We start from the raw sequence: 66,548 nt of genomic DNA, 5'->3' as shown, positions 1-66,548 counted from the left end.
GTCTCAGGTCATTATTAGAGGTTTCTAAACACACATTACAACATGTTCAAACATGGCAGCAGAGCCTGGCCAAGACTGAGAGTCCACACTTACCCAACCTCTGTTTTTTTTTTATTAACCCAACAGACAAATAGAAAAAGGTCTGTTTTTTGTATCAGGTCATTATTACTTAAGCTAAGTGCTAAATGTTCTAAATGCTAAGACACAGGGGACAAAACACAGACACGAGAAGGCACTGGGGTAAAATCCTTTAGTATAATTTTTGTCTTTCTGACAGATAGATGTGAAGAGGCAAACAGTGATTACAACTGCACTGGTGAAATGAAAGAGTGAGAGGGTGTTTGTCTTGGTCTTCCGGAATGCCTCTGATTACTGTTTCCAGTGAAGCACATGCAGCCACAGGAGGCTAAACAATGTACGCCCCTTAGCCGAGTGTCTAACAGCTGTGAGCACAGTCTCCAAAGCCTGTTCTGAGCTAGCTCAGGGACTGGACACAAAATATTCTTAAAGAAATTTTATTTTAAACAGATTTCTTCTTAACTTTATACTTTTTTATTCTTGAGAATCTCTCTAAACCTTTTTAAATTTATCTCAAAAAGTTCTATAGAGAGAAAGCAAAAAAGACAAAACTAAGAGGAAGAGAGAGAAATACATTTAGGCTGCTAAGTATCATTAGAGAGGGCAATCAGGCAATAAAAGAGATACCTTTAATAATTAAATTCAATTAGGGCTTAAATCTAGGTCAATCGATAAAGCTCAGTATAAAAAATGAGTTAATATTGATTTCCGGTTCAGCGGCTGAACGCTGCAGTCCACAGGAGGGCAGAGGGCCTTTAGCTTAAGCGAAACAGCTAAAACCAATGACCTGATGCATTAGCAAAGGATTAGAGATCATGAACGAAGGGCTGAGGTAAAAATATGGCACTGAATGAGATTTTAGGCTTTTAACACACAACAAGTTAAGGAACTGTGCAATTTAAAACACAGCTTCCCAACTGTCTTTATCACCAGTTCTTCATTGGAATGGTTCAACTCTTGAAACTCTTGAAGTGTTTCCATCAGTTTCCATCAACTTCCATTAGAAAGTTGGAAAATTGACTGTTTCGGCTTTGAAACCTAAGAGGATGTGTTTCATATCATACTGCAGGCAGAGGCTCTAGACTGGTGGTGGCTTCAAGTTTTTGTTTTTAAAAGACGTTGTTCTGTTCATGTTTTTCTACAGATATTGGTTTAAACTATTGGTTATCACTTATATATTCTCTGCATGGACAGGAAAATTGGCAGTGTTAAATCAACACTATTAGTGTTAAATCAACACTTATTAGTGTTAAACTTTACACCCTCAGTGTTAATTTAACACTAACAGTGTTGATTTAACACTGACAAATTTCCTGTGAAAAAGCACAGCTGCAACTGCTAAAATGCTGTAAGTGTTAATATTAATGTAAAAAAGGTGTACAAATTACCAGTATATAGAAATGTATGCAAGATGTTAAGTACATTCTTCAGTCTTTCCATTAAAATCTACAAAAACTGTGTAGCTCCTGCAGATCTTCTGGCAGGCTGTGGCAACAGCAGAATGGAATAATGCACCAGAGGGCAAAATCTGATAAATGAGAAAGAGAGATACTGCTGAAGCCAAAGGGCAAGTCCATATGCTTTCAGCATAGCTACTCCCGGTGTCTAGATGTGATACAAAAGAGACAGAGAGAGCTGTATGAGTTAATAGAAACACTATCCTCATTTTACACAATAGGTTTGGTTATCGGTAACAAAAGCCATGGTGGAATGTTACCCACAGAGGGCGACTCACACCCACACCAAGGGCCCTGGAGGTTCTCAGCCTCTACACTGTGTGGAACCTAGTAAGACCAGGCTATTGAAGTACACCACACACACACACATACACACACTCTACAGTTGTCAGGTGCATTAAGAAGCTTTGGAGCTCACACAGCTACACGACTACAAATTGAAGAGGATGTAGTCCCTCTTCAGTATACACAGAAAGGTCAACAGGTGTCTATAGGCTTTGTTAACCCACCCTTGCTAAATCCCCCTGTGCACAAACATCAATGAACACCCCCAACACACACACACATACACACAAACACACCGATCTTTTGTTTAACTGCTTACCGCATCTGAGCCTATTCCTTTATGTGTGCTTATGAATGCAAAACTGAGCCATTGTCCTGCTCACATTACCATTCCCACCTAAATTACCATTTCAAGGACTGTGTCAGTGAAGGAGGGAGCAGGGTAAAATGTGAAGGGAGTAGAAATGATGATGGGGTTTTGTTCAGCTGATGAAAGGTTACAGTGTGCATCAGTCTAGCTCTGAGAGCAGAATGATTAGATTATCTTACACCGGCCAAATCCACAATGATTTACCTCGCTCTTTATGATTACTCCACAGTACATTGCTGTGGCATCAAAATGTGGCTGAGCTGTAATCAGTGAGGACACGGTTTTTATGCGAGATTCATACACTGGTGAATTATGGACGTAGGAGAGATAAATATGTCAGACATCAGGGCTGCGTTCATGTTTGATGTGCAAATAGCAAGAAGAAATTCTCTGTGAAGTCTGCTAGTTGGCAAAGCCAGGAGAACTTTCAGGACTGCCATATTAATCACTGCTAGATATATCATGTAACACGACATTATAAACAATGTCTATTACTACACAAAGAAAGATACACATATTGTTGATTCTGAATTTACACAAATTGTGCTGAGTACCAACAATGAAAGACTTAAAGTGGCAGTCCGTATTATTTTGTTTCTAAACTGAAAGCAGAAGCATTTCTGAGTGGAGAAGGGATAAAATATTTTGTTTAATGGTACCGGTGTGCTGGAACGACCATCGGGTTGCTTTTCACAGGAGTTCTTCTGGCCACGTCACTCGTCTTTACGTACTTACGTGTCATGTCTGGTGCTGAAAGCATGTCTGAGTCTCCCACATCCAGCTCTATCTGCGATTCCCACAGTAACAACTACAATACCCAGAACGCACCACTCCAACGCACCACATGACACATCACATGACACCACCAGGAAGTCCCGAGTACTGATTATCCTCAGTATTTAAGGACCATGCTCACGCTCACACCTCGCCGAGTATCTGTTTGGTAATTCCTACAATACAAAGCGTTTCTCTTGCCCTTGCCTTTATCCGTGTATGATCTTGTTTTTGTTTTCTACCGACGTTGATTTTTGCCTACTTCCTTGTGTTGGATATCCGTGTATGACCTGGACTGTTTCTACTACTTTGGATTTTTGCCTACCCTGTGATACTGCCTACCTGTGTATGAACTCTGGACTGTCTTCCGTTTATGGTATGGTTTCTCTACACTGTGTATTATTGGTATTGACCCTGTTTCCGTTGACTACCGCTGTCAGCTCTATAACTTTTAATAAAGTTATTTTATTGTATCTGCACCAGTCTCATTCCTGTCTGGCCCTGACATTATGTCACACATACAGCCTCTAAAAGAGGAACCGGCTCAGTTTTACTGAACGCGAGCGGCTGTTGGAGCAATGGAGACTTCAGAAGAGGAAACTCAAGAGCTCAGAAGCTCATTCACTCATAGAAAAAACAATGTGTGTAATTAAAGTTAAGTTTATAGCTGAGCAAGCTCTCTCTCTCTCTATCTCTCTCTCTCTCTCTCTCTCTCTCTATCTCTCTCTCACTCTCTCTCTCTCTATCTCTCTCTCACTCTCTCTCTCTCTGAACATAACCTGGATTCAGATTCATCTGCTTCATCTGAAAGGAGGCCGCATCACACCCATCTAGTTTGAAATGATTCTTCTGCATGCTCTGTGCAATTACCCATTCTCACCAGAGAGGGCCCTAAATCCCCAAACTTACGGACATCAGCTTTAAGACTAAAACAACTCTACAGGAGAGAGACAAGACCTTATCAATGGAAAACAAGTTTATTTCAGGTAGAGTTAATATTGGCCATTCATCAAGTGTGCCCATGATTAAAAGCTTTTCAAGGTTACATGCACGAAATGTAAATATAAAAGAATATAAAAGTGAAGCTAAAACCAGGCTAAACGCTAATGGTAACAAACTGAATTTGCTTACAGTATTGCATTCATTTGAAATTACCTTTTGTACAGACACTCCAGTGTATCAGTTCAAGTTTAGACTTCTTTTTATTATATTTTTGAGAGCGTGAATGTTATTTTGTACGACAATGTTGAACATTGGTTGAAAATAAACAAATAAAAAAAATGACCAATTATATAATATCATGAAGTGAATATTAACTAAATTACTTTTTTGACAAAAAGAAGCACAATGTAGATCAAGTCCAGGAGCTACATAGACTGCTGATGCAGCTAAGAAGGGGCCTTCTAAGGGGTGGCTGGTAAGATGATGAGGAAGAGTTGCAGTCGTTCAATGCCTCAGGAATATATTAAATTGTGTGCCTGGAGACAGTCAATGCACATCAATAATGTTTTTCCCACTCTAATTACCCACTGCTAATTAGCAGCGCACACATACTGCTGTAAATAGGTTACGTTTTGTTCTTGCTACACCATTAGATCTATGTTTGAGTGGCTATGGACAGGGCGTAACCTTTGACCTTATCAGGGGTTCAGAAGAGATCTACTTGGTTTGATTTAACTGGAATCAAAACTCAGTCAAGCTTAGCAAACACACTGATGTGTTCGATGTGAAATATCTTAGGGTGCATATATCACAAAGGCTAATTTAAGCCACTCAGAAGCACATGCTGCTTCAAGAATGCCAATCCCAAGGAGAGGGATGAAAATATTTTGCCAAAATAGTTACATATCATATTATATGGAGTGCGTGTTGTGGGAGAAATGGGAATAATTGTTAAAACAATACATTTACTTGCTAATCAGTGCACTTTGTATTTGGAATGGCAAAAAAAAATGCATTTTTACCTTTTGTCAAGATGTTGGATGAGGGTGATCATCCAGCATCCTGACCTCACACTTGTGGCTAAATGTAATCAAATTCTCCCAGCAATGTTTGTAGGGAACAGAAAGATAGGTACTTCATCAAAAGCAGCCTAGTTTTTATGCCCTTACTTTCAGAATAAACAATGATAAGCAGGTGTCCCAGTACTTTCGTCCATATTTAGGAGCATGTTTAATTCTAAAGAACACATTTCAAGAAAACTATAATCTCTTTGTCCTTTAAAGATATCTAAGTGAGCAGCCCTAAATCTAGTCTTTGGACAGTTAGGATTGAGAAAATGAGAAAACACTCTAAATCTAGTGCCAAAGCACAGCTTATCCCAAGAAAAAGACAGCCAGACTCAGACGTAATACTGGATTTCCATTTGAACTTGAACGCGAATCAATCCTGATCTGAAAGCAGAACCGCAAAGAGCTTAAGGCCCTGAAGGACCACTGTGCTGTGACTCAGCAATGGGATGATCAATTGAAACGATCGATTGGCGATTGTGAACCATGCCAGCATCTACCGGAGAGTTTCATTTCAACATGATTAGACCAACCATCTCAATTCCCATTCCTTGCTGAGAAGACTTGGCAGAAGTGAGCCAATTATTGTTACAGCCGCTAATTAGCTGGCCATAGGAATGATATAAATAGCTAAAGTAATAATGAGTTTAAGTGGAGAGCTACATTACGGGAACAGAAAAGGCACAGACATCTTCATTTTTTTCCCTACCACATTGTTAGTAAACTACAAAACTAAATATGAAGTCAAAAATAAATAGAAATTTAAAGCTCTCAATTTGCATGCATTTATGTGCAACACACAATATGGTCACATTATACCTACAAGTGATTTTATAAAATACAATACTATTCAAAATCAATAAGCATTACTATGGAGGTAGCAATGTAGGTATTACATGCCTTCCTCAAACCAATACATTTCCAGAACCAAGTACAAGTCTCCAATGATTTCTGTTGATCCAGCAAACTAGCAACCATCTGGTCCAAGCCCACTTCTCTTACCATTAGGCCACAGCTGCCCCAAAGAATGGTAGTGTTAAATGAGTGTTACATTCTGTCTATGCAGAATATTGTTATCATTATAAAGTATTAACTAATAATCTAAACTAGATGTCGCAATTATATTAAACTGAAGATGTAATAGGATGTTATAGCATATGATAACAGACAATAGGCAATGCTAACAAGGTGCTTTGTTAATGAATTATTGATTACATGGTCACGCCGTTTTTTTTTTGTCTAAGGCAAATTATTTTCATCATTCATTTAATAAACCGCTTTGTAAAAAGTGACGCAAGAACAACTGAATGTGGAAAAATGTAACATTACATCCACATAGGTGGTAAATAACTATAGGTTGTCTTACACGATTCTTATCCAAAAGAGGGCGACAAACTGCCAGTTTAAATAGTACATGTGTTTACACACTGCTCTTTGGTCAAATCTTACTGCTTAACTAGGTAAAAATATTTAAAAATCAAAAATACATGCGTAAGAAACAAGTGAATAAGACCTAAATTCTAAGTGAATCAAACATAAATAATGCACATTTAAAATACAATTTAAAATACAGCACTTCATGGTGCACTTTATAGAGATGCAGATTTCATTTTCTAGCAGGACTCATTTCTAGTAGCACACTGCCCACACTGCCAAAAATACCAGTTGGTCTTATATAATATTCTAGTTTTTCGAGAAACTGATTTTTAGGATTTTCATTGGCTGTAAACCATAATCATCAACAATAAAAGAAATAAAATATTAAAATTGATCACTCTGTGTGTAACACATATATACAATATATGAATTTCACATTTTGAACTGAATTACTGAAATAAAGCAACTTTTAAATTATATTCTGATTTTTTTTAGATGCACCAGTATAATAACACAATCAGTCTAACAGTGAGTGCAAAGAAGCATTGCTATGCATCCTAAAACAAAGTTAGGCTATAGACTGTGTGGGGTGTAGCCCCTGTATGAGCTGACACAGACAGTCGGCTATTAAAGAAACGCACGCTGTGCAGAAGCCGCCCAACAAAAGCAGCTTAGCAGCGCGTGTTGTGCGCAGGCGCGTGTCGAGGGACGCTCCAGCTGTCACCATGGGCAACCCGCGTCCACCGTAACCGTAACCGACTCTCTAGCTACCGCAGTGCTCGGCAGTTTCTCAGTGTCCAACAGTCCACTAAAACAGAGTTTATACACCGTGTCCGACCCGCCTGAGCTCTCCTCTACAGAGCTAACATGACAGTTCGCTTTAAGGTACGTTATTCACCGTATTTAAGCGAGAGAAGCACTCAGGAACGCACGTAAACTGGGGCTGCTACAGCTGCAGCGCTGAGGACAGAGCTAACGTTAGCTGTAAACACAGCGTACTACTCCGCCTACGTCACCACGTTTACAGTCCGAGCGTAGGAGCTGCTCCGAACGGTTTCGCTTTTTCTGCTTGAAAATAAACAGAGGAGTGTGTGTTGAGTCGATGCGGGGTAACGTACAGCCTCTTGCTTTCTGTCTTTGCAAGATTCTGCACATTTTTTAGGACTGAAAGCCTCAAATCATTTTGTTAAAGTGCCGTGTTTTGATTGGGTAGCTCTGGAGCAAGTCAGATTAACGTTGTTAACTAGCCAGCTAGCGTTAACTAGGCTTGTTAACCTAGCTAACCTAGCTTAGCTAACCCAGCTAGCCTAACTAGTTAGGTTAACTAGTTAATTATCTTAGCTAACCTGGGTTAACTATGACAGCGTCCCTTTCTGCTACTTTGTCAAAAGGTGCTACCACATTGGATACTTAAAGGTAAAGCTGCTTAGCTAGCTAACTATATAAAACAGGTAATAGGATTTTTCGACAGATTGAAAGCATGCTATCCGCTAATGCTCCCAGCAGAAGTGAAACTTTTAGATAGGATATGTGTCAGGGCAAAGTTAACCCATAAGAGCCCAGACCCGTTTCTGAATATTGATATCAAGTTATATCAATGTATTTTAACATTTTGTTCTATACACTTATCAGGACTAGACGTGTGGACTATAATACATTTACATCTCCAGCACTAAATTAGAATATTATATAAGATCAATCGATACTTTTGGCAGTGTGGGCAGTGTGCCAGGTGCTATTGGAAAATTAAATCTGCATTTTCATAAAAGTTGTCAGCAGAGGAGAGCATGAAGTGCTGTAAAATCTCCTGGTAGGAGCTGCGCTGACTTTGAACCAACACCAGCAGATGACATGGCTCTCCAATCCATCAGTGATTGTGGAAACTTCCCACTAGACCTCAAGCAGTTCGGACTGTGTCCCTCCACTCTCCCTTCAGACTCTGGTCCCTTGGTTCCAAATGAAATGCAAAAATTTACTGATGTCAGTGCAGCGTTTTTCCAGAAAATCTTACAGCCCCTCATGCTTCCATCTGCTGTCAACTTTTATGGAGATGGAGATTTTATTTATTAGGACTTGAAAGCCCAGACCCATTTACAAGTTAAACAGTTTGTATTTTAACATTTTGTTCTATACACGTATCAGAACTATAGATGTGTGGAGTAGAGTACAGGTTGGTTAAATGGTTGAAAGGAAAAATACACATTTACAATATTTTTGACATGTTTAAATTCTCCAGCACTAACCCAACACACCGACATTCTGTAAAAAAGGTCAGATGAACAAACACACACTCACATCCTGTGATACTCTCAGGATGTTCAGTATATGTCACTTAGGGACTTTTTTTTTACTTAAAATGCTTCAATATTTTTCACCACCTTTTGGTTTAAGGTAATAGTTATAGTTTTTATATTTTTATTTGAATAAAATAGAATCATTTCTTTTATTTTGCATTTATACAACGACTATCAGTACCCTAGGATTGTATAGCACAGCTGAGAAAAGTAAAAAACATTAAATGAAGTGTGGATGAGCGCATGCGAAGACTACTAGATGGTGTATATTAATAGGTACCACAAATCGAAAGTGTGAGTAATGTCTTACTATCTTTTCATATACAGCTAATTTGATACATGAGGCCAGTTTTATCTCTGATTACTTAGTAGCTAGCTAGTAAATTATGCTTAAATGACACCCCTTTAACTTACTCTGCAGCAGAAGGCGACTTTAAAATTCAAATGGTTTGATAAGCATTGGCTTATTAACTGCCAGACTCAGGATAATTCAGACGGATTGAGTCTGCCGTTTGAGCACCACTGAGTAGCCTAGCTCGCACAACGTGGATTACACTAAACCTTTGACCCGTTATAAACATTTCATTAGAGCCTCCTGCTGTGTGTTGTAAGGTGTCACCAGTCAAGAACAGCCAGGGAAGATTTAACCTATTGAAACTAGAACTCAAGTAATTCACGAGTTGTTGTTTTGTGTTGTTAAAATCATACAGGGAATCACTGAGTATCAGAATAAGTACAAGGCTCGAGCGAGGCGGGTGAAAAGCGCGCCACCGCAGCGCAGGATGCGATTGGCTGGAGTCCGCTCTGACCAGCTGGGTAAGATTCAGTAGAGACAATAGTTTAACCTTGTAGTTACTGCATATTTAATCCATGATATTTGTAATTAATAATTAAACACAGTGGTATAAGCACCCTGCTACAAATCCAGCTCAAAACCAGTTGGTCATCCAGAAAAACATACCCTATGCTGGTCAAGAGCTATTTAATACCCTATGCTGGTAGGTTAGCTTATTAACTAGCTCTTGACCAGCTGGTCATCCAGAACAAATATAGGCTACACTGGCGGGCTAATTTGTTAATTATTGACCAGCTAGTCAACCATAAAAACAACATACAATATGTTTGTCATGAGCTAGTTAATACCCTATGCTGGTAAGTTAGTTTGTTAACTACTAGCCCTTAATCAGCATATTTGGAAAAAAAAATACGCTTCACTGACAGGCTAATTTGTTAATTAATTATTGACCAGCTAGTCAACCAGAAAAAAACATATCCTGTGCTGGTCAAGAGTTAGTTAATACCCTATGCTGGTAGGCTAGTTTGTTAACTAGCTCATGAGCAGCTGGTCATCCAGAAAACACATAGTTATGCTGGTAGGCTAGCTTGTTGACTAGGAATTGACAAGCATAGGATATGTTTTTTTCTGGTTGACCAGCTGGCATTAAGCTGGATATTTTAGCAGGGCAGTTTACATATTTAGAAAATTAGAACAGTAGCTCCACATTGCAGGCTTTTTTGAGTATATCGTATACAGTTGCAGACTTAAAGAATGCTGGCCAAAATTCATAGTGCATTACAGATTATTTGAGGGTATTTAGTCCTGTTTAATTGTGTAGAGTAAAACAGACAGTGCTCTACATTTTAGATAGTTTCATATCTACTGCTAATGATGCATTTTGTCTGTGTGTCAATATGCCACACTCTAAATTGCCAAAAGTATTTGCTCACGCATCCAAATCATTGAATTCAGGTTCCAGTCATTCAGTTACTTCCATGGCCAAATGGCCAAGCACCTAGATATGTAGCCTGCTTTTACAAACATTAGTGAAAGAATGGGTTGCTCAGTGATTATAACTGTTGATGTACTTTCAGTAATTCCCTCATGCTTTATTGTTAAAACAATAAAACATCAGGCTTCATGAGTAAAACATATGTAAAATGGAAAACACATGGTCAGATGTGTGGATATTTTCTTGCACATCTAAGCTGTTTTTATATTTAAATACTATAATTGTAATCAAAAGCACTGCACCATACTTTTGTTTTCTGTATGTTTGTTTAGTCATCTGTTGTTTCCATTTTGTTGCCTAAAGGAATAAGCAGAGAACCTCAGTTCCAGTCCAAGAGAAGGGTACCCTTCTATCCACCACAAGTATCTAGTTCTCTACAGTGGAGAGATTCAGCTGGTTCATTAAGGCAGCAGGAGATAGCCAGGCCTGGTAACCCCCCAGCTTCGGTCCATGTGACACGGACCAGCAGTCCAGAGAAGGTAGAGACCCCTCTGGCCCCAAGAACATCAAAACCACAGAGGGCAAAGAAAACAAGCCAACACGTTGAATCTGTTTCATGCTCTCAAGTGAGAAGTCCTTCTGCTGACCAGCAGGAACAGGAACATCCTTCGAATGGGGTGAGTGCTTTTCAACTGTTGTCTCTGTAAAAAGAAAAGCTTAACCAATTGTAAAGACTACCAATATATCCAGGTTCTTTTGCTTGATATAATATTTACTTTTATTAACTACACAGAATAGTAATTATTTAACAGAAGACAACATTGATGGATGGTTTGAAAAAGAATGTAGAACATATAAAAATATATAATATTTATGGTGTAGTAAAGACAGGGTTCTATATAAAGAAAAATCATGACAGCACAAGGAACCGTTTGGGAAAAAAATGATTTTTTTTATATAGATTCCTTTTTGTTATGAGTCAAATAGCTAACATAGTTTACATGACCATAATTTTGTTGTGCTTTTGTTCATAAAATCTTTTTTAAGTTACTGTATGTCAGTTCACAGATGCTGTGTTTGTATGTTTTTCCTCAGTTAAATTACGCTCTAAGGAAGAAGGCAGGTCTGAGGACAGCACGCCAGAGGAATGGCCGCCAGAATTCAGAGTACCAAAGGCAGTTTCTGTGGAAAACTCCAGCAAATGAATCTCCTCTTCTTGCAGCACAACAGGCACTTTATCACATTTTCACAGCACATAACAATTCATTACTGCTGAGAGAATTACGCATACAGTTTTATATAGTTTATATTAGACAGTGGTGTTATAATATTTAGGGATTTTAAGAAATGTATTTAAATACTATATAAATCATAATTGCATTGTAGTTAGATTTCATTATGTTTCCCATATCACTACCAGATATATTTAAATGCAGTGTAAAATGATATGCATTCTGCATTTACTATTTGGGATTAATAATTATGTGAAAAGGAAAGTTTAAGCATTCTACCAGTAGATGGTAGCAGTGAGTTATTTATGCCACACTAAATGGTTGAGCGCTTTGTGACAGTGTCTCATCTCTTAAATCTAACAGTGTTTAGCATTGAAATACTTATTCTAAGTTAATGTTAATAATTGGTTAAAACATCATATCTACCCCACTTTTATATCTTTATTAAATTTAATTCCTGTGCTATTCTTAATTTCTGCTTTTTCATTTCAGATGTTGTACACCAGTAACAGGTCAATCCCACCATTCAAGTTTAATCCAGTAGAAATTGAGACAGAGTATAAGAGGAACTTTAAAGGGTCTCCTCCACACAGACCCCCACGCTTACGACGAGATGTGGAATTAAATGAGCTTCCTGAGAATATCTCTTCTAAGGTACAGCCCTTTTTGGGAAACAAGGTGGTTGGATTAATAATGGACATTTTTATGGGCACCCCTGGACAAATTTCATATTACTTATATGTACATCAATACAAAGGATGGTATTGCACAATTACTGATTATTTATTTCAGTGGAAAAATAAATTAAATGTCACATGTAAACTGTATTTGATACCTGTCAGCATAATCAGCATAATATACTATAATCTTATACAAATATAGCCTGTAACTTAAGTTAAGCGCTACACTGCCTGGCCTAAAAAAGTAGTTACCTGGATTTAACTAAGCAAATGATGTGGGGTTTTTGCTGCAGTTGTTCAGGTCTAGGTTCAGCAACAGTATGTGCTGAAAGAATGAGGTCAGCTGACTACCTGAATATACTGAATATAGACCAGGTTATTCCATCAATAGATTCTTCCCGGATGGCACGGCCATATTCCAAGTCAGACTCTACCATCATCAATGCTGCTGCAAGATCTTGGTGAAAAATAAATGCAACACTGGATTGAAACAGTGCCACAGTGAATGCAAGCTACAATGAAAGCTAAAGGCGGTCCAATCAAATATTTGAGTGGGTGACCTTTTTTTTTTTTTTGGCCAGGCAGTGTTAAAACTATTGAAATCTGTTTATGTAATTACAGAATTATTTACATATTTCTATTTGTAAAAAATTACAAATTATTCTATTAAATAAATTGTAAATATTTCAATACAATTTGTCGTTCTGAACATTGTAAAAAAAAAAACAGAAGTATGGACTCAAACCTGAAGATATAATTTTATATTTAAATGATATACAAACAAATACAACAAAGCAAAAACTGAAGTCTAATCTAATCATAATAAAATTTTTAATTTTCTACATGAGGAAAAGACATTCAATATTTATGACACTGAATAAAGGCATAGAGTCCATACCAGAACCTTCATGTTTCGAAAAGCTTGGAGTTAGAAATAACTATGATAAAATTTGATTAACTCTTTTATCAAATTGATGAAAATTTGTATCAATTCTTTATGCTGACTATGCTGATTTGACAACATTGATCATAACTAAGGCATAACAGTTATATTTGGAAACAATTTAGTCCAATGATATATGAGGGAGTTTTATTTGGACAATTATCCCCCCTTTTTCCCTTTATGATTTTAGCAGGAGCGGGAAAAAAAGAGGGAGCAGCGTCTCTCAAGGAAGCCGAGATCCAGAGAAGATTCTCATCCAGAGCCACAGCCTGTGCAGCAGGAAGTGACATCTTCTCAAAAAGATAGTTCACCTAAGGTCCTGAGGTATGTGGCTGTTTATAGCTTTGATGAGATTAATCATTTTATTATTTAATGTTGTTTGCCAGGTTTTGCTATTATTCTCTGTGTCCACCTTCTGGCACAAATAATCAGTTAATTTCTGCACAATAATGGACAGTATCTAATAGGCTGTGATACACCCTTAGATATACATGGATCAAATTCCCATGTCTTCTTCCTCTTTGGCAGGAAAGTAAAGACGGAATATACCTCAAATTTCCGCTCTCCCCTGCAATACCGCTACAAAGATGGAGCCTGGATCCGGTCCAGGGTTTCAGGAGAGGAGGTAGGACAGGCACTGTCCCCAGATCAGTTGCCTTTACACTGTGAAAAGATTAAACTGTTTATTAGAAATACTGAATACAAGGCTATGTATTTACCCCTGTATATTATTATATGATTTATAGAATAACTGAACAGGAATGATATTTTTCAATAATGACATATATATAGAGGACATGCTAATTGAACCCATTCTAAATATGGACACCAAATTCAAAATTGAATCAGAAGTTGGTAATGTCAGCTCATTCATGTTTTTTTCTCATCATGGGCAAATGATGAAATATTTTATAATATTTTATAATATATCCTGATGTAACAAATGACAACAACAAAAATTTCATAACTGGTATTTTAACATCATACTCTAAAAATCATTATAGAACTAATTATATGGAATGTAAAACCTTTAACTAAAGCAAATTGAATTGTTCAAATGATTGGAATAGACCTGCAGTATAAAAAAATACACTTTTAAAATGAATTTGTTTTGTCTACAGCACTAACCCAGCACTCCTACATTCTGTAAATAAGGTCAGGTGAATGAACACAGTAGTATATGTCACTTAAGAACATGGTTTGGAAGTGTGGACAGATTTTAAAGGGTCTGTGACACATATGTCACCATGCTATTATTATTTTAATATTAATATTTAATATTGTATATATTAATATTTGTGTAGCTAAAAACAATGTGCTTTAAATGTACATATGATATTTTTCTAATAATACTCTATTTTATTTGTGAGTTTAACAGTTTTGTTTTAGTCCTTAAAGGAACACAAATATTATTTGACAGCTTAATTAAGATGTAATTAAATAAAATGCAATAGTTATTTTTTGAAGTACAAAAATCTAAAACATTAATTAAGGCCTAAATCATTATGTTTTTTAAACTTTTAATTCGTTTTTAACTTTTATTTACTCAAAAGTAATTAGTAAAACTAATACAAAATAGACAAATAGCTTTTATTCAGAATAACACTATTATCACAACAGGTATTTTTTTTTATAAAAAAAATAGAACAATATTATTGTGTATGATACAATATGGAACATCCATATTGTTGATTTAACAGAAGGGCAGAGCTAAAAAAAAATATGTTAGTTTTAAAAAAATGCTGTGTAATCATTTATTTATAAATTCTCTGACCTAACTGACATCCACACTGTGGCTTAAGTAAACTTAAATAATTGATTCTCTATAAGAACTACATAAATGATGAAAAGTAATAATGAAACTACTGGCCAGACTGAGACATCTGTGAAGTCTAGTGCCAGTTGTGTTTTAGTGAGCATCAACAGGATGTGTGACTTCTAATCCAGAGTGTATGGCAGAGTAGGAAATTGAAACCTTTGTCAGACATTGTTTTGTTGTCAGTTTGTGGGTTTACTATTACCCATGAAAGATTTAAAGAAGGATGAAGTAAGAAGCGCATCGTGTGAAAGCGCTAGCGAATGAAAGTTCAGAATCAGAAGCTGGAGATGTGGCACCATGGTCTCACTAATAACTGATCTGTGTCATCGATCTTGCAGGGACACGAGTGGTATCACGAGGTAAATGGCTGCTCTGCTGTATCATTTCCCCCTCTTTTGTATCTGTGTCCCTCAGGTGCCTTCACACCTTTGCAGCACCCAGGACTGTGTGGTTCTGTGTTTTGTGTTCCTTGACTTCCACCCACTTGATCTGACCTAGGCCTCCTCCTACCATACAGGTGTAGATTAGAGAGGGATGTGTAAGAGTGTGTGAGAGATAGTTTCACTGCTGTTGAGTCAGCAAGATGCTCTCAGCATCCTTTCCACAGAACTTTCGGGTTGTCTGTGGTTTAGGTGGTTATTTTATTTTTGCTTACATGAATTACAGTGTCCCATTGCATGTGCTGAGAAGAAAATGCTTTAATCTTTTTTTACTATCAATTATAACCCTAACACCTTATTTAAGTCACACGCATGCTGTTGCTGCTGTAATTCATTCGTATACACTAAAATACTTGACTAAAAAAATCGTAATAGTCAGTTGTTAATTGTAAGTTTGCCAATACTTTGGTAAAAAGTCAAATTAACGTGTTTTTTTTTTATTTTATTTTATTTTATTTTTTTTACCAACCCCAGATGCATTCAGTGAACTAAGACATGTACGGTTTCAGAAAAAATGGAGCACAGTGTAACACTGTAACAAATTTTAACACATTTTAAGATGTTTAAGAGGAGAACATGCTTTTCAGAATTTATTTTGGTCTGTTTTGTCAGAAAGCTGACATTTTTGAGCAGGAAAGAAAACTTTATCCTAAGGCAGAAATGAGCTACAGAAAATGTCTCTGTGTTAAAAATGTCAGTTATACCCCAGGAAAATTCTACATCCTGAAAGGAACGTAATCCAGTAGAACAATGGAATATTTCAGGGTTTTGTTTTCTGGTGTGGTTTGCAAAACTGTTTTCAGCCCCATTTGTATGCTTTAAAAACACCAATCTGGAGGAAAAAACACACATAATTAGAAAATATTCCCTTACAAAAATACATACATGCTTGAAAGTAGATTTTTTAAATATTTCTTTATAAGTGTGACCTAAAACTAAAAGTCCTAAAAGTAGATAAGATGAACAAAATCAAACAAATGAGTGAAAATAATAATAATTAATCCATTATTACATTTTTGTGAATGACAATAGGTATGTGTGCCCCTCTAAAAACTTCTGGTAACTTTTCAGTGCTTGGACTTGTTCACATCTGCTTGGAGGCTTTATAGCCTATTGCTTCAGATCCACAATATATTTTTAGGATAATATATTATCTACTTTTAGGAATTGTGTGAAAATGGAGTTGAATGGAGTTTTAGGTCAGATTTATGCAGAAATATAGAAAATTCTAAATGATTCACACACTTTCAAACACCTCCCACATAAACAATAGGTATTTTCAATGCCTGAGTTGCTAATTAAATTGCAGCTATGATTCCTCAGCTCCACTAAGCTTTGTTAACTCTCCGACATTTATTTCTATAGGGTTAGTAAATTGGATGGCACATATCCTTAGAATCTCAGCTCTAAGACTAAGGTACAGTTCGGTCAGTGTCACAGTTTACATTTTTATCTCATTTTTTATGGACTGTGCGTTTCCACTTCCGCACAGATTACAGCAGCTGTGCTTACTGTAAAGTGAACTGTGATGTAACCTCAGGTTATTGCAGTGCAGATTGACGTATTGGTGAATATTGCAACATATCCTGTGGAAGTGGAGTTTTTACTGGTTTTCCTAAATATAGAGACACTCAAGGAAGTATTTACTTCCATTATCTGCAGTAAACTCTCCAGCTAATTAAATATCATATTCACTGAATACAGGAAGAGAAAAATTCTGAGAAATGTCAGGGCATGTTGCTGAAGCGACAGGACATATTACTCATGGATCTTTTATTGTTGTGATGGTGTTGCCTAAATTAAGAAGACACTCCCATCTCTGACAGAGACCTCCTGTCTTCTAATGTCCTGTGTAAATCATATGCAAACAGTACAGAACGTCTGTGTTAACATTCTTTGGACTGTTCTGAATACTTTACCATGCAAGATCCATACTAACCCTATAGAAACTTTGCTTACTGTGCTAATATGCCTTGTTGTCTTCCTTGTAATGATTCACGTTTCTGTGTATGACAAGATACTGAATGAATCAGCTCTTGGGTGTATTAAAGCTCTCTCCCTGTTTCATAATCTGGCTTGGTTTTTCTGTTAAAAAATAATAACATTAAGAACCAGTCCAGTGTTTTGATTTTGATATTTTAGCACTGCACAATGAAGAGTTTGATTCCAACATATGTACATTTAAAGGTGCCATAGAATGCATTTAGTGAGTATTTTAAGTTTTTATTTAATGTGCAGATTAGGGGTGTAACAGGACATGTATTCTTTGTGAACAGTCAAGTTTACAGGCCAGTTGCAACAAACCTGTTACTGAAATTGCCACCGTAGTGCAGACCCATGCCATTAAACTATTGAGAATTTTGACAGTGTTTATGTCTTTAACAGTAACATTTCTAGCCTTTACAGTTGGGGGCTTTGCAGTGCAGATAACTCGCAGACCAATTGCATGCATTGTAAATATCCCAAAGACCCAGTTAATGCTGCTATCCTGTGCTACAGTGTGTGATTAGCTAGCTAAAAAAATGGCAAATTCAGTCAATTATAATTAGCTTTTAGAGCTTCTTTTTTTGTGGACACTGAATATGATATGATGTTCTGCTCTCTAGTCTAACTAATGCACATTCATGCAAAAAGATTGTCTTAGAAAACAATCAGCAGCATTTAGTACATTTTAGAGCCATTGTGTCTAAATGCTCACTCTAGTGGAGTGAGTGTATGAACTTTTGGTGATGACTGTGACATAAAAGTTTAGGAGTTTTGGAATTGGACTGTTTTACGTTCATGCTGTAGGAATAGCAGATTTTTTGAATGAACACAACAGTGATTGAGGTTTCATTTACTGAACTATTTATTTAGATAAACCAAGATAAAGGCAGGTTTCTATTCTGTGGTACCATTAAATGCCATTTTCAGTTCTGCAGTAAGGAGTGGGGAGTGAGCTTTATTGTCCACTAGCATTACAGACATGAAAATGTGCTTGTCAATGTGTTGAATGAATTGTATAATAATAATTACATTTAATGCATTTTTAATTTAATCTAGTTGATTATCTTATTTATCAATGCTTTGCTTACATTTTATTAATTAGTCTTTTTTATGTCTGCTTGCTGACATCCCGTACTTTGGTTTGTACTTTTAGGTGCAAGATTTGCGGGCGAAGGCAGATGCCTACAGGAAACGGGCCTGGGGAACACACTTCTCACGCCAACACCTCAGCCAGGTCATATCAGAACAGAACTGCCTGTGGGAGGCCTCCAGTGCCTCTTCATCCTCCACTCTCACTGAACAGGACAGCCATTCTCACAGCAGCCCCACCATCGAGGCCTTGGACCTGGCCAGGTGAACTGAGAAACCTTCTGACTGGCTTAAAAACTTTTTCCCGATCCTTTCTTTGAGTTTTGTCTGGTTACTCAAAATGCAGATTTCATTATTGGCAAAATTATTTATTATTGTTATTATTATTTCCCAGAAAGTGTGCTAGAATATATCCCTGGAATAGAGTACTGGTTTATCAAGTGATAGTTTGTCACCCCCAGACATACTGCAAAATGCGAGGTAGTGTTATCTATAAAATTTAGACAAAAGCAATTTGCTTTGTTAAAAAACAGTAAAGCTGTGAAATCAAAATATTTGGTCAAAACTGAACAAAATGAAAGGACAAATTTTTAAGATTTTTAAATTTAGCCAATTATTTTACTATTAAATAAATTAAATAGCCTACATGTGTACAATTTAAAATTATTTATCGAACAAATAATAATTATGTAACACATGAGCAGACAAACTAACATTTTTACCTCAGTAAAAAAAAAAACAAAAATTTAGTCATACCTTTACCCCAGTGGTTCTATTATAATCATAAACATACCTTAGCAGTGCTATTATAATAATAAACATTCCTTAGCAGTGCTGTTATAATCATAAACATACCAATGCTTAAAAATCCAAATGTTAGAGAAAACACTGCAATTTGACATAAAATAAACAAATCAGTGATCTGTATAAATGATTAAGCCTTTACATTTTATTCTCATTTTAACTAATTTTGATTGCCAAATATTTTTAGTAAAACCATAGTAAAACTATTTTGTCCATGTTGAGGACAAGAGTTGAGCTGAGTTATATAACCATATAGATTTCACAACCATATAGATTTGCATTATGGTAATTAAAAAAAAACATCTGTTGCACTGTTAAACTTCATTTGTGGTAAGGAGACTAGGACTGCAACGATTAGTCGATATAATCGACAATGACGATTATTTAAATTTGTTGACTACAAATTTCATTGTCGACTAATCGTTAATTTGTAACAGTGCAGCATTACACAAAGTGCTGGGGACAGAAAAAAACTTGGTCTGTGTCTCCAAAAGTGCCCAAACACAACAGATTACATAATTATTCACTAGATATCAGTACTCTCTTCGCTTAAACAACATGTGAACATGTAAATGCCTTTTAAATCTCATGTTTAGCTGTTTTTCTGTTGTTTTTAGAGATGGAGGACATGGCAGAAATAATCGTTGACTAATCAACTAATCGAAAAAATTATCATCAGATTAGTCGACTACCAAAATAATCATTAGTTGCAGCCCTAAAGGAGACATTTGTGTAAATTATTTAGTTTTCACCCAACTTTTTGCTTTAAACTGTAAACTCCTCCAGTAATTTCATGGAAGGCTTCAACATTATCGGTATCCTTTTATTTGCTTACGTAAGACTCTTCTTTCTAAGTGTGGCCTTTGTGTGCTGTACAATTAAAGGGTGGATAGTGTCAGGGGAAGCTGTAGTCCTGGGGCATCTGTCTCCCTGTCAACTAGTAGGAGGAGCTCTTTTGAAGGTGTGGGGCTTTCCGACGGTCCCACCCTCCCTCTACAGAGGAAACAGGCATGGGATGAGGAAGAACGTCCTTATGTGAACGGCGTGTCTGAAATTAAGCCATTGAGGGAGGAGCCACCTGTCCAGCAAGCAGAGGAGTCAGATGAGGAAGAAGATACAAATGAGCATTTGGAGGACAAAGGGGAGAAGTAGGTGGATAATCATTTCTTTCCACTTCAAAACCTATTCAGATTACCCTGTTGTGACATACAGTGATTACGAGCCTTATGGACTTTCTTTCAACATTACTTTCCCTTTCGTCAGTAAAAATTTCGAATCACTTCTAAACAATTTTCCCATGGACTTTGTATCCAACCATAATCCACCCTATTTGATCTAAATAACTATTGGTGTGACTGGCTGAATGCAGAATTAAAACCTGCAGGAAGTAGCTTTCTAGGTCTACATTTGCTTGTTATATCTATGTCTGTCTTTGTCAAGCAAAAAAGAAAACTAACAAATTATTAAGAAATATAAAATAGACTTTCTGTGTTAAATTACATTAAAAACGTTAAGTACTAAAATGATTGACTTTACTCTTTCACACACATTTCCTGCTCCACTTTACATTACATTCTTTCATTCATGCCAGATGAATAAAATAAGAGTAAACATGCTCAACCAACACAGTTCAATAGTTTAAATTATTCAATTTATTAAAATGTTTCTCCATCTCTGTAATGTGGAACTAGATGCTCTGTTGAGGAGGGAAGGTTACCAACTCCCAAACTGAAAACCATAAGGACTGTGCAGAGGACCCATCATGACCGCACAACTCCAACGATAGGTAACCACAAAAGATCATGCCCTTTACACTGGCATCTTCCTCTGAGCCAACATGCACTTCTGAGCTTAAAAATCTTCTCTTATCAACTGAAAAAAGTGTTTTTTTTAGAAGTTGGTTATTTAATGTTATTGTCGTGACAACCATTGCCTTAGTCCTGGCCATAGATCCACTTTGCATGTTGGCAGTAGTTTCACTATGATTAAATAAAAAATGACATTACATCACCCACTTAAAAATGTCCTTGTTCCAAATTAAAAGAACAGCTAACATTTTTGCAAACAACCACACGTTTCACTTCTTTGTCATTCAATGACTCCATACAGATACGTTTGAAGGTAAATGGGGTTTTCTGTGAGAAATTTAGAGAAGCATTCCTACACTGTTCATGAGGGCAGATCCTCAAAAACTTTTGTCGGGACAGTTTTTATCAATACATTTAAAAAAGTAAAATTAGATATCACTTATTTCAATGTTTATTCAGGAATATCTTGCCAGTGTATTAACAAGAGGTTGTACAAATGAATAATAGATTTTAGGTAGAACAGAAAATAATTTAAACATTTTATTGTTAAATTAAATTGTGCCCAATTTTTAGTCTCAGTATCTACAAGGTTTTTCTATCCAAAGTATTGTTTTTAATAAAATAATATAGATTATAGAAATTAAAATCATAGGTAAAGTTTTATTACATATGTATATTTTGTCATGTGACAGATTTTCTTCGTATAACACACAGACTGCTTGGAGGAGAGGCATAGCTGACTGAGCAGTGGATGAGTGTTTTAAAAGGAATGCTTCCACTTTACAGCTCTTAAAGAGAAGGATATAGAAATGATAAGAGCCTTAAAAAAGGCAAAAGCTCAAGACCCAATGTAAAGAAAAACTAAAATATTCACTTTATTTCAAAAAGTGACAGTGACCATATTATAATAGGAATAATAGTAAGAAGAAACTTTATTGATACAGCACCTTTCATATATTAACATTTTTAAATAAGTTTGAAGTGCTGTACATACACAGAAGAGCAAAACAACACCAAAATTGATTGATAATTAAAGTTAAAACCTGACATACAACAGAACAATATCCCAGAAATAAAAGGCTTCTAGGCTTCTAATTGAATACAAAAGTTAGTTAGTGAAAAGATAATACAATGAATAAAATACAGATAAATATGAAAAAATAGCCATACATTTTTTATAGAAAGATACAAAATAAGTAATAAAACTAATAAAGTTTAAAAAGGAAGACTAATAGTAGTATAGAATTAAAAGCTACAATTAATAAATATTGTTATTCATTGTTAAAATTGCTTTTTAAAGAAAGTAGAGAAATATATTTTGGAAATATGTTTCAAACCATAAAGATATGCAGAAATGCAATATAAAAACAATTTTAAAGACAGATTTTAAATATACTCTGAACAAGAACTTGTAAATAATCCTACAAACTAAATCACAGTTCTTGTGAAAATGACTAGGTGTCCATATGCAACCATGTTAATAAAAACTGTAGAATACATACTGTCCTGATGTACTGCTGCACACACAGAACAGACCTTAAGCTACTGAAGAAAGTGATGTGGTTTGATGAGTCACTCTCAACTCGTTGTAGGTTGTTAAAGGAAGGCTTTAGTCCACACTGGCTGATACCAGTTTTTCAGTATGATCAGTAATCTGTATTTTTTGAAGGATGATTGATTATGTATGCACATAACACCATTGTAACTACTACTTATTACACATACAGTCAATTAGTCAAGTAAATACATTATTTGTTTTTTTTCCTCTTTATATCAGAATCAAACTCTGACACATCTGTTTCCCTTTTATCTGCCAGGAGGCGCTGTCTTAGTTTCTCCACCAAAGACAAAGAATTCCTCAAGGACAGCTCGGAGGAGTGAAGCACCACTTGGCAAAGTCCACTCACCTTTTAGACATCTCAGCCATGGCTCACCCCCACGAGCACACAGCAAGGTACCAAAGTAAAACACTGAAAATGTACGTACAGTGATGGAAAAGCTACTTTAGAATTGTAATTTATAACACCATAGAATTGCTTAACATGATTTAGATTTATAGATTTATGAACCACACATAACAGGCATGTAACAAGCTCACCAAATACCTTAATAAACTTATCATTTTTCTTCATTATAAGTCTTCAAGACATGGACTCCACAAGATGTTAAAAAAATTAATTTGAGATTCTGGTTCAAGTTGACATAAACGATTCCTGCATATTAATTAGAACCATGTTTCTGTCTGCAGAAATGTCGCTCAGTGCATGTTTTTCTTTATGACAACATTCTGTGTAAACAATACATAATAGTGTTCTGGAAATCAACAGATGTTATGCATTGCACTGCTACCACACACACCATTGGCTTATTAGATACACAATGTGTTCAGATGTTTTTGGACACCCCTTCTTATAAATGCAGTCAGTGGCTTTTAATTTAAACTGTGTTCCCTGTATTGCTATTACAGCATTCAATGCATTTGGGATGAGTTTAGCAATGGGGATAATGTAGGATGTTAATTATCCATCATCTTGACCTTATCACTGATAAGATCTTGTCAAATGTTCACATCATTGCTCCAGATATGTAGTAAAAAGCCTTCCCTGGACATTAAAGCCATATACACCCACAAAAGCAGGATAAACTTTTTTGTAAACTAATTTTATTTTGGAAGAATAATGAATATCTCAGTACTTTTGCCATATAGTATAAATGGCATAAATGTGTAGACATTCTGTTAAAAACAGACACTCTGATTATACTTTGCCTGGCCAAAAAAGAGTCACACACTCTAATATTTTGTTGAACCACCTTAAGTATTGATTGCTTTGGCGCATTTGCTGTGGCATTGTTTTGATTCTGCAATGTCACAAGATTTATTTTAATCCAGTGTTGCATTAATTTTTCACCAAGATCTTGCAGCATTGATGATGGAAGAGTCTGACCACTGCACAAAGCCTTCTCCAGCACATCCCAAAGATTCTCAATGAGTTTAAGGTCTGGACTCTGTGGTGAACAATCCATGTGTGAAAATGATGATATCATGCTCATCAGGGAAGAAAAAATCCATTGATTGAATAACCTGGTCTATATTCAGTATATTCAGGTAGTCAGCTGATCTCATTCTTTCAGCACATACTGTTGCTGAATCTAGACCTGAACAACTGCAGCATCAACCCACATCATTTACTTAGTTAAATCTAGGTGCTGACTTTTTTTTGGCTAGGCAGTATATAACCTTAACATGGTCCATTCATCTACATTAAACAAAGGCAAAATACTTTCAACTTATTTTAAATATTTTTTAACCTGTTCATATGGCTGCTTTGCACATTTTGATTTGACAGTGATGTGTGCTAGTGACATAATGTCATATATTTTCTTTTCACAGGCTGAGAACGGTAGCTTGCCCCGTTCTTCCCCTGCTGCAGGGTTAGCCACAATTGACCCGCTTCCACTAAGAGACGACACATGGGCTCGAGACTCTCCTGAACCAAAACCAGTCCGAACACCTCAGAGGCGAACTCTCAGTGCCACACTCATAGCAACCAGCTCACCACGTGCCAACAGAATCCAGGGTACACTGAGGAACCCAGAGTTCCAGCACAACGGTAACTATCATTCTTTTCATAAATCCAAAAAAAGTCACATGCTTTAATATAATGCACTCATCACAAGACGTTCACCTGACTCGAGCACTATTACAACAATGTGATCGGCCTATCGCATGGCTGATATATAGAAGCCAGACAAGCAGAATTGCCATTGAAACGTGACAGTGGCTCATTTACTGTCAGTACAAAAAGAGAGGTTAAATTACCGCCAGAAACAGCAGAAGAGTAATTTAGGTCAGTCTCCCATCCCCTCTCTTTTTCTCTCTCTCTTTCTCTGTTTCTTTCTGTCTGTTTTTCCATTAACATTTCTACATTCAACCTCTTTTTTTTTCCATCCACTGTCTGCTGATCTTCCTCTGCAAAACCGCGGCCCTTACCCTACCTGGTCAAGCTGAATGAAATCTGGTGTAGTGTCGTCCCTAGTGGGATTAGTTTGACATCATTCTTCTGAACCAGAGTCTATGGAAAGTTCTATTGTAAAATCCCCACTCCACCTTTCGGTATTCACATGGGAACACATTGCTACACTCAGTGTGACTGCGCACAATGACACAAAACACCCTGTGTGGATATATAACTTTGATATCTTACCCTTTCATTGTATTCTCTTTGAAAGCTTTGAAGTCTGCTGTTGACAAATGCCAAGAGCCATTTTTGTTGCATATTTTCATGTAAGAGTGAATTTTTTAAAACACTATTTAAAATCTATTTTTATATCTATATTTTTGACTAGGTAACTTGGGGCTTCACCGGCCAGACCAATTTGTCTTCCTCTCCAGCGATTCTGGTGTATCAGACAACGGTAAATTAACCCTCATTATCAATAACAGTCAGCATTTTTTGTCAATGGTTAAACATGAAACGTCTCAGGTTGTGTGTCAAGAGTGCACAGCAACCTAGTTTAAGCACCCCTTTTCCTTTGATGTGGTGCACATGCTGTGAGCATTTCATTTGTTTTATATTACAATAAAAAATGCAACTACCTTTTTTAAAGAAATGTGTCACTTCCTCAGTTCAGTGTGAAATAATGCTTAATAAGTTAAATGTCTGAATATGGGCTTTGTGTCTCATCTTTAGATGACAGGATGTCTCAGATCTCGTCCAGGTCAGCAGCTTCTTGCTCCATGGCGTCTGAGGTGCTGGACAGAGCCCAGAGGAGGAAAGAGGACTTCTGGGGAAAGACTTAATCAGGAACAATAATCCTTCAGTGTGGAGACTATAAATCAGCAATGTTTACTATGTAGTGTAATTTTTAATGTGAGTGGACATTGTGTGAACGTTTTGTACACAGTACAGAATATAGATTTATAATGCATTATTGTTTTATATTTTGATACTTTTAAAATTGTGTGGTCATGGCTAAAGTATTCTGGTATGGGCAAAGATTTTTAACAATGTACATTTCTTCTTTGGCTTTTGTTTTTAATAGTTTTAATTGTAGAAATATGAATCATGCAAAATAAAACAAAAAGCAAATTCTGCACATTTTACAAATTTGGTTTTGTGTTCATTTGTGATTATAGCATTATCTTTTAATAAATTGATCGTATAATAATATGCCAAAAGTCATGGGATAGCAGTGTGTAAATTGATAATGAAAAGTTACATCATGGGATGGCATAGGAATGTTACAGGTTGTGAGTTGTGGTAATACCAAGACAGTTCTGGCTAGAATTGTCCATGTGAATACACAAGTGTCTGTTCATGGGTTGTGGCAAAAGTCATGGGACACTAGTTACTGCCCTATGACACAAACAAATGGCGCGTGATCTGTGATACATTACACAGGCTGTTTAAGCAGGTTGATCTGCTTTACCTCTTGAAGGCTCTTTAACCAAGCTTACCCAGTTTAACCAAGCTGATCGCACCACACTGAACACACTGGTGCACCAATATGTCCATATTGGTTAAGCTCTTCAAACTAATGAAAACACACTATGCTGGTTAATCAGTTTAATTTAGCTGTTTTACCAGCTTAGGGTATATTTACACCTGGATATTTACAGCTTTTCAATCACTTTGGCCCTCAAAGCCTATCTAACACTATTTGTTTTCGCTTACATATTTAGTATTAACATGGAAAACAGTGCAAACTTGCTAAACTATTCTTAGATTATAAGACATCTGTAGAGTTTAAAAAGCTTTCTTTTGAGACTAAACTATATTGTACAAATGAGCTCTGTTCTGCATGCCCCCCCCTTCTTTTTATATGCTTTATTTAAAAGTAGTCCAGACTAAAACACTCCTTATAACTAAAGCGTACATGGGCAGAGATAATCTGCTTTAGGTTATATAGGTTAAAGCACAAAAATTAAAGAATGCAGACTAAGCTGAAATCTGTTTAATAATATGATAAGCAGATAGCAAGTGATGAAAGGTGATATGGGTTTGAAACCTGTTTTGGTCATTGTCAATGAGAAGTTTGGTGTGTTTTACCAGTGTATGCATGGGCTTTCTCCAGGTAATCCAGTATCCTACTGACTATGCTACATTGTGTGTGAGTAAAGGAGGGAAGAGTGTGTTTTCCTGTGATGGACCGACGCCTTGTCCAGGGGTTACTTTTTCTTTGAGCCCAGTGATTTCAGGTAAACTCTGTGGTCTGTGACCCTAATATTGACCAAGCAGATGCTAAGATAGATGAATTAAATATGATAAATAATATAGAAAACGTGGTGGGGGGGGGGTCTGAGGTGTAGCAGATAGTAGCTTCAGGGGCTTTGTCCTATGACAAGTAAGTAGAGGATAAGAAGATGGATGTATTCGGTGAAGTGAATTGGGTGAAAATGTTTTTACTTGTTTTAATTTTTTCTATCCAGTTACTGTCCAAAAGTTTTGGGTTTTCTCTCTGTATCCTGTATTTTGATATATTTTTTAGTTGAATTGGCTATGCTAAATTGACCCTAGGTGTAAGTAAAGGCATGAGTACAGCAGCCTGTACTAAGGGTATTCCTGCCTTGTGCCCAGTAATTCTGGGAAGGCTTTGAATCCACCGTGACCCAGGTGCCACTGGTCAATGTCTGTTTTTCACAGCTGCAGTGACTTGTGTCTGGGTCTCCACCAGGTGCTCCAGTTTCTTCCCACCTCCAACTAAAAACCCCCACTTATAGATGCCCACCAAAGTCAGTGGTGGAATCAGAAAGGGGTTAAACAAGGGCCCTTTCTTTGTTGTACATTGTACTTTGGACTGGGACCCGTGTCTTTTCAGTTAAGTCTGAAACAAAATAGCAAAATAACCCCTATAAACCACTTTGAACACCATTGAACCATAGTGGAAGCTATTATGTACAAATAAAGTTTTTTTCAAGGCAAAAACCTCTGCTAACCAATTAACACAAAGGCCTGTCTCACATTTGCAAACAAACATCTTGATGTTCAACAGGCCTGACGAAACAATAGTGAAATATTTTGGAAGGTGTTTGTCCTATTACATCTGGCATAAAACTAATAAGAACATCATTTCAGTAAAAGAACATAATACACTTAATTAAGTTAAACATGGTGGTGGTGGTAGTGTAATGGTCTGGGGCTGCTTTGCTGCTTCAGGATCTGGACAATTTGCTGGACAATCTGGACAAGAAAATGGGAGAAAATAGAATGAAGGAAAACATCCAGCCATCAGTTTTTTGGATACTTGGGTCAGCAGTAAAATGAACCAAATGACACCAGCCAGTTCTCCTATGAATGGTTAAAAACACAATTAAGGTTCGGAGTGGCTTAGTCAATTTCTGATAGAGATGCTGTGGCATGACTTAAAACAGACTGTGCATGCTCAAAAACTTCTCATGAGGCTAAGTTGGCCAAAATTACTCCTCCTCAGAGATGTGAAAGACTCATTGCCAGTTATCATAAATGTTGGATTGCAGTTGTAGCAGCTGAGGGTGGCACAAATTAGTTATTACCCAGCTGGCATTTCAACGTTGAATCAACGTTGGATTTGGTGTTGGTTTTAAAAAGTAAATCAACGTTGCTATGGTAACCATGTTTTAATCTCATACATTCAACCTTTATTAAACCATAGCTCACTAAAACTAGAAAATCCTATGGTTAACAAAGTGTTAACAATAAACTTACATCACTGTAGTAAAGCTGAGTAACATTAACATTAAATGTTGTTTTAAGATATTACTTTAGTCATATTTCAACCACATTTTAACGTTTAACGAAGGTCGGTTGTGTGCCAGCTGGGTAGGTTATTATGTTATCAGGGGCGAATACTTTTTTTTTCCATAGGGTCAGGTTGGTTTTGATAGATTATTTCCCTAAATAAGTAAAATCAGTATTTAAATTCTGCTTTTTATGTTTAGATAGGATATCTTTGTCTGATATTAAAAAGTGTTTGCTAATCATATATTTTAAGTTTGATAAGTCTGTAGGGTACAAATATATTTTTAACAGCACTGTATCTGTTCACACAGTGCCCACATCTCCACATTGGTCTTTCTTTCTCTTTCTCTCTCTTTCTATATCTCTCTCTATGTGCTGCAGGAATCAGTTGTACGGGTCTGTCCGGCTCTCCAACAACAACAACACCACGGTGGACCGGCTACACCTGGGTGACGTCACGCGTGCACCGGGCGCACCTGATTTATCTTCCAACTTTATTTGATTTTCTTCCCAAGTTTTGAAATCAGCTCACAGGAGGCGTCTCGAGGGTCTCCCAGCAACAGCACGCCGCGAGACGGCGAGGGGAATAAAGAAATAAAGAGAAAGAAGAAAAAAAAAAACATCACGCTCTCTCGCGCTCAGGTGTGCAAACATAATAAAGAGCCCGGATGAGAGGCGAGAAATTATCAGCGCGCGGTGTGTCTCCAGCTCTCCGCGTCATCGCGGAGGGGATTTTTTTGTGTCCCGGGCTAACAATAGCTCCCGGTTGCTGCAATAAGCGCGCGCCTGGTTACGGGCACGAGCATCGTTCAGCCTCGTTTTTTTTGCAAATTTCCAGAAGCAGAAGTTGCTAATAATGTGAGTCAGGACAGGAGGCGCGCGCGGGACTGACCTGATAAACTCAGGTGTTGGGTGAGGAGGTAACGTCAGCGCGAGAGGTGACGTCGGGAGGAGGGCCACTTTATAAACCGCGAGACCGAGGACCAGACAACACTTCCAAAATCACACACTCTCTCAAACTCTCACACACACACCTGAGCGAGCCTACCGCCGCGTGATGATGAACACGATGAAGACCCCCCTCGCGCTGCTCTCTGTGATCCTCCTGTGCGCCGCGCTGAGCGCCGCCAGCCCGCGCCCTCTGCGCCAGCTGCCGCGCTCCCCCCCGCTGGACAGCTCCTCCACCTGGAACAACCTGATGGAGATGGTCAAGGATGTAAGTCAGAGTGTGGGTGCAAGGGGGAGGGGGGGACCACCAAAGACCACCCGGGACCACCCAGCAGCTGCACACTGATAGACACGACACACTGTTTTTAGAAAAATATGTGTGTGTATTGTGTGTATTGAGTGTTTTTTTTTTGGTGCACGCAGGCGCAGGCGCAGGACAGGGACCACGAGACTCGACTCATCCCAGTGATCCCCAGCGAGAAGTTAAGAGTAAGTGCACGAGGGATGAGTGTTGAGAGAGAGAGAGAGAGAGCGTGTGTGTGTAGCTGTAACTACAATGTGTATATATATTTGTGTGCATACCTCTAAAACTGCACGTGCAAGTTATTTTGTTGCTGTGCAATGAAAGACAAGCATCTCCATTATTGTCGATTTTTTTATTTTACTACATACTTTAAACACATTAACTGTCACTTGCATTGTGTCAAAATTTCTAGATAAATGAACCAATAGAAATTCTCCAAATTTACCTATGGAAACTAAACTATTTTAACATTGACTTCCACTGAAAGTTAAGAAAGTTATGTCTCTCTCCTGGAAAGTCGCAATTCTGGAGATACTTGTTTTTTTTTTATCTGACAGCGACATTTAACTATAATATTAATATATTAATATTCTACTAAATGCATTGCTATTGTGTGTGTGTGGGTGTTTGAGTACTCTTTGAACGATGGCATAGAAGAATAATATTTGGCTCCACGACCTAAAAAAAAACATTTTTTAAAAGAGCTGTATATGCACAGAATGTTTAATTATAATAATAATAATGACAATTTAAATGTTCTTTACCAAAAAGAGGTCCTCCACACTTCACAATTCTTCACGATTCTTTTATGGCATCACTCAAAGAACCCTTTGTGGCTCCTTCAGTTTTACAAGTGTATTGCAACACTTAACTAACATATCACTAACTGCATGTGTGTGTGTTGTGTTGTGTAGGATACATCAATGTGCTGTCCTAACATCAAAATCCTCAGATTCTACCTGAACGACATCCTGCACAACGAGAGCTACTCCCGCATGCAGCTGGTCCGGCATGATCTCCACCGAGTGGCCAGAGACCTGGAGTCACACTGTGTAAGTAGCCATGATGCTCTGGTGGACTCACACAAAGCAAACAAACACACACACACTCATTCTTCCTTCTCTCACTCATTCTTCTGTTGCTTGTTCTTTGCAGAACTCCCATCTGGCTGACCTGGAGCACTTTCAGACGTTCACACAAAACCTGGTGCGGGCTGGAGAGATGTACAAGGTAGATATCTTCTAACCACATCAACCACACTGACACGTTTTTAAACCTCATCCTTATCTATAGCATCAGTATTTCACAACTAAATGAGCGTGCACAATAACTTCACTGCTGTAGGAGAACAGAGAACAGAGAACAGAGTGGTTTTCAGGAAGGCAGCTCCAATAGCTTAGTTTCCTCTTCTTTTATTGAGAGTAGTATTACAGTTGTAGCAGGTAGATCTGTCATTGGGTCCACTCCTCATTCCCAACATAATAACATAAATAACTACACCATGTTTCTCAGTCATGGTCCAGGAGGCCCACTGTCCTGCCTCTACACTGCCCAACACATCTGATTAAACTAATTAATTCATTAACTAACCCTCTCAGGGTTGCAGGATTGCATGATAAAGCAGGGAAATCACTATAAATTTTAGTGCAGGGAGCTTCCAGGACCTGAGTTGAAAAAGACTCAATGCCAATTGTGTCTTAATAGAAATAGTTTAGTTTCTAAACGCCACCTGTGACTGTTTTATTATTATTTATTAATTTATTTATTTTTGATTCATTTATTTTTTTCTTCTTATTATTATTATAATTTCTTATTATGTTTTTATTTATTCATTTATAACTTTTTTTATTCTAATATTTTATGTTTTGATTCTTATGTTTGTAGGGTATTATTATTCATTTTATCAATTTACATTTGCTATTAACCTTTTCTTTATTTTATATTTTATACATTCTTTACTTTTTATATGTCAATTAGTTTTTTATGATCTATTAGAATTTCTATTTTACATATACATTTTATTCATAAATATTAAATGTTGATTTAAAATTAGTATTTCTTTTAGTTTAGTATTTCCTTTTTTTCTATTTTATTCCATTCTATTTCTAATTTCTTATTAAATGTTTTTAATCCCTTTGATGCTGTAAATGCCCGGCAACATTGTAAATGAGGGTCAGCCTCAATGTTTTTTTTCCGGAATTAAAAAAATAAAGGTTGATTTTTGAGTGTGAGGTATGTAGTATAGATAAAGTTATATATCAAAGTTGCTTTTTGCTTAAAATACCTATTATATTTTTCTACAGTAGTCACTTAGTCATTTATATACAGCAGATTTCAGAATTTGAACAGAGTTTTATTGTTTTTCTCTAGAGAAATTCAAGAGGTTTAAACACCAACATAATGCTCTCTCTTTCAATTTTATTTTTTGTTATAGAATTAACCATGCGTGTTTTTATCTTTTTTTCAGAACAACATCAAAGCCCAAAATAAAGCGATCGGAGAGGCTAACATTCTCTTCCACTACCTCTACGAGACCTGCAAACCCCCCGGCATGAAGCTCTGAATGGTCCTGCTCACCAGCTGAAATTCTCTGCCTTATTTCAGACCTTGACAAGTGTTTTTAAAATTTTGCTATTTTGTCATTTTAATATAAGAAATTTTATTTATTGTGATTATATTTATTTGTATGTTTATTTATTGTACATTGTGACAATATTATAAGTGCGGGAGTGTTTTTAACAGAGTAAATACTCACACAGTGTGTGACCTGTGCTGTTAAATGACATTGTAAGGCCAGACAAGAGGCCACTGATATGACCTGACCTGGACCAAATATCCAGAGCCAGGACACTTAAATGTAAATGCATTATAAAAGCATTTATTATACTTTTTTAAAAATGTAATTATTACAGTTCTATTCTAAAATGTTGCTTTATTTAAAAAACGATTTCTAGCAATTGATGTGACTTTTTTATATTATTTATTTAAACATTGGCACTGGTTTGTTAAAGAGACAATAAAAGCATTTTGAAAATGTTAAAAAAAACTGTTGTTTGTTTTAATTTGCAGAAAGATTTAAGTTTGTTGGAAATGTTTGAAAATGACTAAACTTACTCGACTCCAGGGTGTGATATTGTGCATTATTCGATCCATTCAGAAGTACAAGTTCCATACTCAGTAAAACTACAAAGAATCCAGTTAAAAAAACTTGAAAAGTTTAAGTATTATTGATATATTTTTAAGACCTAAGAATTTGTACAAATGTACATGCTCTTAAATGTACTTAAAGTTAAAAGTAAAATTTCTTTAAATTTGATTCACATTTCTTTATTTTAAACATTAAATGAAATGTAGTTTGAGTTACAGATGTGTACATGTACACAACCCAGTGTAAATAATGATATTTAAAAGATCTGCATAATCATCTACATAATAACACTTATTATCTTTTTAATCTCTGGCTTGTTTGTTCAGCAAAAAATAAAATTACTGTAATTAAAATATTGAGGTTACCAGTTTCATGTTGTATTATATGGTTCTCAGCTCAGATACTCTGATATTTGAACATGTGATTAATATATAATATAATTAATAGCTTTTTGCCAATTAGTCCTTCATTTTAACAAATGTACCTTTTACATTTTTCTTGGCATCATATCAAATTCAAGTAATTTTATAAAAAACAGGCCTTTGTTTTTTTTCTATTTATTTACTAGTTTTGGGACATTGGTGTTACATATTATTAGTTTATCATTATAAATACTAATGCAGCTTAAGAAAGATCATAAAAGAATAAAAACTCAGCTTGAGTTTGATTTTCACATGAACAAAAGTTTTGACAGATTTAGATCCTCTAACAGCAGCACATGTTTTAAAAAGTGAGTAAGGGATAGAATTTTCTTATGAAAAGTAGGGAGAAGAAGTAAAAGTATCAAGTGACAGACAAGTACACTTTAAACAGCAAAAATCATTGTTGTGTTCATTTTTACTCCCTGAAAGTTATCCTAACAACCCTCAGTATTAAAAACGTCTTCAGCGTTGGTGTTATTTGTCAGAGCTAAAAAAATCATATGCAGTTTTTACTCACTGTGTTTTCCGCCTCCTGATTTTGCATCACTCAAAGCTCACTTGGTGCCATTTTCTTTATTTTTTTGCTTTTATTCTTAAGTTTGAAAAGTATTGACATAGTATGTGCTGTTATGTTTTAATGTAATATTTAATGAGGTAATTTATGTTTCTAAACACACAGTATTGTGGGGGCAATGAGTATTGAAGAGGCGCTTAGGAGCCCTTAGGGGAGCTCCCAGCATGCTCTGCAGCCCCTAATAATTGCCTGGGGTTATTAATGTGTATTATGTTGTTTGTGCAGGCAATAGATATGTGTATGTGTTATATGTGTGATTGTTTAGATAAACGGGATTTAGCTGTGGTGTGTCTGCTGGTGGAGGGGTTTTCACACTCATGGTGTTGGGTTTGATGATTAAATAGTTACATAGACATAATATATGACTCTATATGGAGCTGAATTAACTCATAAATATTAACTCAAAAATTACATGTTGCCAACGAGCACAATCACATGCAAGCAATCATTTCCAGGATTTATTTGAACTTGAGTTTTTTTTAAATTCACTTCCTATTCCGCATAGCCACAAATCTTCCTCAATTGTATGGCAGCTCATTTTATAAACCCAACAAATAAACTGGCTTAATCACATACAGGTGTCTTATTGACTATTCTGGTAATAAATTATGGAAAGCTGATTAAGATAAACAAAAATCCTTTAACTTCCTTCTATAGATTGCATGCTGTTTCCCATTATCACGTTAAAAAAACATGACCTAGTCTTGTTTCTGAAGAAATAATAAAGCAGTAAACTGTGTCAAATCCCACTTAAAACAACCACAAAACGACCTTGGTGCACTTTGATGCCTGTATTCGAATAATAGCAATAATCACCCAATCTAAATGATCCGTTATAAAAATTCAGCATGAGAAGATTATTTTTTTTTACATGTGCTTTAGTGCCGTGTTTATATAAATTAAGAGTCCACTCTGGAGCACGGTTCTGCTTTTGGGCTACAAGAAAAAGGAAACACAGGTTTGTTTATAGTTTAGAGGATTTTATGAAGTGCTTTTATGGACCTACTATTTGTTGTCCTGCTGCACACAAATTCAAGTTCCAGGAAATTTCCAGCAACCAAAAAACAGAGTAATAAATTGACTCAATGCTCTCAAAGACAGGATTGGATAAAAAAAATTCCGTGACCTAAATTAAAACCTTCAAAAAATAGCCAAAATATGGGACTCAAAAGTGAAACCGAACAGATGCTTGCCTTTAATCCATCTTTCCGTGATGGAGTGATGGGAAGTGCTGAAACCATCAGAAACAAAATATTCTTACTACTTTTAACAAGACCCAATGAACACCCAATAATTGGTTTACTGATAACTAATTAAAAGATCTGTACAAATCACAGATTTAAGACTCAGATTAAGCGAACAAGAAAGTTTATTCGAGTACGAAATAAGAAACACATTGGAGAATGTAGGCTGCTGAAATGTGCATTATATACTTAGAAGTTTATTCAACAACAATATCTACTCTTTTGGGAAGGTATGTTGAAACATTGCTGTGAGGGTTTGTTTGCATTCAGCAGGCCAAAGAAACCCACAAATTTGAGTATTTTCATTGTTAAAAATTATAATAAATACTATATATTATCATAGTTTAATGTGCAGTTTGAATGGTTTATGGCCATTATGTATAAAACAGTAGCTAGTAGTTCATCTCAGTAGGAAAAATTTGATAAAATGTCCTCTTAAGTGTTCATAGCGGAAAAAGACGAATTTTCCACTGGTCAATACTGATAAATTGAGATATTTATACTATGTATATAGCACAATTATAGTTTTATAATTTATTATTAGATGAATAGTTCTGTTGGTCACATGGTTGAACTGAGCACCTGTAGACACAGTTGATCCTCCTGCAGTTTCTATCCTAAACTCTTCAGCGTGCTTCTCAGGTTTGCACTTGGTTGTGATTGTGAACTGTGGATTAAATGGTGATGCTGGCCTGAGAGCAGAAAGGTGCAGAATAACAGAGGTTAGGTAATTCCCTGTTTACACATGCTGAACAATAGAGCCGCAACAAGGTGGTTCCACTACAGCTGCCGTCCAATCAGAAACGAGAAAGACAACCCGTCTCTTGACACCTGAGCCAGGTATACTTCCCGCCTGTGTGAGAGTAGGAAAGCCCAGGATGATGGAAGGAAAGTTACTGAGGTACGTGTATGAATGCGGCAGATTCACGGCACAACTCGTTTTCTCAACGCTCGGAATATTCCGTTGTTTTTGTTGATCCCAGCCCCCCTGTAGACCGCATGATTGGAGTGATGGTTTTTAAAACGGGTGCACCATTTCACCCATTACGTCACTCTGGGTGAGGGAGGACGACATTATTACACATTATGTCACTAAACACTCAATATGATAACGTTTCTTTCCTCCATCGCTCTCGGGGAAGATCCCCATAACTGTTCCTCATGTTGATCTTCAGCATCAATTTACACAGCAAACAAAAGGACAAAAAATTTGGCAAAAATTTGGCTAGGATAAAAAATAATAATAGCTGTGATCTGTGGGAATAATAAAAAAAGTTGAAATGAAATAAAATGTAAATGTTATTTTTGTACATTTTTGACAATGATTAAAATTAGCTATTTGAAACACCTTTACACTTTTTCAAATGTTTACAGTGATTCTGTTGAAAGTTAAATTTAAAGTTAAAATTGCTCAAAGTTATTATTCTGTAGATACAAGGTTCTTGCTTGATAGTGATAGTTAGGATTTGTTCAAACAAGCTTATTTGTTATCTGGTTTAATATTCTTTTTTTTACCTTTTTTTTAGAAGCAGGTCATTTTTGCAAAAGCAAAAGAAGTTTTACTCCAGACTCCATTTACTCCATTGAGTAAATGGAGTCTGGAGTAAAACTTCTCTCCCGACTCTCAAAACTGCCTGATACAGTGCAAAATTCACACTGCAAAAAATGTCATATAAATCTAATAGTAATCTAAAAATTCCAACAACTTAGCTCAAGTTTTAAGCCTCACTGGCCTTTAGCACTTATCAGGTCACTTATCGTCTCAACCGATACACAGCCGCTGTCGGGTACAGGCACCCTGACAGCTGAAGTAAAGATTCCCTTCACACCCCACTGACTCATACTCTGACGAGCACACGTCTTCATAAGGAGGCTCTGGTTGGAACCCTGTCGGTAAGTTGTGTTTCTGGGTCAGGTGAAGTTCTTCGCTCGGTCTGGTGGGTGGGTGACCTGGTTTAAGGAGAGGGCAGAAGTTGCATTATACAACCACTTGACTGAACATGTTTCAATAAATGGTGGTAGACTACAGAAGTGAAAGAATGGGCAGAGGAGCTTGGAGGAGGAGTAGTTGTTCATATTCAGATTGAAATGTCCTGATAAAACATGTCCATCTGTCCCAGAATAAACAGATGAATCAGCAGAAACCCTGCATGTGACCCCGAATGTCTTCTACAGCACTTAAATCAGCACAGCCGTGTGCTTTCAGTCATGACATCAGCAGAAGAGGCTGAAGCGGTACAGTAACAATGCATTTTAACACAGTCATCACACATTTTCATTACGATGCCTGACAAAAATGAATTATTGGCAAATTAAAGAATGTCTATGCATTAAATAAAATTACTGATGACTAAAGAAGAACAGTATCTATCTATCTATCTATCTATCTATCTATCTATCTATCTATCTATCTATCTATCTATCTATCTATCTATCTATCTATCTATCTATCTATCTATCTATCTATCTATTTACCTACCTATCCATCCCTTCTTGCCTCCGGCTAGCCAGCCAGCCACCCATTCATCCATCCCTCCAACCTCTCACCCATCATTCCTTCTTACGTCTACCCACCTATCTATCCATCCATCCATCCATTCATGCCAAAATGATTTATTGGCAAATTACAGAATGTCCAAATTATGCATTAAATAAAATTACTGACGACTAAAGAAGAACAGTATCTATCCATCCATCCATCCATCTATCTATCTATCCCTTCCTCCCTCCAGCCAGCCACCCATTTATCCATCCATCCAAACTCTCACCCATCATTCCTCCTTCCATCTACCCACCTGTCCATCCATCCATCCATCCATCCATCCATCCATCCATCCATGCATCATTCAACTTATACAACCATCCATCCAACCGTCCATCAACCCATTCTGTCTATCTAGCTAATAGAACTCAGTATAACATATTTCTTTGAACAATTATTTGACATTAATTCTTATTAAATTGTATTCAGTGCCCATTAACCGTTAAATTAAGTAACTGGAGTTCTCAGCTACACACAATGACAACAATGTTAAAATGACAGTTTGTGCTTGGTTTGATGGTAGCTGTGTTTGGCTTCTCGTAATGTCTTTGAAGTGTGTGACCAGTGTAAATGATGAGCAGTGTAAATGATGAGCACTGTAAAAGTGCTCCGTTCTGAGCAGGAAATGTGGGCTGTATGGAGCCAGAACGCGTGTATGGTCTAACCTACATTCTCCCACTCTCAGTAATGAGCACACGACCGCCAGGGGCGCAGCATGGAAGCACCGTCAGCAAGAGCATCACAGCAGAGCGGCTGGGAATTCTCCAGGCCCCAGAGACTCAGCCTATAAAAGCCATGAAACATCACCTGCCACACACACCTCACTGTGTGCAGGTCATACTGGACTCAGGCTTACTCACCACTGCTCCACTCTGCAACCATGCGCTGGATGATCTGGACCCTCCTGACCTTGGCCGCCCTCATACACTCCTGCCCAGGTGAGCGGAGGAAGAGGAGTTGTGCAGAGGTGAACTGCCTGGCCAATAAGATCAAGCCTGCAATGATCAAAGACATGCTGCATACTGTAAAGAGCATCAAGGAATCTTTACCAGTAAGTGGGGGAAAGATACTGATAAGTGGGTGAAAGTGAGGGTCTGAGATGAATCAGCACAATTTTTGATGCTCTTTTTTTTCCACACAGATTGACAACAAACGCAAATATGTACCATTCTTCCATGTCAAGGTAAGAATAATGTGTTAACGTGTAAAGATAGATAATTATGGATATTGTGTTGAATAGAGTGTATACTTTTTTATTTGTTGATATTTTTGCATTATTAAACTTCCTAAACATCACAATTGCCCAAATGCTTCAGCAGCAGTGTCCATCTTATCCGCAAAGGGCCGGTGTGACTGCAGGTTTTCCTTTCAGCCGAACAGAAGCTCATCATCAGTAGTATGAAGGCTGATAAACAATGGAATTAAACAGTGGAATATCTGGTGTGCTACTGATTTTTTAGTATGAAAATCTGCATCTGCACCAGTCCTTTGTGGATAAGATTGGACACCCCTCTTCTAAGGCTAATTATGCATCATGGTCAAAAATGCAAAATGATAACAGTTTAATTTAACATTCAAATGAAATGACAATTCACTAATATTAAAGTCACTCCTTTGATTTATGCTGAGAAGAACCGAACCATTGTGGTGATCATCAAGCTCCTGAAAATCTACGAGGATCTTGTGTTTACAAAGCTGTGGAAGAACGACCAGGAGGGTCCTAAGGATTTCACAGACTGCTTCCACAGACTAAAAGACGAAGTTGGACACTGTGTGAGTACCTGTTCTCTCCTGCATGCTACAGTGGAATGCACACTGTAAAAATAATAGTTATATGTGGTCAGTGAATCGTTAGCCGTGTAACATTTGCACAAAATAATTGAGTAATTGACTGCACTGGGTAATTTTAGTTAAAATCCACGCTTTTACCTAATTAGCAGTAAAAATCCATAACATTTTACTAAGCACTGTGCACATTATGTATTAGAAATAAGTGCATACAATCTACCACATATCAAAGTTTTGACTATAATATTTTGATTGCCTCCTTGCATAATGTTTTTGCAATGTGAGCTTGTTTTATTTACATACAGTATGTTGTCGTTCCCCATGGATACCTGAGCTGTACTTTATGTACTGGCTGACAGCCTGGTTTTATTGTTGGTGGCTGTAAGAGCAAGTCACCAATTTTTTTTTTTGCTCTTAAATGTGACTTCATACGGTCTGAGAACTACAACATGATAAATATTCATCAATCATATTGTTTAATTAATAATAAATAAAATATAGATTAAGAATACTCACTTTGTCCAGTAATTGGTGTGTAATTTAAAGAATGTAAGGTATTTTTGACTGTCTTAGCAGTCCAATTCATGGAATTTCAGGTAAAAATGGTTTAGGTAAAATTAAGGGTAAAAATTTAGGTAAAAATGAAGTGAACTCTACAAAAGAAATATACAAATGGATCTAATTCTGTGAAAATGACCACAATAATCCAGTAAATTAATGCAAATGATTAACAGATACACTCATATATCTCATTCAAATCATTTATATGGTCAATGTAAAAATATAAGACAGGCATACAAGGTTCTAATGTGATACACAGAGCTTGGCTTTATTATTTATTATTATTATTATTATTATTATTATTATTATTATTATTATTATTATTATTATTATTATGCGTGTATTATTATTACTAATATTGGCTTATTTTCTGACTCATTAGAAGAGCAGCGGCAATGCAACAATTGATGGAAACATGTACAAGATGATCGCAAGTATGGAGAAATCTTTTAAAAAGGTAAGCAAAGTTTTTATAGCATTCAGTGTCATTGCCTTAATATATTTAAATTCCAGTCTTTCAAGTGGTGTATAGATGTATAGATCCATATGAAGAACAACAACAATTAATTTACATTGATCATGTAAGTAATATCTGGAGGACCGATTTCCTGTAGTTAATGCACTGGACACAGGAAGTTACTTTTTGAGTTCTGCTGGTTTATTTGGGGTTTTTTTTAGACTATTTTTAAACTTTTTTTAGTGCATTCATACATACATTAGTGTTTCCAGACTTTTATGAGACACGATGTTTGTTTTTTTTTTGCTTCTCGTGTGTTCTGAAAATCTGTTTAGTCATGATGACCCCAGCCCGGGAGCCTGGGAGGCTAACAGCAAAACTCATAATCTTCTCACACTTGTCTAACACCACATACAAATACAGTTTACTAGAGTAAATTCAAACACAGAAACGTTAAAAGGTTTAATGGCTCTAAACTGTTGCAACTGTCTAACTGCCTGCTTCCCAAGAGAAGGGAGATTATATAGGTTTCAATTCCATTCACATTACAGCCTTCTGATTTTTAAGGCCCTTTCACACTTAGTATAAATGTTTGAGTTATAAAATAGATATGACTTTTAACAAAGTTTTTAACTTCACATATTCGTGGCTTCGTGTTTTTTTTTGCCTTCTGTGCCCTAAAAATTTGGAACTTGGCTTAACGCTCAATATCTCTCACTAATGCAATCCAATCCAGTCTTTCAGTTTCTACTTGTTGTGATTTTTGCTGCTCCTTTTTTTCATTCTCTTTAATTTCCACCCTGCACTCAAGTGCTCAGTAGCGATGAAAGATCTAGCTAGCTGTATTTGTTTTTAAAATATAATGTAAAATATAAAGCTTAAAAAGATAAAAAAAACAAACAAACACGATATATGTATATATAGGGCCTATAAATGGTCAGTCACCCAGGCGTCTGTTTTTAGTGCTATATTTATTATAAATAATGCTATGGCTTGATAATCACAATATAGCAAAATAACAAATCAAACTGTGTTTTAAAAAAAGGTTGCACATGTCACATGTGAGCTCCTCCACTTGTCCGTATTTGACTTGCAGTGCTGCGTGTAGCTGTTCTTAATAAACATTGTTCTTAATAATAGGTCTATGCTTCTTCAGTGTTGCAATGTTATTTAACATCATTCTGAACAAATCTTGCTCATTTAAACAGCATGAAAATGTTTTTAAAAAAATCAGTTTTAATGCTCTGTCTGGTTAAAACTGGGCTCGGGCTCAAAATGACAGTGTATGGGGCGGGTCGGTCTCAGGCCGGGCTGGTTTAGATTTTTTGGGCCTGATCTAAGCTCTATCATAAATCCCATCAGCCCAATACGGTCTGAGAATAGAATCACCTCCAACCACCTGATTGGGGGAATCCTAAACTACAGATAGGATTGGAAGAGAGAATGCTTTTGATGCTCAACCTAAACTGAATTGTGGATGTTGACCAAAATACAATTTTGAAATAAAAAAACTTTTAAGTAAACTACACCTAGTCACTTTATATGACTCGTATATGGGTGGTATCCTGATTAGATTGTAGCCTTTATTGCATTTACACCTGGTTATCATGCATTCACCGTTAGTATCAGTCTAAAATCGGATTGCGGTGTAGTATTGAATATGAAGATTCACTCATTGTGCAGCAAATATTACTGTTGTTTCAGCTGTACAGGGAGGAGTTTCCATTTTAAATATGTGTTGATGAGAGATGTGTCTCATACGTTGCTCAGACCACTTTATGGCGTGATTTATGTGATTTTAAATGCGCTTTTATAATTGCATTTTAATGTGGATTGGCTTTATCCAGCTATAATCCTAATAGTCAAGATGCATAAAGTGATTGGGTGTAAATGGGATAAATAATAACTCAAAAACACTCTTACATTATTTTAAACAGACTGATTTAACTCACAAATTCTTGTGTTCTTGTGTTTCTGTCGTTGGCAGCTGGGTTCAGAGGAGCTGTTGTATGCTGTGGCAGATTTCCAGACAGTTCTGAACTGGATCAGCATCGACAGTGACCCAAAACTCTCTGTGAACAAATGCCAGAAGTAGTATCTAAAAAACACAAATGGACACACACACACGCACACACACACGTACACGTACACACACACAACACTTATATTGTGCCTAGTAATCACTCCATGTATTTACTGTATTTTGAAATATGAGTAAATAAGCATAGTGAATATTTCTGGAGCTCCGATTAGAACAAAATACCTCTGTATTCTACACCTCTACTATCCACATACAATCCATTGGCTGGGATTTCATGAAGTCAGCCCGGCCTACTCGATAACACCATCAACACAATCCAATAAGACCCAGAAGAAGAGAAGACGAGTGCACTGGATGAAGCTTCTCACAGACAAACTGGATGGCATCATTGGAATGACATCACCTGCACCTGCAACACGAGACAAGCTGTGGTGAAACCCGACACGACCTCAGCAAGCTTTTCACTTCAGTACCTTTATGCACCTCTTCAGTGGGTCAGACTAGATGTAGCAATTGTTACCTCTCCAGTATTGCCTTAACAGTGTTAGAGATTTATGTTGTTATGTTGTATTTAGTATTTATTTGCTCATGGTTTGACAATATTCCACAATTCAAGGATCTATCAGTATGTATTTTATGCATATTTATTTATATTTAAGTTATTCCAAAGTTTCTTTACATAATTTATTACATTACAAACTTTTATCATTATTTCTTTACATTGTAGCAAGTAACACAACAACTGAGAACTGTCAGATTGACTGAATGGTACATCTTGTCATGTTAGAACATTTTTGAGATGTAATTTTAAATACTTTTGGATACCTCTGGTACTGTACTGTAGAAACAGCAGCTTTTGTTTAAAAATATAAAATAAAAAATACCAATACAAAAATACAAAATATTTATTGTATTCTTTCCCAATCTCTGCATCTGACCAAAAGAGTGAGGTGAGATCAGTCTCAGCAGTGACACAACACGTAATTAGAGAACTCAGCAACAAGGGATGACACATGCTATTAGGAGGAGCGTGCAGCCTCAACACGTGGATTGTGGTATCTCATTCTGTGGCTGGTGACATTATTTGTCATTACTGATGTTATCATGTCAAAAAAGCCACAAGTTAAATATGTACATAAACTCTTAACATTTAAACTTTTCCCATTGCCTAAATTTATTAATAAATACAAAATGCAGCACTAATCAAATCAAAATTAATCAAATCAATCAGATTTACTGTTACATCACATATCTGCAGGTGTAGAGATGAGATGCATGATCCCACTTAGTATGCAGGAAGAACATTTCCAAAATATCCACTTACGCTATATACATTAACTTACACTGTAAACATATAATATTGCACTGTTGCATGTACAGGTATAATACATTGCCTGGTCAAAAAGGTCATTACCTGGATTTAACTAAGCAAACAGAGGGCCTTCCATTGTTTAGTTATAGCTGACAACAAGTAGTTTAACCCTAACTGATGCATTGAGTAGTTTCTCAGTTTTTAGAAATCCATGTCAAAACCATGGTAGTGGAAAATATATTAATTAGAAGGGTTTCAGCAGGGTCAAATTATTGGCAAGCAAGCAACGAAAATATATAAGGAGAATCTGAAACTACCAAAATCAGGTTGAGAACAGTCCAGTGCATTATTAAAAGTGAAACAACAGCGGGGAAACATCTTCTTTAAGGAAGGTACCTGAAGAGAAAAAAATCCTGAACTTCGAAATTCAATTACAGAAATGCAATGCTAGAACTCAAGAATATGTATAATAGTGAAAGTAAGAGCATTTCCACTCCTTGAGAAAGTAATTGGGACAAAACAACTGTGCAAAAAAAAAACACTTATCAGTGAGTCTAACCATCAAAAACAGCTTTAATTTGCTCTGGAGTATAAAGAAAAAGATTATGTGGTCTGATGAGTCCAGATTTACCCTGTTCCAGAGTGATGGAGCATCAAGGTAAGAAGAGAGGTGGCTAAAGTGATGCACCTATCATACATAGTGGGGTAATTGGGGTAACTGCAGTTGGTCAGGTCTATGTCACTATGGGCCCTATCGTACACCCTGTACAGTCTATTTTCACACCTTTGTGCCAGTTTAATCCTCTGCTGAGATGTGCAGAGCGCCACACTGTTAAGATATCAATGCGCCAAAGTCTGAGCACACCTGCCTCCTAAAGGTAATGATAACTGGCAGATTAATTAAATGGTTTATTTTACGTAACGTTTAAAACACACCCATGATTACTTAAGATTATTAGTTCATGGCTTTTGCACATTTCAAGCCATGCAAATACACACAGACACTCCCTAAATCCAGCTGTGTGATGCGCAATTAACTGGTGCAATACAGATTGCAAAAAATAGGGCTCTATGTACCTATGCATTTGATGATCTAGAGGTGCAGTTATTTTAATCAGGTCCTGATGTCTTTGGTCTGTTTCAAAGATACATTATAATTTTTTTTATTATTTTAATTGCCTTAATATCATAAAATGCAACTTATGGGTTAAAATTAAAAGGCTGAAAGAGTTTTGTACATAATGGAGTGGAGAATATGAGCTTGATGTACTGCGTGGGCATTCTTACTGAGATGTAGGACAGAGTGGTTTCAGGTCAGCATGTGGGCCACCCAAAAACACCATTGCATATTCAACCTACATTTAATCATTCACATTAAATGTATAATTAAAAGTGTTCTGTTTAACTTTTGTAAACCCTTAAAAATGTATTAGAAACTTAGAAATTGTTATATTATTTTAAGTTCAATCATGCTAGAAACAGGCATTTAAATTAGAATAGAATAAAATATACAGCTCTCCAAAAAATTAGGAGACCACTTTCGTTCAGAATCCATTTCAGAATCAGTTTCTCTGATTTTGCTATTTAAAGATATATGTTTGAGTAAAATGAACATTGTTTTTTATTCTATAAACTACAGACAGCATTTCTCCATTTAGCTGGGAGCGTTATGTGAGAAACGTTCTAATAACATTGTAATGCAAACTGTTATCTTGTCACACGTTTTTAGAGCGTTTCTGGAACAGTATTTCTATAACGCTACAGGCTAACGTTCCTGGAACCTTTTAAAAAACATTGCTAACACCTAAACAACCAAATGACACAGCTTAATAGCCAACTTCGAAACCATACCACTGCCTAGCAACCACTACCTTCAATGTTGGGAACCTCTACGGTTTCACATTCAACATTTCCTTCATTTTTTTGTTGTAACTGTTGTTGTTCAATGTGTTAAAAAAATGAAGTTAGTACTGTATTTTTGCAATATAAGGTGCACCAGATTATAAGGCGCACAATTAATATCTGATCAATAACTATCAATGTTCTGGTCTATTTTCATACACAAGTCGCACTGGATTATAAAGTGCATTATTTTTAAACTGAAACGAGCACTGCACTGCAAAAAACTAAATCTTAGCAAGTGACATTTTCTAAATTTAAGGCAATCAATCTTATTTTCATCTCTGATAAGTATTACTAAGCATTGTAAGTGTTAGATTATTTTGCTTATTTTAAGGATAATTATCTTAATCATTCTTACTTTTGTACCTTATTTTAAGTAATTTGAACTCAAAATAAGCACAATCAAGCAGCAATCAAGTTATTCTGATTCTTGTGTCCAAAAACAGTGACTTTTTTGCTTGATGTTACTTCACTCATTTTGAGACTTTGCCATTGTTTTTTGTAAGAAATCTTACTAAGAAAATTTAGCTTACCCCATTGACAGATTTTTTTTGCTTAATATACATATATTTGTCTTAATTTGCATATATTTTGTCTAGTTTTTGCAAATGGATTTTTTGCAGTGTGGTTGTTAATCTACACAGATTCTTCTCCTGAAAACTGTTTTTTGTGTGTGTGTGTGTGTGTGTGAGTAAAGCGCTTCTGTTTATTTACAGTAAGCTTAGATTCCCAAATTTCTACTTAAACTATCCATACAGCGAACCCTGAGTGCTTTGTTAAGCCAGAGCAATATTAGCTCTTAGTGCATCCCACGTAGCTTGTTTTAACACGGTAAACGGGAAGACCAGTCCGAAAGAGCTAACTAGCACTTAGCAGCTAATGCTAATGCTGCTCCGGGGTTAGCTGCAGGCTACAGGCCGATAATACTCACCTCTGAACGGCAAAAGAGCTAGCGCTTAGCGCGGTTAGCAGCTAATGCTAATACTGCTGCAGTCTCGAGCCTCGGTGCTGGAGAACTAAACAATAAAACTAAACTATAACACTGAACTTCAGCAGAGTGGCTTTCCTGCTTCTTACAACCTGACTGGTAAAAATCATACATAAGGAGCATTGACGATTTTTGGGAAAATTAAAGGATTTTAAGTGCACCTAATAGTGTGAAAAATGGATGCAGGGAGACCAGAGATTTTCAGTTAAGAATCAGAATTCAGATTCTTTGAATCTTTTGATGGTATATTGTACTGTAAGTGGTAGGATATCCAAATCTTCACAAAGTTACATTAGTAAAACTTTTTTCTGTTTTTTTTTTTTTTTTGTGAAATGGTATGTGTTCCGTGTTCTATTTTGAATAAAATTTGACATTTCCAAACCAACGCACTCTGTTTTTATTTACATTTATTTACATTTTAGACAGTATCACAACTTTTTTGAACTGGGGTTGTACTTACATCACTTCACCAAAATATCACAAGCTCAAACGCTAAGGTAAATGACCATATAAGATAAAATTAAGTCATAGGTTTATAAAATCAAGGCAAAATCCTAAGAATGCTGTGTGAGATCGGGCACAGCAGACGTTCCTGAAAGTCACTGAACTCTGAAGCATGACCACAAATTTCTCTATACTAGGCAGCTGTGCAAAGCTGTGCAGCGAAAGGGTAAAAGCAAATGCACATACTGTACATACGCATAAGCATGAATGCACATGCATACACACAGTTTCTATTATGTTTTTCAAGATTATAAATATAGTTTTGGGCCTTGCTAAAGTTTAGTATTCTTATTTTATCAAAGAGCATGCACAAATGACAATAATCTCCCGGGAAAAAAAATACTTAAACAACAATATGCTAACTTACAGCACTCACAATTTTTCCACAATCTACAGCAACCGATCCAAATGCATATAAAACTGCCAGCAATCATTTTCTCAATCATTTAGTCAACCCTGATTGATTTAAAAGTATGGCAGGAATGTTAGAATTAGAATTTAATCATAGAAATGATACATAGAAATAAAATTTGGAAACAAAAAAATATATAGACACAGAAAGAGTCAGACTACATTAATGCAAACATGACTGATATTGTAAAATGCATTTTTGGGCCAGACAATTATATGATGCATTATGTGATAAATAGCACAACATATTTAAAGTCAAAATATTTAATATGTGCTCTATAACTTAATTAAACATTGAGTTGTATTAGTTCAGGTCAATGAGGCTTTCACCACTTAAACAGCAAATAGAAGAAGAATAGAACTTGTAATCGTCACTTTATTTTAAGCTTTAAGCTGACCAAAGATCTACCACATTTTTGGTGATAAAATAAGCCTCATTAGGTCTTATTATAGATTTATAATTAGCTTTAACAGAACAGTTATTTCTGACCAGGAACACAACATGAAATCAACAGATCACAGGGGTTTGAGTCGTTACTGAGTATTTATTTTGTTGTATTGGCCCCCTCTGGTGGATAAAAGCTGCATTGATTTTAATCATGTTTTGATATATATATATATATATATATATATATATATATATATATATATATATATATATATATATATATATATAATTATGATATATACTATGCATATTATAATTTATATCATACAATTTTTTTTCATTATTATTTTTATACACTATAGAGCTTAGAACACATATCAGATGGGATATTATACAATTTCTTGAAAAATATTATTTACTTTAATATAGAACTTACTAGCAACAACTCTTGGGAGAAGGCCATGTCTACTGTTATCTCCTCTTCTTTTAAAAGCAGTTTGTAAATATCTGGAAAATCTGGAGGTAGTTGCTGGATTTTTTTTGGGAGAAATGTTGCTTAATGATGCTGCTTCTTAATGTGCAAAATTATTTATTTTGGTTAAAGTCTGGACTGCAGAAAGGCAAGAGATTTCCCGTTAAGAATCGTGCATCAGTGCCACCTGAGGGCCTGAAAATTACCAGCATCCAGTACAGATGGTCTTGTCCTTTAGGCTTCGTTCACACAGCAGGTAAAACTGGCCCAAATCTGACTCTCTGCCCGCATTTGGTATTTTGTTCAGGCCATTCACCCAGTGTTTTTAATGTGACCCATATCTTAGTTCTGTCTGAATGGGTGGAAGATGAAAACAGAGCAATGCTTCACATTAAGTTTCACTTTAATCCTAAGAAGAGCTAAGAATGAGTTCAAACTGCAGCTGAATTATTCATCAAGAATTCACTCTAGTTTGCTGAAAAAGATTATTCAGCCACGGTCAGGTTTAAAGTTATTTATTTTTGTTTAATTGACGCTGCACCCGTGATCTGTAGCTGCATTTGGACAATTCATTAGGAACACCATGAAGTCCTCAGATCACTCCTGCTGTTAATGTTCCTGTTAACTCATGGGCACTTTCCTTACTGCTTGTAATTGTTTTAAGGTTTATTTGATGTAAAAGTCGCTCAAATTCTGATTTGGCAGTTTTGACAGAGTTGCGTTGCTGCAAATCAGATATGCATCATAATTTCTAAACCAATTCTGAAGATCCCCATATTAAATTTTAACTGCTAGACAAGTGTCACACATCACATTTGACATATAAACGATCGGATTTGGGCCACATTTACCTGCTGTGTGGTCGGAGAACATTTGCAAGGACTTCTGTATAGTGGGATAATCAAAACATTTTTCTAAAAAAATAAGTTATTTTTCTTTGTGAAATGGTAAAATGTCTAATTTTCAACACCTGATATGTGTTTTATGTTCTATTGTCAATGGAATTTGGAATTAGGACATTTTCAAAGCCATGCAGTTTCACTTTACATTTATTCATACAGTGTCACAGCTTTTATTTTTGGAACTGGGGATGTACTTAAATCATTTCACCAAAATAAAACTTGCAGTAATGAGAGCAGTAAGATAAACAGAGCCATCACAAGCTCAAATTTATACTCAGTTACTCATGCTTATTAAAATTTCTACGAAGGCTGTGTGAGATCGGGCACAGCAGATGTTCCTGAAAGTCACTGAACTCTGAAACATGACCACAGATATCTCTATACTTGGCAGCCGCAGAACTGGTGTGCAGCGAAAGGGTGAAAGCAAATGCACATACATATGCATAAGCATAAATGCACATGCATACACACAGTGGGGCTGTGGGCAAAAAACAGACCACATACCAAGTATCAAGTAGTGCTTTGGAAACAGGTAAGCATAAACACTTTATTTACACCTACTGGTGACAGATTCTAGGAAAAGCATCTGAAGTGCCACAGTAAGCTAAAGTGCCACAGTAAGCCACAATGAGAGTCTATAGCAGTTTTATGCACCATGGCATAGATCTGATAAGTGTCTGGAACTGTGCAGGAGGGATAAACATAGTACATAAAGATATGACCTTGACTGATGTCTGCAAGTGTTTAACTGGCTACCGTTTTAATGATGATATTTTTGATTATTATACTCATCCCGCTAAACTTGATTAATTTTATTTAATTAATTTAATTATTACAGACATGAAAGCATTTAAGGAACACATGTGGAATACATAGTAAACACCTCCAGATACTCCTTCAAGAAGCTGAGAAAACTATTCCAGGTGACTGTACCTCATGAAAACACTGAAAAAATACCAAGATACCAGGAGTGTGCAGATCTGTCCTCAAAGATAAAGTGTGTCACATTCTCGTCTTATTCTGTGTTTTTCCTGCCCTCCTATTTGTTTATTTACCTTCTCCTCCACGCCTGTGTTTTTTTTCCCCACGCGCTACCCTGAACATGGCCCTGTGTGTTCCTCCGCTTCTCCGCCCCAGCCCTGTGTTCTCTTTGTGACTATATGTAGCTCCGCCCCCTCGTTACTTGTTCCCTGGTGTTTCCTGTCTCCTTCCGTGTATATATAACCCTTTGACTTGCATTTGCATCTGCTCTCAGCATCCTCTCCCTGCACACCCTAACAATGTGGTTACTTAAATTTATTAATCTTAAATACTCTGGTTTGTTTAGCATGTGTTTTTGTATAGCTTTAATATTATCAATATTAAATTAACAATGAAAAAATCATATAAAGATGAAAAAAACCCCGCATTGTTTGAAAAGAGGTGTGTCCAAACATTTGAGTGGTATTGTAAGAAATATAGGTACAGAACATATAAAAAAAATTGTAAACTATGACAAACAAGAAAGAAGCGTGAATAAACAAATGAATAACTAATTAAACAAAATTGAAGAAATAATCATTAATAATAATAAAAATAATAAAAATAAACTACAGTTAAGTAATACATTGATAATACTTCTCATAAAATATCAGTAATTTAATGAAATCTCTGTTTACACCTGGTCACTTCATGCGCATTGAAAAAAAAAAAAAAACATAAAAATTTTAATGCAAACACACTAAAGTTATTTAAAACTTTTAATAAAATCTGATTCCAAATCTGAGCAACTTCAGGAGGTGGTCTGAGGCATGTTTGAGTCACATGTTGAAGCAGTATAAACCTGTTCAACAACTGAAACTCCTCCCAGTAAAATGGAAAACATTAGTAATGGTTGTTATGCAATAAGCAAATTTGCATATTCTGTCCCACACAGCAATTAGATTTCAGTCTGACTAACCAGAGAAGCATTTGACTGGCAACTGTAAATGTATGTATACAATCTTATACTGGTGTGTAAATAATTAAGGAGCCCTAGAATTAAATTCTTTGGCAAAACATAATGCTGGTGAGTAATAATTGATACATAAAATGCCTTAATTTGTATGCTATGTTTCTTTTAACAGAGAAAAGAAGAACAACAAAAAGTACAGAAAAATACATTAAATAATGGTTATAAATTTATTTCTATTTGATTAAGCAAAATAAGTATTAGATCCCCTACAACCAGCTCGAATTCTAACCCCCACCGGCCGGTTATGTGCCCATGAAGCACAACAATAAGTCCAGTTCCTTTAAGAAAAAATAAATAATCTCTGGTTTTGTGTATAAAAGACAGCTGTCACAGAATCAGTCTTTTCTATTCAAGCCTAATAGACCACTGGAAAAATACTACTGTTGTTGCGATAACAGAAAAAAAAAAAAAAAAAAAACAATCCTTACAGCATGATGCTGTCAACACCATATTTCATATGGTATGTTCAGAGTGGTGAGCAATGTTAGCAGGCATTATCCCACCTGAGCTGTGAATCTCTGCAGCTCCTCCAGAGTGACTGTGGGCTTCTTGACTGGTTCTCCAAGTAGTGCTCTCCTTGCCTGGGCTGTCAGATTAGGTGGACGCTCACATTTTGGCTGGTTAGTAGCTGTGCTAAGCAACTTTATCCCTGACCTATGAGGTCCAAGAGTTTCTTGGGTGTAATGATATTGATCACATCTGTTTGACTTGAGTTTTGGATCTTCGACGAAGTAGAAAAGTTCTGAGTGGTTTTTTAATAGGATTAAAGTTGATGAGAGTGAAATCAGTAAACTGCTTGTGCATTAGATTGATACAAAAGGAAAAACACAAGAAAATGCACATTCTTAGTTGTGTGGTGTAAAAAACATCAGCACTGTTCTGCAGAGATGTGGAATAAATGATAGTCAGATGAGTCATCTTTCAGTTTTTTCTGGTAAATGGTTGAGTACATGTCGCATTACTTGGCTTATATGGTGTGATGTGGGCGGAAATTTGCTGGTATTGTTGGTCCCTTTGTCCATTTGTCCCTTTAAAAAAAAAAGGTTAGTTAGAGGTATGGCAGAGTCTGACAAATGCTTTGGAATAATGATGGAACTTTCATTTACTCATCATTGATATACACACACTTTATTTAATATTATTATGTAGACTTTTTATCTTGTGCATATCTCTAAATTTCACACTGATTGCTTTATAAAATGGTCTATATAAAATCTGAGGTATTAAGTAAATAAGTACAAATACTTTGTTTTCCTATTGAAGTGGAAATGTTGGTAATTATTTTTCAGCCAACTTTTTACTTCTACTTCTCAAAACTACATATATAAATATCTTCATCCAAATATCTTCAAATTTGAATGTGATTGAATGAGAAGTAAAACATATACCAATATACTTTAGATACTATTAAAACCATTACTTTTATATTTTTACTTGAGTAAAAAGCTTGAGTTGATACTCAACACTAGTATCTATATTTTTACCTGAGTAATGAAAGTAAATTCTTTGGACACTTTTGTTTAATATCATTTTTACATATTTGCAGTGTGAAAAATGATTTTCTTGTCTTACTTTCTTTTTATGAAAGACTGACTTGTTAATAACAAATACCAGCTAAAAGTGACCTCCTGGGGATTTCCACAGTACTGGGGTTAAAGACCTGTATTCAGTTTGTCATTTTTGTTAGAAAAGAAAACACAAGAATTAATATAATTTTCGATTGATTTTGAAAGCAAGTCTTTTCAAATAAAATCACAAAATATCAACAATAATAGTATGTTTTTTATTATTTTATTATAATTTGTTTCCAGGCAAATGGTGACCCATTTGACCTTGAACTCATGACCTTTAGGCCAGCAACTTTGAAACTCCAGCTCTAATCATTTAAACCAACATACGCCAACATATGATGATGACTTATTTTCCACTACAGTCTAGAAAATTGCCAAAGTGATGCCAGTTGAATCCCCCTCCTCCTCACTGGAGCATAAAACCCGTGAGAGTGACGTATCTGAGCTACGCTGTATACAGAGATGCCACGCTGCATGCCGAGAGGCCCGACCACAGCCAGCATGCTGGAAACTCAGCATTACACTTACGCAGGTGGAGCAGCCCCACAGGAAACCCTCATCTCACTCACTCGTGAGTCAGCGTACAGGACTACACCTGAAACACACTGCGTTCCACAGGGGGATCACTGGAGAGAGGGGGAGACTGAGTGGATTCTCCATTATTAGCTAATCAATTATTGTATTTAGTAATGGTTACATTGAAATAGTATTTTTTTTCTATTACAAAAATGATCAGAATCAAAAATGACAAGAAGAAATATTAAGGTATCCATCAGTTTTAGTGTCCATTGACCAGTTAGGCCCCAGAATAATGATTAGTAGAGGCACTCTACTGGCTATGATGTGCAAATTCATGAAAATCATAAAATTTAGACCAAAGTAGAGCGTGTTATATTGTGCTATATCTGCAGTATTTTCAATATATGCAGTAAAATACTAAAAACTGTATATTTGCACCTTCTGTATGTACAAAATAGTGGTGTCAATTGATTAAAACATTTAATCACTAATCACAGCAATACTCGGTGATTAACTGTGATTAATCGTACTTGTTCCTAAGACGCAACTTTTTAGAGTGGATATGTAAGAACCAGATAAGGGTATTTTAGTTGAAGAATAATTTAGTTAAAAATGTTAAAATATATACAAAATAATTTAATATATATTTTTGTACTTTTTTGTAAATATCTCCACTTGGTTGTATTTGCTGAATATAAAAATCTCAGGAAGTGTTGGGTATTGCACATTTGCTCACAATGGTTGGATGACCATTTAAATTTGTAACGGCCAGTATTCTGTAATGTGAACACTGTCCTTTTAAGAGACTGTTACACTAAGTGCACGGGGCACTTGTGTGTGTAGCAGCAGCAAGAAAGTGAATATATTGCGAAGATTATGTGTTCCAGCGCGTATATCTGTGCAGTGAAAATTTGCAACAGTAAACGTTGAATATTTGCAGCTGCGCTTTTAAACAGAGTATTTTCAATGTGACATGCAGCACAGATGTCTGCATAGTAAAGGGAGTCGCTGTGTGTGTGTGTGTGTGTGTGTAACCAGAGTCACCAGAGTCACGATAACCTCAGCTTGCTTTAGCACAACATTAAGGCCCTATCAGGATATGCAGTGAACCCTGGGCAACAAACGGACTTGCAAACTGTGTGTAAACAGTATGCAACAGGGTCGAAACTGGTAGTCTGTGTGTTCATGTGTTGGGTGGGGCTGTAACGGATTACTGCAGAAGTCAGGGTCAATTTTTTTTTCCCTTTTTCAGGTTGTAGGCATTTTGTTAAGGTAGAGGAATAGCTACCAGTGTTAACCCAGTGTTATGGACAATAATCAACCAGCAGAGGTCAACCTACTGTTCATACATTACTGTCTGAGAACACTAAAAGGAGCATTCTGAACTTTAACATTCTGAAGTAAAAAACGTTTTTAAAAGTTTGAAAAAGTTTAGTTCTTTTTAAAGAGTATCTAATCTTATTCAGAATTGGAATTTTAGATTATTTCTGTTCTGTTCTCAGGAAGAAATCTGAATATGCTGATTTGCAGAAATAACCCTTCTGTACTGCGACTGTCTCTAGTTCTTGATTTATCTTAAAGGGAAATTCCTGTACTTTTATTTCCTTATCTTATATATGAAGTACAATGATGATGATAAAATTGAGGCAAATAAAAAAAATCCTGAATTGTACAGAATTCTTCCCTGAAATGCACTTCATTTGTTTGAAAATACGGTTAAGGACAATACCTAATAAAGCAGAGGTATCAAGTACTATATTCATAAACATTTTTGTAATAATGGTATGCATTAAACTCTGGAAAACATCTGTAAGCCTTTTATCACCACTGGAAACATTTCAATCTTCTTAATTTTTCCAGAATGTAAAACGTAACAGATAACTCAGATAACGATTTTACATCTAAACCATTTAATCATGATAAGAATTCCAAACAATGAGACAGAGACTGTTAGCTTTTAGCTAAGGTCCAGCTCCAAATTAACCTGTTTTAACTTTACACCAAATAACTTGACATAATTTAAACTTAGCTAATATTTTCAGTTCTTCCAAAGTCCACGTTGAGACTCACTTGTGCTTTTACACAAGCGCCCTCATCCTATGCACTTACTAAAATGCCCTTGACTTTAATTGAAGATGACAGTAACAATAAATAGAGACTATAGTAATTTTACTCTCTACAACTTAAGGCATAGACATAAAGTCTCCCTATAACCAAGAAATATAAGACAGAAATAACGAATATATTTAACAAGATCAGAATGTGTGGTCTCAGTTGAACCCTTAGTAATATCCCTATTTCACATAGACAACTAAATAAGGGGTCACAAAATGTGTTGTTGTGCTTCAGTTTTTTTGTGTGTTTTTGGATAAGCTGATCCAGCTGATAGTATAAATCTCAGTTATTAACTACATATTAACTATGTAATTCATTAGTAACTACTGTGTGTAGTAACTCTTGGCATTAAACCCCAAACAATGTGTACTACACATGAACCTGTGCTTCTGTTAATATCATAGTGATAAGACTGTGCAGGAATACAACTGTGCTTTCAATTGCCTCTTATCAGAAGATCACATGTGACTCATATGCAGAATTACGAAGCTATGAAAAAGGATTTGAAAGAAGATGATTTAATCTCGCTTTAGTGCCTGATTATCTGCTATGCAGACAAGGCATGTTTATTTAGAAGGCTGAACTTTTTATGCCTGCAACATATTCCCAAAAAATGGGGGCATTAAAGCATTTACCACTTTGTAATGTTGTCGTTCCTTATCACAATATTTACTAGACATCATTTTGAAACGTATAAAACAAAGTGATGAAGATGTGTAACACTATGTTAGAATGATTATCACTCCCGTTCCCATACAATCTTCTTCTGCAGTCATATGTTTGTAATGTGTGCAGCATGTGGTTTTGCATCGTCTTGTTGATATCTGTATGCGTAATCCTTCTGAAAAATGTGGTCCTGTAGCATTTATATCTCAAGGTACTTCTCTGCATTAATGCTGTGAATACACAAAAAGAACATAATGTTTTTCACAAGTTCAGTTTTGATAAGATGTGATAAAAGTTCACTATATATACAGTATATCATGCATTGCTTGTCTCATACAGCAGTGATCTCATAATGTTCAACAGAGGCTAATGAGTGTACAGAGAATTTCTAGGTATGTCAAACCACTGGGGCAACTGTGCATTACTGAGGGGAATTCAGAGTGTAAACATTCCCACCCAGTGTGGTTAGTTTTTTTTTTTTTTTTAAACCAAAGCTGTTTTCTGATTCTTGGTTAATTTTTTAAGCATCTTTCTGTTATTTTCTATAAAAATAAAATATTAACTGGGTATTAAGAAAATGGCTGAACAGATTAGTACTAAAATATTAATACTTCTGATTCTGGTTCAAACATGTAAACATGACATCAATGAACAATTTGAATAGTTTTTATGCTAAAAAATGTATATGATCCTTCTGTGTGTCCTTCAGTCTTCAGAAACCCTATTATCACTCCTTTCTTCAATAGTCAGCAGATCTCTGTTGCTGAACAGTTTGTGTTGGTCAACTAGTGCCAACAAGGCACTGCCCAAAGGATGCTCTCCAAAGAATGCTGCACAAAGCACACTGTCCACAGGATGATGCCTAATGGATGCTGCACACAGGACACTGCCACAGGTAGCTCCCAAAGACACTGCCCACAGGCACTGTTCACAGGATGCTGCCTACCGGATGCTGCCAAAAGGATACAGCCCACAAGTCACTGCCCACAGAACACTGTGCACCTACAGAATGCTGCCCACAGGATAATGCCCACAGGACAATGCCCACAGGGTGCTCCCAAAGGGCTGCACACAGGACGCTGAAAAAAAGACGCTGCCCACAATGTTCTCCTAAAGGACGCTTCCCACAGAACACTGCACACAGGAGACTGTACATAAGACACTGCCCACAGGATGCCACCCACAATGAGCTCCATAAGGACGATGCCCACAGGAGGATGCCCACAGGACTCTGGTCACTGGACAATGCACACATTACGCTGCAAAAAAGACACTGCCCACAAGATGCTGCCCACAGGGTGCTCCCAAAAAATGCTGTCCACAGGGTGCTCCCAAAAAATGCTGTCCACAGGGTGTTCCCAAAGAACACTGCCTGCAGGATGCTGCAAACAAGACCCACCCAAACAATAGCTGCTTTGTGTTGGTCCTATAATATACTGTATATAATAATAAATAATATATAATTAAATAATGAAACAAGTGGGAGATTTGTTTTTTTTTCCAAAAAAGGGTTTCTAAAAAGAACTGATCCTGCTTTTCTTTGGGTAACTGTCTCTTATGTCCAGGGAAGGAGTACTACATTTTAGAGCATCGCTGTGAGGATTTGATTGCATTCAGTGACAAGGCAGTTAGTGAGGTCAAGATGTTGGATGATCATCGGCACAGCCCCAAACTCCCAAAAGTATTGGATGAAGCACATACACTGAGAGAGGGGGGTATTTAACCCCTCTAGCCTGACCCTGGCATTTTAGATATGTTGCCTGTAGGTCCATGTTTACCAGATTCAGTCCACACACATAAGGACATGTAGTTTAAATATAGGTTCAAATATATGTATATATTGTTGGTGTCCACATTTTCTGGTTTAAAAGTACTTCTACTGGTACTAGGATATTAGCTTTAATTAGAGCTGTCAACGTTGATGTATTAACACATGCAATTAATTTCAGTAATGCATTTTTTTAAAGCAAATTAATTACGACACCAGTTTTGACACCAAATTTAATCTCATATATTAGTCAGATAATATACTGCTATGAACAAACTCTGTCTCTGCTGCTTCATGCTGTTTACACTGAGTGTCGTATGAGCTGAATTCACTGCTCAGACCTGCACTGCACATCCCATTAAAAACACTGTGTTTAAAAATGCAGCTTCACACTGCACAGATAAACATGCTGGAACACAGAAACTTCTCGCTATATTTACTTTCTTGCTCCTGTGCCAGACAGCTCTAACCAGTTAGAGGAGAGAATGTGCTCGTGTGGTTTATTGGGGTGCATTTTGGTGCGTTTAGGTTTGTGCCTGTGTGAAACCAAACCAAACAGAGAGAGAAACCAACTACAGGTGTGAAAATGCCCTTTTATACTCAGCAAATTAAGTTCTAATTCAGAAATCCTTACAACCAAGCTGAGATGTTTAAAATAAAGTAAAAAAAAAAATCCTCTCTCCAGTTGATCATGCATTCTTTATTACAGTCCCCCTGTTAGCTTTATCTCCCCTCAAACATACACGTATATACTAGTGAAATTCGTATGGATACCACTAGTATAAATATAATTGCATTTTTACATGCATTCTTTTATTTATATTTAAATATCCACTATGAAAACTTGTGGCTTAAGAAGAACTAGTGTGATTTATTACAGTTAATCACAGAACATTGTTGTGATTAATCGGATAAATTTTTTTTATCAACTGACAAAACTAACTTTAATTTTTTTTTAAGCAATATGGATACATAAATGACTACAACTCTAGTCCAGACCATCATTCATTCTGAGTAACGTCATGAATTCCAGTCCTTTGTGTCCTTGCTGCCCACTAATGTAAAGTTTCCACCTGTGAGTCTGTCACATAGATAGGTCAAATGTTTCCTCTACTACACTCTTCCGTTGGTCATTGTTAAATCATCACTCATTCTCTCTGTTCAACTGTCTCCCATCTTCTAACCGTCAATTTCTCACACTATCAAACAATGTTCAGATTCGAAGAACTGCTATTTACTTTTCACCACAAAACCCTATTGAGGGGAATTCTGAATTCACCTGAAAAACAATGTAGTCAGTGGCAACACAAAACACTGTTCAAGCTAAATTCAGTAAACACCTGAGATTAACCACAAGTGAAAGCATCAGTGCATTACAGTGTATAAGGTTGTGTACAATAAAACAATCATTCAAGAGAATTTGCATGGCTTGCATTAGGCATAGTGCCAATAGGTTTATGCATTTATAAGACATGTGTTCATAAACATTTGGACATACAGTGTAACTTATAACATCAGAGGACTAATACACCTGACCGGCCAACACACGCAATACACACACTACGCATGCTGCATAGGGCCCCAAAAAATTAATGATGCAAACACTCACAAAAATATGTGATCGTTTTTTCCCTACTATTCCATTCCACCTTAAAAAGTAAAGTTATAGAAAGATTCTGTTCCACCTGTTCTGCTGGAGCTATTTTCAAACAATCACTACTTCCACCTTAAATGCTGTCATTATATTTATACGTTTTCAAACTTAATACAGTAAATTTAAAAGGCATGAATGAAGATTTTTCTTTGACTTATTTTCTTATTTTTTTTGTGATGGCATTTAGTCAAATAATTTTGTTTGATTTGTTTTAAGTATAATATGTTTATTATTTTTTTGTTTGTATTATTTATAAGATTGTAATTTATTTTAATATAACTTTGTGATTATTATTATTGTTATTATATTATATATTATTTTTTCAAACATGAAATGAAACCCTAATCTGTAATTTTCTCCTTTTTTTCTCTGAAATTTTAAAGCTGTAAATCAACTAAAGACTCTTCTAGTGTATGGATATATATATATATATATATATATATATATATATATACATTTTAACTCCTATGTCAGCTGCAAAAAATGGTCAAATATTAGTTAACAGAGTTCATTTTGGAGGGTCCCTTATCAAATGTTATGTTCGGACATTAAATCCTACGATTTAAAGGAAAATCAATTATTTAACTATTTAAAATAATTATTTAACAATTATTTAAAATCAAATATTGAATAGAATAAAATGCAATGTGAATTATAATGGAGGAAGAGCTTGCAGCCTGAATGAGTTACACCTCGTTTTTTCATCATCTAATACTCATAAACTAGTCAGACGCTTTTGTATTAATATAATATTAGTGAAATCACTTGCAAGGTTTCATTTGCTTAATCTGTTAGATGCATGGTGCATGGAAAACATTAGGTGCAAGATTTGTGGCTATAGAGATAACATCGTAGAAAAATAAGCTGACTCATTTTTGGTTTGTCAGCCCTTTCTCAGAAATCCAACTGTTTTGAGGTCACGCCAAACGAGCGGTCTTCGGTGGTATTCTCCTCCCGAACTCCATTGGCCAGTCAGAGTTCTTTCTATGAATCCCGGTAAGGAAATTACCTGGCTTATTTGGCCTATGGGTGACAGCGTCTCACATTTAGGAGCAGCACATCTCTGATTTAAAGGAAACTTTCGTAGACGATGAGCCCACAGAAACCACGGAACCCAAACCCCATCCCCTAACGCCTCTCAGGGTGCACTATATATAAACCCCTTGACCCATTCTAGAGCTCATCACACTTGCTCACAGTTTCGTTGTACTCAGGTAAAGAGCACAGTGCTTCTCTATTAACTCTGCAGATTCCTGTACTGTGAGGAAAGGAAATGAGAGTGAGAATGGATTCTTGGTGCTCCCTTCATGTGGTGCTAATGTACGGACTTGTCGCCATTGAGTTGCTGAATGGAACCGCCGGGTTTTCGATACCTAGGCAGCATCTGAACGCAGACAAAGCTGTGAAGGCTGTGCAAAATCATTATGTAAGTGTTTCCTCCTGAATGATTTTTTAAAACTTTAAAACTACCCACACACTAAAGACTTTGGATGCCAGTTTTGAGACTGTATGAAAGCGTTGTAGACTGTATGGGGATGTTGAAGAATGTATGGAGATGTTGTAAACTGTTTAGAAAGAAACACTGGGCAAATTTGGCAAATAAGGCAGATGACATTCTCAAGGTTTTAGATACTCTTGTGATTCAGAGTCCAGAGGAAAGTAAACAGAATGGTAAACAGAAATGTAAACAGGGACAGTAAAGATGTTCTTGTCAAATCTGGCTGAGATTTTAAGTAAAGTTTTCAACAGTTAATATTTGTTTCTTCTTTCTGCAGAATTTGAACAGTAACAATTGGGTAGGAACTGCTGTGTTCACTCCATACCTGGGAAAAATAGAGGTAAGTGCGACCTACCATGCCTTGCATTTATGCAGTCTTAACAATAAAGGTGCTAACAAAGGATGATTTGAAAATTGCCATAGGACAACCTCTGCTGGTTCCATTAAAAACAATGATTGAAGAACCAAAGACTTGTGTATGTGTAAGGGGCCTGTAAAAAGGGAGAAGTGAAAAAACCTGGTTTCAAATGCAGTTCTTCATGAAGCCAGAAGTGTGTGTTTTTACTCTGGCATTGTTCAAAGAACCCTTTTTAGCACCTTTACTATTAAAACTCCAAGGAAGCTCATTGGCATCCCATTGACCATAACTATGTTTCTTTGTTTCAAGACCTGCACATGTGAGGGACTGATGTACGCGGCCATGTTGAAGACTTACGAGGAAATCTTTGCAGACATGATGAAGAAGTCCACTGAGGTCCAGAATGAACTGAAGGACCTGAAGAAAAATGTGACCCAGCTGATAATGAGAAATTACACAGAAGAGCAGAAAGTGTTGCACAAGCTCGAGGAGATTAGGCTCAAAGATGTAAGATTAAAATATGTGTTCTTATTTTAATGCATTTTTATTCAATTAAATATCATTGACTGTTATGGATGTAGCAATTAAGCAATGCTGATGAGGCAACCATGTGTGTTGAGTACAACTTCTAATGGTTTATTTTTATTTTTTTCTGTTTAGGTGAAAGACTTCACGATCCAGGGTGGAGCAGTGAACGACTTTCGCTCCGTATTCGATTTGGCCTCAAAAGGTGGACAAAACTAGAAATGTGTAGATACTGCCTGATTTGAAGAATGTTGAGCACAGACACAAGTCTGAATCTGTTTTATTTTTTTCTTAATGCAAATACTATTTTATTGCTTTTTGTTGTCTTATTTATCAAATGTCAATATTTAAATATTATTTAGACTATTTTATTTAGACGTAATTTATTTATTTATCACAAAATGTACTGAACATTAACATTGTGCAATTTACTTGAGTAACTTATTATATAGCTGGGGTTCGAGAACTGCAGGTGCTGAAACCCTACTGTGTTTGTTAGGATTATTATTGTTATTTTTAATATGTGTACTTGGTTCATTAACATCATTAAATATGTAACGCAAATAGTTTGTGAGAGAACTCTGTGTTTATTAACATAAACCACTAACTTTTCAATAACAATAATTACAGTGCTTTGTACAGAAAAAACAACCCAGTGCCAGGTTACTGACTTAGCATTACTGGTTCCTAAGAATTTGCCTTCCATGTATTTGACATTACTCACAGTATTTAACTGTTTGCTTGGGTCATTTATTGTTGTTTTTTCTTACGCATGTATTTATCCTTAACATAATATTTTATTTTTCAATTCAATTAAATAAATGACTTAAGAGTCTAACTGCAGTACTGCCTGTTCAATTAAAACCAAACATGTATTCAAACAAAAAAGCAAACCTGAACACTTTTTAAAATAAAAAAATTGCACCATTTTACAGCTTTTACATGTTAATCAGTTCAATAGTAAATAATATTAAACATTAGAATATGCAAATCTGTGCAAATTGGATGAGTTGTTGATGACGTATAGCATTGGGGAAAAAGAGGTTGAGAGGAGATACATGCATGAAATACTCTACAGAGTCTAGTCTACTTAAATTGTTTTGGTGTAAAAATGGTTGTTAGTTTTCCTAAATGACCTTCAAAATATCATAGAACTAATCTTTAGAGTAAATTAATCGGTCTATTGTAGTGGATAACAACACTGCCTTCCCTGTGCCAGAATACGGTTCAATTCCCTGGACAGGAAAGTCCGCCATGATACACCAAACAAAGTCTCTACCTCTTTATAACTTTATTCAAATGTAAGGCGCTCTGTTTTCCATGTAAAACATGGAAAGGAAGTGGTTTCTTTAATAAGGAAAAATGCTTGACTCTCGGCACTGTAGGAAAAAAATGCTTATTGAGGCAACTTCCCTTTTTCTTGGATAACGGTGGCATACTCACAGGCCCTTGGACTTTGTGTCTCACGAGGTGATAAGCTTTGTCCCCAGCAGTTATTATAATAATCATCATTTTCACCTGTTAGGATTAAATGGGTGTATTTTTTTTTTATATGGCTCTTACTGTTTTTTTTTTTGTTTGTTTGTTTGTTTACACCTAGGTCTTGACTTGACTTTGGCCGTGCCAGTGTCACCAGAAGAAAAGATGAGAAGGCGAGACAGGAAGCAAAAGCCAGGGAAACGAGCAGGTGCTAAGCTAAAAGCTAACCGTAGCTCAGAAAAACACAGCTCGAGAAGTGCTGCTCAGGGAAAGCGTCACTCTGGGAAACGTCGGTCGATGAAGAACAGATGGGGAAAATATCTGCTAAAGCTAACCTAGCTGTCCATCTCTCACCACACAGCAGGACATGAACAGGAACTCTATAAAAACTAAACATTACTAAATAAAATACAAAAATGACAAGTGATATAAGCATTCGCACCCTGTTAGCCATGCTATGTAGCTTCTCTGCGAGCCCCTGTGATGCTAACTATCAATCAACCCACCATAATAGGAAAACTTGTAAAACAGCATCTGGGCACTTTTCGGATGAAATAAAGCTTTTATACATCACCTAAAATTCAACCCCAGGAAGTCCGAGCTGCTGTTCATCGCCGGAATGACAGGTTCTTGCTGTCGCTTTAAAGAACTCACTGCTCACTCCATTTGCAGAAGCTCCAACCCTTTGTGTTGTTGTGGACCCATGTATCAAACCTGACTCGGTCATACAGATTTATTAACCAGGCACTTGTTTGGCACTTCATTATTTCTTTATTTACCATGAGGCTACACTTTTGTTACATTATCTTTACTGGTTTCATGTACACTTTAAAAAAAATCTGCCAGACAAAAAAAAAAGTTAAGTATCATATTTTTTGCACTATAAGGCACACCGAATTATAAGGCGCTCTATCAAAGAACGTCTATGTTCTGGACTATTTTTATACATAAGGCACATTGGATTATAAGGTGCATTATGTGACAGTAGTAAGGAACAGGGGTGGGGTCATGTTTTCCTTCTAAATCAGCAGTTTAAAGTTACTTAAAGTTAAGTAAACAAAGCTGTAATAATAAAAAAAAATATTTTAAAGTCTAGTGAGCACTGGTTGTTAATCTTGTTGTTAATTTGTTTATTTGGGGGTGTAAAGTGCTACCGTTTACTTGCTGTAAACTTAGATTACCTGATTTCCACTAAGGCTGTGTGCACCAGCATTAGCAGCTAACTGCTAGTGCTAGCCGCAGTTAGTGCTAATAACAGCGCTATACAGAGGAACCCTGGGTGTTCTGGTAAGCCAGGGGGATATTAGCTAGCTGTTTATCCCAAGTTTTAACATGGTAAAGGCACAGGCTATAGTCTGATATACTCGCCTCTGAATGTCAAGAGAACTAGCAATTAGTGCAGTTTGCAGCTAATGCTAATGCTACTCCACCAGTGCTAACCGCGGTTAGCAGCAGGCTACAGGCCAATAATACACACCTCTGAACGGCAAAAGAGCTAGCGCTTAGTGCAGTGCTAATATGCTAATACTGCTCCTGCCTCAGTGCTGGAAAACTAAACTGAAACTCCTGTATAACTCTGTACTTCAGTGGAGTGGCTTTACTGCTCCTTACAACCTGACTAGTAGATTTCATACATAAAATGCACTGGATTATAAGGCACACTGACGATTTTTGGACATTTTTTTAAAGGATTTTAAGTGCGCCTTATAGTGTGAAAAATATGGTACTGCAAGACACAACAGTGACAAAACTTTGAAATTGTTAGGTTTTTAAAGAACAGAAAATGTAAGAAAATTTCCATCAGCAGGTGTGACAGATAATTGCAGTTTTTGTCATTTATCTTGCATATTTTAGCAGTTATAAACAGTATTTAAACAGTGATATAGCTGCATAACAACCATATGTTTTTTATAAAATCACAGTGAATTTTCCTATTAACTACAATAAATTATTAATGCATTAATGTAAAATCAAGACTCATTAAAAGAAATGAGAAAAAATTTTTGTCAGGTTTTTTTTTCAGAAAACAAAATACAGGTAAAGACTTTAAAATTAAACTGATAAAAATGCAGTACAAATACATTTTTACATAATTTCAGCTGCAACACATTTCAAAACATTTTGACAGTAACTGAGATCAGTTATGTAAAGCGGGGATGAGACGGGAGGCGGATTTATATGCGGGTAAGACCAATACTTTAATAAATAACAAATAAACAAACAGGGGAATAACGAATATATCTATGTACATAAACATACAACAGGGATAAACGTAAAACAGATAATAACAAACAGGGCTAGGGATATATATACAAAGGATAAATACGTAAATATATACAAAATAAACAAAGAAACAAACAGGAAATAAACGTGACTAGAAATAACGTGAATGACAATAAACAAGAGCGAGTAAATATGAAACGTGGAGAAAGCAATAACGTGACGTGACAGACAACGGGGGAAGGTGCAAAGACCGACGGCTAAACTGTGCTATAAATAGGAACAAGAAACACTGAACACCTGGGGAAGGGGCGGAGCTACAAATTACACACACGTGAAGGAAAAGTACTAGAGAAACACACTAGGAAACGGGGAAAACAC

At 36.2% G+C, this 66,548-nt stretch overlaps 3 protein-coding genes across 8 annotated transcripts; all 3 read left to right on the top strand.

Moving 5' to 3' along the window:
• Positions 1-7,057: 7,057 nt before the first annotated feature.
• mdm1 (Mdm1 nuclear protein) lies at positions 7,058-26,283 on the top strand. Of its 6 annotated transcripts, none has more exons than XM_022671236.2 (15): positions 7,060-7,235; positions 9,355-9,460; positions 10,738-11,051; positions 11,470-11,604; positions 12,099-12,260; positions 13,420-13,553; positions 13,758-13,854; positions 15,387-15,407; positions 18,628-18,827; positions 20,312-20,515; positions 21,059-21,153; positions 22,993-23,129; positions 24,567-24,786; positions 25,523-25,591; positions 25,867-26,283. In XM_022671236.2, exons 1-15 carry the CDS (start codon positions 7,218-7,220, stop codon positions 25,974-25,976), a joined length of 2,022 nt encoding a protein of 673 aa, XP_022526957.2. In that variant the 5' UTR covers positions 7,060-7,217; the 3' UTR covers positions 25,977-26,283. The 6 variants fall into 6 exon arrangements, with proteins under 6 accessions (XP_049329302.1, XP_022526957.2, XP_022526956.2 ...); XM_022671235.2 differs by having other exon boundaries at positions 20,309-20,515; XM_022671232.2 differs by having other exon boundaries at positions 20,252-20,515.
• A 1,437-nt stretch (positions 26,284-27,720) lies between these two features.
• On the top strand, positions 27,721-33,150 carry il22 (interleukin 22). Its single transcript, XM_049473344.1, has 5 exons — positions 27,721-30,109; positions 30,265-30,330; positions 31,060-31,197; positions 31,301-31,375; positions 32,613-33,150. Exons 1-5 carry the CDS (start codon positions 29,951-29,953, stop codon positions 32,706-32,708), a joined length of 534 nt encoding a protein of 177 aa, XP_049329301.1. The 5' UTR covers positions 27,721-29,950; the 3' UTR covers positions 32,709-33,150.
• Positions 33,151-61,291: 28,141 nt separating this feature from the next.
• Positions 61,292-62,916, top strand: ifng1r (interferon gamma related). Its single transcript, XM_049474238.1, has 4 exons — positions 61,292-61,513; positions 61,863-61,925; positions 62,253-62,450; positions 62,604-62,916. The coding sequence occupies exons 1-4, from the start codon at positions 61,361-61,363 to the stop codon at positions 62,685-62,687; spliced, it is 498 nt and encodes a 165-aa protein (XP_049330195.1). The 5' UTR covers positions 61,292-61,360; the 3' UTR covers positions 62,688-62,916.
• Positions 62,917-66,548: the final 3,632 nt, after the last annotated feature.

Source organism: Astyanax mexicanus, chromosome 2 (assembly GCF_023375975.1).
Source record: "Astyanax mexicanus isolate ESR-SI-001 chromosome 2, AstMex3_surface, whole genome shotgun sequence".
In the NCBI taxonomy this organism is placed as follows: domain Eukaryota; kingdom Metazoa; phylum Chordata; class Actinopteri; order Characiformes; family Acestrorhamphidae; genus Astyanax; species Astyanax mexicanus.
Note: the sequence above shows the minus strand (reverse complement) of the source record. Positions and strands in the feature narration are given on the sequence as shown.

Coding starts and splice junctions, on each gene's coding strand:
- mdm1 (XM_022671232.2), top strand. Junction 13,554..13,757: donor AGTTCACCTAAGGTCCTGAG/GTATGTGGCTGT, acceptor CCTCTTTGGCAG/GAAAGTAAAGACGGAATATA. Junction 18,828..20,251: donor GAGGCCTTGGACCTGGCCAG/GTGAACTGAGAA, acceptor GTACAATTAAAG/GGTGGATAGTGTCAGGGGAA.
- il22 (XM_049473344.1), top strand. CDS start 29,951: ATGATGAACACGATGAAGACCCCCCTCGCGCTGCTCTCTGTGATCCTC. Junction 31,198..31,300: donor GAGACCTGGAGTCACACTGT/GTAAGTAGCCAT, acceptor TGTTCTTTGCAG/AACTCCCATCTGGCTGACCT. Junction 31,376..32,612: donor GGGCTGGAGAGATGTACAAG/GTAGATATCTTC, acceptor TCTTTTTTTCAG/AACAACATCAAAGCCCAAAA.
- ifng1r (XM_049474238.1), top strand. CDS start 61,361: ATGAGAGTGAGAATGGATTCTTGGTGCTCCCTTCATGTGGTGCTAATG. Junction 61,926..62,252: donor CATACCTGGGAAAAATAGAG/GTAAGTGCGACC, acceptor CTTTGTTTCAAG/ACCTGCACATGTGAGGGACT. Junction 62,451..62,603: donor AGGAGATTAGGCTCAAAGAT/GTAAGATTAAAA, acceptor TTTTCTGTTTAG/GTGAAAGACTTCACGATCCA.